Source organism: Natrix helvetica (genome assembly GCF_964273705.1).
Source record: "Natrix helvetica genome assembly, chromosome: 2".
NCBI classification, from domain to species: Eukaryota; Metazoa; Chordata; class Lepidosauria; order Squamata; family Natricidae; genus Natrix; species Natrix helvetica.
In genome coordinates this window covers 296,379,609-296,449,830 of record NC_138552.1, presented here as the reverse complement: position 1 = coordinate 296,449,830, position 70,222 = coordinate 296,379,609, and the positions used below count along the sequence as shown (strand labels likewise).

Below are 70,222 nucleotides of genomic sequence, written 5' to 3'. Positions count from 1 at the left end.
AAGCTGGATGGGAAGAGTCTCTGAGAACGTTATACAAACAGCGAGATGCGAAGATGTCATCCGGGGCTGGTAGCTGGATCCCAATGATATTCTGGGCAGTTTTAACGATTCTCCGTAGAGCCTTTTTGTTGGCTACAGAGCTGCTCCCGTACCATGCAAGAATGCCGTATGTCAGGACACTCTCAACAGTGTCTGCAATAGTAGGACAGAAGTAGATGCTGAGATAGATTTATCTTCCTTCCCATTCTCAGGAAGTACAGCCTCTTCTGGGTCTTCTTCACAAGCATGTTAGCATTCGTGGTCCATGAGGGGTCCTCCCAGATAGAAATGCCCAGAAATTGAAAACTTGCAGACAGCTGGTCCTTTGCATCCTTTTAGAGGGTCCTTGAGGCCACTTGGAGGTTTCTCTGTGTCTTCGGGGTCACCCAAGGGGGGCAAATGGTTCAATACAATACAATACAATAGCAGAGTTGGAAGGGACCTTGGAGGTCTTCTAGTCCAACCCCCTGCCTAGGCAGGAAACCCTATACCGTTTCAGACAAATGGCTATCCAGCATCTTCTTAAAGACTTCCAGTGTTGGGGCATTCACAACTTCTGGAGGCAACTTCTGTCCCACTGATTAATTGTTCTCACTGTCAGGAAATTTCTCCTCAGTTCTAAGTTGCTTCTCTCCTTGATTATTTTATTTATTTTATTTTATTCGAATTTCTAGACCGCCCCCTCTCCCGAAAAGGACTCGGGGCGGTGTACAGTCCACACAACAAACAATAAGTATCAAATACAAATATAAATACACATATAAATACACATAAGGAGGAGGTTAAAAATTGAAAAAGAACTGTACGGAAGAATATAAATCTGGTTCTAAAAACCCTAAAATCAGTTAAATTTAAAAACGTACCCTATAAATAACCAGGTAAGAATATGTTTCCAGGAGGTAACAGTTGTCACAATTATAATTATGCCAGGCCAGCTAATCGAAACAGGTGAGTCTTCAATTTTTGTCGGAAGGAGCGGAAGTCTGTGGTGGTTCTGATATCGGGGGGGAGGTCATTCCAGAGGGTTGGGCCCATCACAGAGAAGGCCCTACTCCTTGGCGTCGCCCGCTGGCATTGCCTAGTGGACGGCACCTGGAGAAGCCCCTCCCTGTGAGAGCGGATTGGCCGCAGGGATGTATGTGGGAGGATGCGATCCCGCAAGTAACTAGGTCCTGTGCCATGGAGCGCTTTAAAGATGGTAATCAGGACCTTGAAATGCACCCGAAAAACTACAGGTAGCCAGTGCAGCTCGCGCAGGAGAGGTGTTACATGGGAGTATCTAGAGCTCCCCATGACAACCCGCGCGGCCGCGTTCTGGACTAGCTGCAGTCTCTGGGCGCGTCCCAAGGGAAGCCCCATGTAGAGAGCGTTACAGTAGTCTAGGCGAGACGTCACCAGCGCATGAGTGACTGTGCGTAGGGCATCCCGATCCAGAAGGGGGCGCAATTGGCGCACCAGGCGAACCTGGTGGAACGCCCCCCTTGCCACGGCTGCCACATGGTCATCCATTGACAGCCGGGCATCTAGGACGACGCCCAAATTGCGTGCCCGTTCCACCCATTGCTTCTTGTTCTGCCCTCAGGTGCTTTGGAGAATAGCTTGACTCCCTCTTCTTTGGGGCAACCCCTGAGATATTGGAAGACTGCTATCATGTCTCCCCTAGTCCTTCTTTTCATTAAACTAGACGTACCCAGTTCCTGCAACCGTTCTTCATATGTTTTAGTCTCCAGTCCCCTAATCATCCTTGTTGCTCTTCTCTGCACTCTTTCTAGAGTCTCCACATCTTTTCTACAATGTGGTGAACAAAACCGAATGCAAATATTCCAAGTGTGGCCTTACCAAGGCATTATAAAGTGGTATTAACACTTCACGTGATCTTGATTCTCTCCCTCTGTTGATGCAGCCTAGGACTGTGTTGGCTTTTTTGGCAGCTGCTGCACATGGCTGGCTCCTATTTAAGTGGTTGTCCACTAGGACTCCAAGATCCCTTATTATGCAAATGTACACTATGAGTTTGGAGGGGGGGGTGCACCTACTGTTTTTCGCGGCTGCCAAAATTTGTAACCTTTCCCATACCTTTTCCCTTTGAAAAATACTAAAAAACCAATAAAACTTTGTTTAAAAAAAAACCAGATCCCTTTCCTATTAGTCTGCAATTTTTCCTCTGGAAATCCATTCCTTCTCCCACAACCATTCCAAGGGTCTTCATCCCAGATTGCATAGCTAAACATCTGTAGAGATTCTCCGTCCTCCAGGTCCTGCTTGTCCCAAAGGTGCTTTTTTCAGGAGGCAACGGGACTTTCTGGTTTTTTTTCTTTTGAAGACGTTTCACTTCCCATCCAAGGAGCTTCTTCAGCTCTGTGTCGGTTTCACAGTTTCTCTGCTGCCCCCATGTCACAAATCCAGGCAGTTTATAATCAATGAGGCCAGCAAAACTGCCAAACCAGATAGTAAGAATGGGATCCTTCTGGCCAAGGTGTTTTCTGAGCCTCCAAGGGCTCCACTGCAAATGTTCCCATCTTTCGCTCTGGTCTCTTTTGGGGAAACTCCTGTCTGTAAACAAGGAAGGGAGGAGAGGAGAAATAAGGCCAAGGAAGGGATTTAAAAAAAGGAAATAGGTTTCATAATAACAATACATGTATTTAAGGATCGAATTGGTGTAAACACCGTTCTACCTATGATCTTAGCACAACTGTTCAAACATCTTAAACCTTTTTATGCATTTCTCTCTTTTCTTTCTTTTCTTTCCTTTCCCTGTCCTTCCTTCTTTTTCCTTCTCCTTTCTACTGCTCCTCCTCCTCCCTTCCTTTCTTCCCATCTTCCTACTTTTCCTCCCTTCCTCCCTATACTCTTTTCCTCCCTTACTTCTTTCCCTTCCTTTTCCTTCCCCTTTCCTTCCTTCCACACCTTCCTTCCTTCACTTCCTTTCCTTCCTTCCTTCCTTCCCTCCCCTCCCTCCTTCTCATTCCCATTGCTCTCTCCCTTCCTTCCCTCCAGACCTTCCTTCCTTCACTTCCTTTTCTTCCCTCCCTCTTTCTCATTCCCATCATTCTCTCCCTCCCTCCCTCTCTTCCTTTTCTTCCCCATCCTTTCCTTCCATCCTTCCTTCCTTCCTTCTCCATCTGGAGATTTTAAAGAAGAGGTTCAACAAACATTTGTCTGGAATGGTCTGGGGTCTCTTGCTTGAGCAGGGGGCTGGACTAGAAGACCTCCAAGGTCCCTTCCAACTTTGTTATTATTCTATTCTTTCTTCCTTCCTTCCCTCCCCCATCTCTGGAGGTTTTTAAGAAGAGACTGGGCAGTCATTTATCTGGAATGGTCTGGGGTCTCCTGCTTGGGCAGGGGGTTGGACTAGAAGACCTCCGAGGTCCCTTCCCACTTATTTTTCCTTCCTTCCTTCCTTCCTTCCTTCCTTCCTTCCTTCCTTCCTTCCTTCCTTCTCTCCCTCCCTCCCTCCCTTCTTTTTTCCTTCCTTCCTTCCCTATAAATTTTGTCTTTAGTAAACATTCTGCCAAGAACAAAATATTAAAGAAGGTTTTTTTGCCACTCTCGCCACCATTCACTTCATTTTCCCTGCCAACCGCAACTTCCTTGTTCTTCTACCTGAACCTCAAGGTCTACCTTCCTCACACAGCCTACTGAGACATTCCTCCTTCTCCTTCCAACTAGATGCACGACTACACCTTGCGCAAAGTCTTGGATTCGGATTGGAAAGGGGAGATGAAAATCAACGACCCACCAGCCCCGACCCTCACCAGGAAAGAGGACACCTTCAAGTAAGCCGGGGGGGGGGGTTGGGGCTGGGCATTTGGAGGTCCACCCTGGAAGGTGAGGGAGAGGGGAGGGAATGGGGATTTTGCAGTATCCTTCCCCTGGAGTGGGAAGGGAATGGGGATTTTGCAGTATCCTTTCCCTGGAGTGGGGAGGGAATGGGGATTTTGCAGTATCCTTTCCCTGGAGTGGGGAGGGAATGGGGATTTTGCAGTATCCTTCCCCTGGAGTGGGGAGGGAATGGGGATTTTGCAGTATCCTTTCCCTGGAGTGGGGAGGGAATGGGGATTTTGCAGTATCCTTCCCCTGGAGTGGGGAGGGAATGGGGATTTTGCAGTATCCTGCGCCTGGAGTAGGGAGGGAATGAGGATTTTGCAGTATCCTTTCCCTGGAGTGGGGAGGGAATGGGGATTTTGCAGTATCCTTTCCCTGGAGTGGGGAAGGAATGGGGATTTTGCAGTATCCTTCCCCTGGAGTGGGGAGGGAATGGGGATTTTGCAGTATCCTTTCCCTGGAGTGGGGAAGGAATGGGGATTTTGCAGTATCCTTCCCCTGGAGTGGGGAGGGAATGGGGATTTTGCAGTATCCTTCTCCTGGAGTGGGGAGGGGATGGGGATTTTACAATATCCTTCCCCTGGAGTGGGGAGGGGATGGGGATTTTACAATATCCTTCCCCTGGAGTGGGGAAGGAATGGGGATTTTGCAGTATCCTTCCCCTGGAGTGGGGAGGGAATGGGGATTTTACAATATCCTTCCCCTGGAGTGGGGAGGGAATGGGGATTTTACAATATCCTTCCCCTGGAGTGGGGAGGGGATGGGGATTTTACAATATCCTTCCCCTGGAGTGGGGAGGGAATGGGGATTTTGCAGTATCCTTTCCCTGGAGTGGGGAAGGAATGGGGATTTTGCAGTATCCTTCCCCTGGAGTGGGGAGGGAATGGGGATTTTGCAGTATCCTTTCCCTGGAGTGGGGAAGGAATGGGGATTTTGCAGTATCCTTCTCCTGGAGTGGGGAGGGGATGGGGATTTTGCAGTATCCTTTCCCTGGAGTGGGGAGGGAATGGGGATTTTGCAGTATCCTTCTCCTGGAGTGGGGAGGGGATGGGGATTTTACAATATCCTTCCCCTGGAGTAGGGAGGGAATGCGGATTTTTCCCCTGCCACGCCCACCAAGCCATGCCCACAGAACCGGTAGTAAAAACAATTGAATTTTGCCACTGAATAAGGGGTTAATCGGGGAGGCAGTTTCTGTAAGCAGGGCAATAAAGATTAGGCTAGAAACAACACCAGAATGTTTCCTTCCTGCCCTCCTTACAGGATTAGCCCTGTGAAGTGTCTGTGTGAGGGGGAGTAAAATGAGATTTCTTCCAACAACTGGTTCTTCAAACTGCTGAGAAAGTTAACAACGGGTTCTCCTGAATGGGTGCGAGCCGCCTGCATCCCACCAATGGTTGTAGCTGAGGATTGAACTGCGGGGGTCCTTGGTGCTGTTTGAGCTTGGGGGTTTTCCTTGCAGACCGAAGCGATGATCCCTTGTTTTTTGCATCTTATGAGTAATGATTGGCACGAGGCTTTATGGTCTGTGTGGTTATCACTTTGGCGGCTTGCGTGGAGATGGAAAGCTCCTGCACCAGACATAAATTCCTTGAGTGTCCAAGCACACCTGGCCAAGGAAGAGTCCTATCTATCCCCCAGCACAGAAGGGGACCACTTGTCACGGCCAAAACTCTCTCTGGGACAATTTAACAATTCAATTTAATTATTTAAAATAATTTTTTAATTGGGGGGGGTCATTCACATTTCATTCTGTCCCTCCCTCCTTTTTCATCCTTTCTTCAATGATTCTAATCCAACATTTCTTTGATATTGTTGGAAATAAATCCTTACAAAAACTTGGATCGGTAAGAAAAGAATTTTATTAACAAAAAAAAAAAAAGAAACAACAAAAAAAAAAGCAGTTTGCAAAGTGTGCTGAGCTTGAGCAAGACTTCAACTGTAAGCTCTAGGCCCAAGAACACAGTCCTGAATTCAAAAGTAAGAGTTTTTATACCCTTTGGTCCCTACCCCAACGCCCCTTTCCCTCCCCTCTGGCCCCATTGGAGAGGTCCTCAGGGGTTACAACTCATCCCAGGCGCCTATTAAGAATACATTAAACACCAACACCCCCGCCGCTCCTTCCTGCCCACGTGCAGTTGCAGTTTTAATCCCCAACGGTCAAAAGCTTTTATTTTTGAATTTTAGCATTTCCTACAATATTAGTGTAATTCTTCTTGATTGACCACTTCCTTGTGAAGGGAACATGCTGTGCCTAGTTTGACCAGTAGGGGTCAGGGTTGCAGAACTTTACCTATACGCTACCGCTAGCAGACTAGAATAGGAATAGGAATAGAATAGCAATAAGAATAGCATAGAATAGAATAGAACAGAATAAGAAATGGAATAGAATAGAATAGGAAATAGAATAGAATAGAATAGCAATAAGAATAGAATAGAACATAGAATAGAATTTAACAGAATAAGGAATGGAATAGGAAATAGAATAGAATAGGGAATAGAACAGAACAGAAGCTGGAAGGGACCTTGGTGGTCTTCTATTCCAGCCCCCTGCTCACGCAGGAAACCCTAGGCCTAGACCATTTCAGACAACTAGCTGTCCATCTCTTCTTGAAAACCTCCAGTGATGGAGCACCCACAACTTCTAGTGGCAAGCTGTCCCACTGCTTAGTTGCCCTTACTGTTAGGAAGGGAGGGAGGGAGGGAGGGAGGGGAGAAGGAAGGAAGGAAGGAAGGAAGGAAGGAAGGAAGGAAGATGAGAGAGTAAAAATGAGGGGAAGGAAGGAAGGAAGGAATGTTGTTGCAGTTGTTAGAAAGCAGTTTGCAGGCTTAGTCTGCCCTCAGCCAGGAAGTTCGATCCTGACCAGTTCACGACTGACTCAGCCTCCCATCCTTCCGAGGTGGGTAAAATGAGGACCCAGATTGTTGGGGGGCAAGAGGCTGACTCTGTAAATTGCTTTGAGAGGGCTGTGAAAGCACCGTGAAGCAGTATTTATGTCTAAGTACTGCGGCTATTGCTCTTCTGTCCACCAAAATCAATGGGGGGGGGGGGAGAAACCAAATTCACGTAACAACTGTGCTGCTAACATAACTGCAACGATTCACTTCAAAAACCATGGCAAGGAAGGTTGTAAAACAGGGCAAACCTCACCTACTGCCTGGCTCAGCAACAGAAACGTTGGGCTCGCCAGTCGAGGACTACCTGCGGCAAAGGAAATTTTTGTGGTTGTAAGAGGAGGACTACCTGTGGTTTAGTCTAAGGGTCTCCAACCTTGGCCACTTTAAGCTTGGCGGACTTCAACCCCCAGAATTCCCCAGCCATGTGGCTGGGGAATTCTGGGAGTTGAAGTTCTCCGGGCTTAAAGCTTTGCAGGCTGGGGAATTCTGGGAGTTGAAGTTCTCCGGGATTAAAGCTTTGCAGGCTGGAGAATTCTGGGAGTTGAAGTCCTCCAGGCTTAAGGCTTTGAAGGCTGGGGAATTCTGGGAGTTGAAGTCCTCCAGGCTTAAGGCTTTGCAGGCTGGGGAATTCTGGGAGTTGAAGTCCTCCAGGCTTAAGGCTTTGAAGGCTGGGGAATTCTGGGAGTTGAAGTCCTCCAGGCTTAAAGCTTTGCAGGCTGGGGAATTCTGGGAGTTGAAGTCCTCCAGGCTTAAGGCTTTGAAGGCTGGGGAATTCTGGGAGTTGAAGTCCTCCAGGCTTAAAGCTTTGCAGGATTGGGAATTCTGGGAGTTGAAGTCCTCCAGGCTTAAAGCTTTGCAGGATTGGGAATTCTGGGAGTTGAAGTTCTCCGGGATTAAAGCTTTGCAGGCTGGGGAATTCTGGGAGTTGAAGTTCTCCGGGATTAAAGCTTTGCAGGATTGGGAATTCTGGTTGTTGAAGTTCTCCGGGATTAAAGCTTTGCAGGCTGGAGAATTCTGGGAGTTGAAGTCCGCCGGGCTTAAAGCTTTGCAGGCTGGGGAATTCTGGGAGTTGAAGTCCTCTGGGCTTAAAGCTTTGCAGGCTGGGGAATTCTGGGAGTTGAAATCCTCTAGGCTTAAAATTGCCAAAGTTGGAGACCCCTGGTTTAGTCGACAACCTGGTGTGGCCTTGTGCTTCAGAGATTACCTGTTCAAGAGCGTAGACTGTGCACTGGTGGTGACTCAACGCCTCTACGGAGAATACCACATTGCAGTGCCTCTGAGGAACACAACGGGTGACGCGATCCTGGTCCTGGACTTCAACCTTGGACCCAGGGAGCAGCTCTCGCCTTGCGCACACAAGGACCTGCAGAAGATGCTGAAGATGGCGCAAGCCGCCATGCACGAGATCCTGAAAGAGGATTCCGGAGACCTGGAGCCATACTACGTCTTGGGTATGGGGCACGTAGGGCAGAGAATAACCCAGCCAGTATTGCTGGTCCTGGAGATTTGAGACTTTGCCTCCGGAGGTTGCGAGCGCTCCCTCTCTGGAGGTTTTTAAGAGGCTGGACAGCCATTTGTCTGGAATGGCCTACGGCAGGGGTGTCCAAACTTGGGAACTTTAAGACTTGTGGACTTCAACTCCCAGAATTCCCCAGCTGGCTGGGGAATTCTGGGAGTTGAAGTCCACAAGTCTTAAAGTTCCCAAGTTTGGACACCCCTGGCCTACGGTCTCCTGCTTGATCAGGGGCTGGACTAGAAGGCCTCAAAGATCCCTTTCAGCTTGCTAATCCTTCCTTCCTTCCTTCTTTCCTTCCCTCCCTCCCTCCCTCTCCATCTCTGGAGGTTTTTAAGAAAAGTCTGGCCAATCATTTGTCTAGAATGGCTTAGGGTCTCCTGCTTGAGCAGGGGGCTGGACTAGAAGACCTCCAAGGTCCCTTGTAGAGCATTTCAGGCAAATGGTTATCCAATCTCTTCTTTAAAATCTCCAGTGTTGGAACATTCACAAGTTCTGGAGGCAAGTTGTTCCACTGATTAATTGTTCCAACATCTTCAAGCTTGCTGGTTGGGGGATTCTGGGAGTGGAAGTCCTCCCCTCTTAAAGCATGGTGGCTGGAGAATTCTGGGGGTGGAAGCCCGTCCATTTCAAAAGCCTTCATTTGAAGCCTCAATTGAAATCCCGGTTTATTGTTGCAGAGGCCGAATATGTTGGGGACTGGCGGCGCGGAGGCGTCCTCTTCTACCGCTTCATGCTGCAGGACCTGCAAAACTGCATCTGGAACCTCGACCCCTGGGCCTCCTTTGCCGACATCCGATCCATGCAGAAACCTCCGGCCTTCGTCCACATCGTCTTGAAATGCGTGGTGCTTATTTTATACCCGCAGTGGGCCGGCACAGAGGAGGTGGAGCTTTGGAGCACCTGCATACAGGTGAGAAACACAAAGAACCCTCTTCTTTGGGACACCCAACAGCAGGGATGGCGAATATTTTTCTGCTCGGGTGCTGTGTTCCTGCAGCCTGGGGAGGGCGAAAACGGTGAAAACTGCCTCCCCCTGCCCTCCGGAAGGCCAAAAATCAGCTGGCCAGCTGGCGCGCTGGGGCTGACATAGGGCAAACCCTCACGTGCCCTCAGTTATGCCTCTGTGGCAACCTGTGGCACACATGCCATAGGTTCGCCATCAGGGCCCTACAGGTGTGATTTTTGGAAACAGCCAGCCAGGCTGGAAGGAGGAATCAAGTGAGAACTTAGCTTGGAATCTTTTAATAGCCCAGCGGTGGGTTCCAACCGGTTCGGACCAGTTTGGCCGAACCAGTAGTAATTTGGCAGCCTGGGTCGCTGGAACCGGCAGCGATCCAGGCCTGCCACGCCCCCGAACCGGGTTCCCCGTGCGGCGCTGTAGACGCCATCTTGTTTTTCAGTTCTGCGCATGCTCAGAACAATTTTAAGTAACAGGGAGCATCAAGCGCGCAGTACACACAAGAGCAAAGTGGCAGTAATGCCTGCCGGGACCCACCCCTGGCATTCCCCGCAGAAGATGTAAGCTTAACCTTCCCCCAGATCCATGAAACCTTATCTGGTCCTTCCCAGGGCAAGGCTGGGGCAATTCTTGTAGATTCGCCAAGTGCGATCGCACAATTCACATGATCACAAGTTTAGATCAGTTTAGGGGTGTCAAACTCAAGGCCCAGGGGCATTTAGATGTGACCCACGGGGCCACCCTGGAAACTGTGAAGGACTGACCCGCGGGGCCTCTGCCAGCGAAAATGGAGCTCGGGAGGGCCACGGACGGCCCTCCCGAGCTCCGTTTTCACTGGCAGAGTGTTGCAGGAGGTCATTGCAGCCTAAAACGGAGCTCGGGAGCCCATTTTCTCTATCAGAGTGCTCGGGCCTCCACAGGCGCCCCTGACACGTGCAACGTTGAGCTGGCCACTCCCCCTGGCTACCCCCACCCCCTTCACTCCCTCGAGGTCAAATACAACCCTGATGTGGCCCTCAATGAAATCAAGTTTGACACCGTAGGTTTAGATCCCGCCATGTTTGTAAGTGTGGAAAATGGCCCTCAGTCACTTTTTTCCAGTGCCGTTGTAACTTCGAACGGTCACTAAATGAAGCATTGTAAGTCGAGGACTGCCTGTACCCCTCGTTGCAATTTTACGCCTAGCGGGAGAGAGAGCTAATTCTGCCACAGCCGACGCTCCTGTTTAGCCTTCGATCGCAACGACCCTTCTCTCGGCTTCTTCTTCTCCGCAGAAACTGGACGGAGAACTGATTGAAAACATTTGCTACTTCGACCCCACGGCTTCTTACGTGGAGCTCCGGCCGGAAGTTCTCCACAGCTACCTGCAAGGTAGGAGTAAGCAATGCGACGTGGGAGGCAGGGAATGTTATGCAGAGGAGGAATTCAGCCGGTTCGCGCCAGTTTGCCTGAATCAGTTAGAGAAACCGTGAGTGGGCCCACCTTGGCTCTATGCCGTCCTATTTAGGCCAGAGGTGGAATTCAGCCGGTTCTCACCGGTTCGGGTGAACCGGTAGTGGCAGTGGTGTGAGGCTCCGCCTACCCACGCACCCAGATGTCGCCACAAACCTTCTGCGCACGATCCAAAGGTTCCATGCATGCCCAGACGTCCTCCCGCTCCCGAACCGCGGAGGTGGGTTCCTACCTATTCGGTCTGCTTCGGCTGAATAGGCAGTAATTCCGGCGGAGACGTGACCATCCCGCTTCTCTCCTCGGCGGCGCCATCTTGATTTTCCGTTCTGCACATGCGCAGAACAATTTTTGTGATTTTTATTCATTTTTTTTAATGTGCGCATGCGCAGATCGTTTTAAGGGCAAATGGGCCCGTGCGCACAGCGCAGTTTTTTGGGCGTGGAACCGGTAGTAATGGCGGTCGGAACCAACCCCTGCCAAACGGTTGGGGAAGTAAAGAGGACACCCTGACTGCATTTATGCATCTTTTCAAGTCACGCACGCAATCAAAGCGAAGGGAGTGAGCGTGTGCTCACATCTGCGAACCGGTCGGGAAAGTAAGTGAATACCAGCTCTGATGTTACGGGTCCCCTCCATTAAGTAGATCCATCTGGTGGGACCGAGAAGAAGGGCCTCCTTCGTGGTGGCTCCCTCCCTGTGGAAAATCCTTCCTGCGGAGATAAGATTGGTCCCCATTTTGACATCCTTTTGAAGAATAACGGGGGCAAAAAGGAGTTGGAAGGGGCCTTGAAGGTCTTCTAGTCCAGCAGCCCCTAAACTCGCAAGTGTCAGTCACGTGATCTCTGGACCGCAACCGTAGTAAATACAGAGCGGTTGCCAAGCACTCAGCTTTTGATCACATGACCGTGGGAATGCTGCAACGGTCCTAAGTGCGAGGACTAGTCGTAAGTCACTTTTTCCCTGCCGTTGCAACTTTGCCTGCGGAATTTTATTAGTCTAACAAAATTGTAAAATACAGAAGTACAGATGGTCCTCGACTTATGACCAAAAACGGAGCCCCAAGTTTCTGTCGTTAAGCGAGACACTGGTTAGGTGAGTTTTGCCCCATTTCGTGACATTTCTCGCCACAGTTGTTCAATGAATCATTGTAGTTGTTAAGTTAGCCACACGGTTGTTAAGTGAATCTGGCTTGACTTGACATGTCGGAAGGTCGCAAAAGGGGATTACGTGACCCCGGCACACTGCAACTGTCATAAATATGAGTCACTTGCCAAGCGTCCGAATTTTGATCTCGCGACCATGGGGATGCTGCGGTGGTGGTAAGTGTGTAAAAACGCTCCTGAGACGTGTCTAAAGGTATCGTCATAAGTCAAGGACTACCGGGACAAAGAAAATAATGGGACAAAAGGGGGGGAGGAGGAGGTGAGGAAAAAGAAAAGCATGGTGTTACTTGGAACAGCAGGATCGTCGGTAAGCAAACAGTCGTAAGTCGAGGACTGCCTGTCGAAGATAACGTGGCATGTGTCTATGCGTTTCCAAAACCAACTAGGTGCACGTCGGAAGGCGGTCTGGAGGTTCGGCTCGGCTCCGTTAGAGTACCTTTACAACTGGGCGTGCGCCTGCCTGTCCTTGATCCAAATGGCCAAGAAACTTCAGCACCGCAGCAGCCTGGCGGATTCGGCTTCGGCCCTTTTAACGCCCACGCTCTCTCAGTCCATCCGGTCGTCGCAGATTTCGACTCTCCGGTCCACCTCTTTTTGCTTCCCGGTCAATTCAAGCAGGGCCCCCAGCATGTAGCATTTGTTAAACGTGCAACGCCTCGTTTCCCAGGCGGGAGTTATAGTTCTCGTCTGTAATTCCAAAACATTTCAATAGGGTGAAAGACACACACAGAGAGAATTGGGGTACAAAGCCAGCCGGGGTCTTGCAACCCACAAAGATCAAAGTTAAAAAGGGGAGGGGATTCACAAAAGATTTGCAAATGAGCGCCTTATTTCCCAGGCGGGAGTTATAGTTCTCTCTTGCAATTCCGAAACCTTTCGATAGGGGGTGAGAGAGAGAAAATTGGGGTACAAAGCAGGGAGGTTCGAAACCAGCCGGGGTCTTGCAACCCACATAGGTCAGAGTTAAAAGGGGGGGGGGGGCTTCACAAAAGATTTGCAAATGAGCGCCTTATTTCCCAGGCGGGAGTTATAGTTCTCGTCTGTAATTGCAAAATGTTTCAATGGGGTGGGGAGAGGGAGGGAGGGAGGGAGGGAGGGAGGGAGGGAGAAAAAAATTGGGGTACAAAGCAGGAAGGTTTAAAGCCAGCCGGAGTCTTGCAACTCGCAAAGTTCAGAGTTTAAAAGGGGGGGAGGGGGGGAAGGTTTCACAAAAGAATTTGCACCCCGTAGCATCTTGTGAGAAATTATTCCAATAGAATAAAGAGAAAAAAAAGGGGGCGCCTTTCCCTTCCTCCCCAACTTATTTGCCCCCCGCCCCCCCGACAGAATAACGAGTTTTCCCATTGGCCGGCTGCCGAAGATGACAACGCCGTTCCCGCTATCTTCGGAAGCATCGTTTTTAATAAAATTGGGGGGAAATTAAAATATTTTTCTCTCTCCTCCTTCAGACAAAACCACCACCTCTTATCGGGCAAGCGTTTTGCAAGTGGAGATTACAAGCTGATTTTAAGGCATCCGATAAATACGCTGCGGTGTTATTACAACCGGCAATCCTTTTGATTATCGGCCGCATTGAGAGCCAGGAGGGGGGAGGTTTAATATTGGGAAGAGACACAATAATCCTGGAAATAAGTTTTGCAATCTCTTTTCTGATGCAGAGAACACTTTTGTCAGCTGGGGGAGGGGGTTTTGGTTTTTTTTTTTGCCGTCCAGCAGCCCTAAACAAACCTTTCATTTTAATGCAGTGAAAAGTGCGCTAATATATAAGTAGTCCTCACCGTACGACCACGATTGAGGCCAACATTTATGTTGCTAAGTGAGTTTTGCCCCCTGTTTTGCGACCTTCCTTGCCACATTTGTTGAGTGAATTGCCACAGTTATTAAAATGAGTAACTCGATTAAGTGAAGTTGGCTTCCCCATTGTCTTTGCGGGTCGGAAGGTCGCAACAGCGGATCAGGTGAATGGAATCGAATCACAGTCACTAAACGAACGGTCGTAAGTCGAGGGCCCACGGTACTCTGTTCTTCTTACAGCCGACTGCAAGAGCAGATGATTTTCCTAACAGGGTTGATAAACCAAATTATTTCAACTGATTTTTTGAAAGCGTGGCATCAATGTACTTTTATACACGTTGGGGAATAACAGATTAACAGAGTTGGAAAGGCCGTTGGAGGTCATCTAGTCCAACCTCCCGTCCAAGCAGGAGACCCTACTACACCATTTCTGACAGATTTGAGTCCAGTCTCTTCTTGAAAGCCTCCAGGGATGAAGCTCCCACAACTTCCGAAGGCAACTTCTGTTCCATGGGTGGATTGTTTTCACTGTCAGAAATTTCCTCTTTATTTCCAGGTTGAATCTCTCCTTGGTCAGTTTTCATCCATTGTTCCTTGTCTGGCCTTTAGGTGCTTTGGACAATAGTTTGACCCTCTTCCTCCTCTCTGTGGCAGCCCCTCAAATATTGGAAGATGCTCTCCTGTCTCCCCTGGTCCTTCTCTTCCCTAGACTAGCCAGGCCCAGTTCCTGCAACTGTTCATTGTATGTTTTGGCCTCCAGTCCCCTCATAATAATAATAATAATAAGTTTGAATTTATTAGCCGCTCCCTTTCCAAGTAGGACTCGGGGCGGCGTACAATGGGGCATATAAAACACAGAAAATATATAAAACACATAGGCGTACATACAGAACATACATACAGATACACAAACACGGACTCGGAGGAGGTAAACAATTTACATCATATAGACAGTTAAAAGACCCGCATTAAAATACCCCAATTGTAAAAACCCAATATAAAATTAAAATTTAACGTTTAAAATACAATTTAAAAACAGTTAGGAGGAATAAGAATAATTACGATTGAGCCAGGCCAGATAATTGAAAGAGGTGGGTCTTCAGCTGTACACGGAAGGAGCGGAGATCGGAAGTAATCCTGATGTCACGGGGGAGGTCATTCCACAGGGCTGGGCCCACCACAGAGAAGGCTCTGCTCCTGGGTGTCGCCCCCCGGCACTGTTTGGCGGACGGCACCCGGAGAAGTCCCTCTCTGTGTGAGCGAATTGGTCGTAGGGATGTGTGGGGCAGGATGCGATCCTGCATATAACTAGGCCCTGTGCCATGAAGCGCTTTAAAGATCATAATCAAAACCTTGAAACGCACTCGGTAGACCACAGGAAGCCAGTGCAGCTCGCGCAGGAGAGGTGTTACAGGGGAGTACCTAGTCCTCCCCATAATCACCCGCGCGGCCGCGTTCTGGACCAACTGTAGTCTCCGAGTGCATCTCAAGGGAAGCCCCATGTAGAGAGCATTGCAGTAATCCAGGCGAGACGTCACTAGCGCATGGGTGACTGTGCGTAGGGCATCCCGGTCCAATAAGGGGCGCAATTGGCGCATCAGGCGGACCTGATGGAACGCCCCCCTTGCCACGGCTGTTACATGGTTATCCATGGACAGCCGGGCATCCAGGAGGACGCCCAAATTGCGCACCTGTTCCATGGGGGCTAGTTGGACGCCCCCGATGGCCAGAGATGGAAACACCTGGTTGAACCGGGAGGCCGGAAGCCACAGCCACTCCGTCTTGGAAGGGTTGAGTTTTAGTCGGTTGCCATCCATCCAGACCCGTACGGCCTCCAGACACCGGGACATCATTTCGACGGCCTCATTGGGGTGGTTCGGGGTGGAAATGTATAGCTGAGTATCATCAGCATACAGATGATATCCCACCCCAAAACCACGGATGATCTCGCCCAGCGGTTTCATATATGTGTTGAACAGGAGAGGCGAGAGTACCGATCCCTGTGGCACTCCACATGTGAGTGGCCTCCGGGTCGAACTCTGCTCCCCTGTCAACACACGTTGCGTCCGATCAGAGAGGTAGGAGCCAAACCACCGTAAGACGGTGCCCCTGACTCCCAGCCCCTCTAGCCGGTGCAACAGGATACCATGGTCGATGGTATCGAACGCCGCCGAGAGATCTAATAGGACCAGGATAGAGGAACAACCCCTATCTCTGGCCCTCCAGAGATCATCAACCAATGCGACCAAGGCCGTCTCTGTGCTGTGCCCGGGTCGGAAGCCGGACTGGCGCGGGTCTAGATAATCATTTTCCTCCAGGTGACGTGGGAACTGCTGTGCTACCACACTCTCTACAACCTTCGCTAAAAAAGGAAGGTTGGAGACTGGACGATAATTGACTAGGTCCGTTGGGTCCAGGGAAGGCTTCTTGAGCAGGGGCCTCACCACCGCCTCTTTCAAGGCGGCCGGTAGAGAACCCTCACCCAACGAGGCGTTCAGGCCCAGGAGCCAGTCGCGCGTAACCTCCCAGGATGCCAGTACAAGCCAGGAGGGACACGGGTCCAATAAACATGTGGTAGGTCGCAGACGTCCACGCAACCTGTCCAAATCCTCGATGGCAACCGAGTCAAACTCCTCCCAAAGCGGTCCCTCAAGACTCGCAACGGGCGTCTCTACTGAATCACTGAAAGGGGTCCATCCCATCCGGATTTGAGCGACTTTGTCCTGTAGATAATTCCCAAACTCCTCTGCTCTGCCCTGTAGTGGGGCTTCCCGTGGTCTCTCAAACAAGAGGGAACGGGTCACCCGAAATAGGGCAGCAGGGCGGTTATCTGCAGACGCAATAAGAGCGGCACAATGTTGACGTTTGGCCGCTCTTAATGCCACAAGGTACGTCTTCAAATATGCTCGTACCTGTGCTCGGTCAAATTCGGAACGGGAGGATCTCCAACGACTCTCTAGGCGTCTCTTGTGGCGTTTCATCACCCTTAGCTCCTCAGTAAACCAAGGTGCCAGGGTGGTTCGTCGCCGCAAGAGAGGCCGCAAAGGCGCCACCCGGTCTAGGGCCCCGGTAGTCGCACTATTCCATGCGTCTACCAGGTCCTCCACTCGGGGGCGGGTCAGGTCCACAGTAGGTGGCCCAAGTTCCGTCTGGAACCTATCCGGTTCCATCAGGCGCTTGGGGCGGAACCATCTAATACCTTCCAGTTCCGCCTCCTCGCGGCGGGGGGTAGCACCAGGGAAGTCCAGCCGGAGAAGTGAGTGATCCGACCATGACAGGGGAATAGTGTCTAGATCCCCTATTCCCAGATCACTCGTCCACTGGCCAGAGACAAAAACAAGGTCCAGGGTGTGGCCTCCCTCGTGAGTAGGGCCCTGAATTAACTGGGTCAGGTCCATGGCTGTCATGGAAGCCATGAACTCCCGAACCCCCTCAGACGCTTCTCCCATCGACGGCAGATTAAAATCCCCCATCACTAAAAGTTTGGGGGTCTCAACCGCCACCGATGAGATCAGCTCAAGGAGTTCGGGCAGGGCCGCTGAAGTATAGCGAGGAGCCAGGTATACTATCAGCAGGCCCAACTGCCTCCCTGGGCCCCATCTCACGACGAGGGACTCACACCCGGATGTCTGCGGCACAGTGAACTCTCTCGGCTCTAAGTCTTCCCGGATAATCACAGCTACCCCACCGCCCCTTCCCTGGGCCCGAGGCTGGTGAAATGCTCGATAACCTGGTGGGCACATTTCCACAAGGGGTAGACCTCCCTCGTGGCCCAACCAGGTCTCGGTTATTCCGGCGAGGTCCGGCTCCCCCTCCAAAATTAGATCGTGGATGAGGGGGGCCTTATTGACAACGGACCTCGCATTGCATAACAGCAGTCTCAGGCCTTGGGTCTGTAGGTCCTGACCACCTAGTATGCAGGGGTTGGTACAAACGACCGGGAATGACCAAAAGCCCCGGTCTCCCAACCGACTACGTGCTCTTAAGTTGTCCTCACACCTGCCCCTCCCCACGACTGTTGGTATTAAGGAGCCCTGAACAGGAATGCTATCTTCCCTCTCCTCCCCCACTCCGCTCCCTCCTCTTTCGACCACACCTAAGTGCCTGGCTCTACCATCCCTCCTAACCGGTTCCCCCCCCCCACCCCTAGAACCCCTTACAATTTTTAAAAAAGATTTTATTAAAAAACCCCTCAATGTGCGCTTCCTCCACCTCTCTGGGTTAATAAACCCGTCCTCGAGGTGGGTCCTAGAAAGGGCAGGAGGACATAACTGCGAGAGGGGGGATTCTCGCAGTAAAATAAGGTCAGACCTCGCATACATGACAAATAGTAGATAGTAAATACGCCGGGCTACAGAAGGATTCTGGGTGCTGAGATGTTAAATAAGTCTACCCGTAGAAATCATAGCGAACGGCAGCTAAGATCACAAAATGAGAAAAGAAGGGGAAAGAAATCGGTAGAAGTAGCTAAAAATAAATAGGCCCACCATAGGGTTAGGGAGTTCTTCAAAGTCCATAAGTTAGGCAGTTCTTCAAAGTCCATAGGGGGTGAGCAGGTGATTCATAGCGACAGGGGGGGGGAATTCAAATAGTTCCCCGTAGTTCTTCCAAGCCCCTGATAGTAAAAATTCTCAGAGACTATACGACGGCTGGTGAACAAGCCCTGATGGGGAGGGGGTGGTGTCAGCGGCTCACCGTGCATCTTTCAAGCGCCAGCGTCGCCACCGCGCCATTTCAGAAGGCCTCTATTATTCATTCCGATGCCCTCCGCAGATCCAACATCCCCGGTGACTCAGATGATTCATAATGGATGTTTCGTGCCCAGCTCCAACCTCCCACGATGTCCACTGGGCTTCTAGAAGGCTCGGGGCACCCGGCGGGTCCAGCGAGTCGGGGGATTGATGTTTAACGCCCCCCGATGGTCTTCCGGGCCGCCTCTGCCACCAACATCTCCCTCCACCACCTCTCATATGGGACGCCATCGTATCCCCCGTCACTAACCGCTCAAGGCGTCGTTGGTCTTGCCTCAGGCTGTCGTAGCTGTCGTGGCTTGTAAAAAACGCCCGCAAACGCCAGCCAGATAGATCGAAGTGTTAGAGTCAAAACGACAGCTCCAGCAGCCGACGACGCCTGCAATCCCCCCAGGAGTAAGCCGACGCGCCCAAACGCCAAACGCCAAAACGCCGACCGCCATTTCCCAGCTCACTTCAGGTTTCAAGCTCGATTTACTTTCTTCCGCCTTTCTGTGCCGTCCGGCCACCCTGGGGGACCACTAGGGTCCAGAAATAAGCCAGGGTGGTCATTGAGTAGATTCGTGGTCCTCCAGCTCATCAACGGGCCAGCAGCACCCAGCCCAGGTCAAAAGAGCCCCCGCAAAAACACGGAGCTCAGAGGCTGACCGCCATCCTCCAGGAAGCTCCTCCTCCTTCCTTCATCATCCTGGTTGCTCTTCTCTGCACCTTTTCCAGAGTCTCCCCATCTTTTTTATAGTGTAATGACCAAATAGCTTGACCCCTTGTTCTTTGCGGCAGCCCCTCAAATATTGGAAGATGCTCTCCTGTGTTCTCTGGTCCTTCTCTTCCCTAGACCAGTCATGCCCAGTTCCTGCAATCGTTCATCATGTGTTTTAGCCTCCAGTCCCCTCATCATCCTGGTTGCTCTTCTCTGCACTCTTTCCAGAGTCTCAATATATTTTTTATAGTGTGGTGACCAAAACTGGATGGCTTTACGTGTGTCAATTGTCAAGCATCCGAAAGGGTGGCAAATGGAGTGGAGGTGTTGTCCCACTCCTGCAATTATGGAGGGCAGCTTGGCGAATAGAATAAGATAGAGAATAGAATAGAATAGAATAGAATAGAATAACAGAGTTGGAAGGGACCATGGAGGTCTTCTAGTCCAACCCCCTGCCTAGGCAGGAAACGCTACATCATTTCAGACAAATGGCCATCCAATCTCCAAAATCAATGTTGGAGCACTCACAACTTCTGGAGGCAACTTGTTCCACTGATTGTTCTCACTGTCTGGAAATTTCTCCTTAGTTCTTAAAGGAAGTTATCACCCAGCCCTCTCCCAAAAAAATGAAATATCCTAGGAAATAATTAAAAGGCAGAATATTATATTTCCCTGGATGTGAAAAGCAAGAAACATGTTTTAAACTGAGAGTAGCTCCCTGCAGGTTCCTGCCCCCACCCACTTTGTCGATGGGCCATTAAGAAGGCCAAGCCAGTCCCTTTGCATAATAAAGAGTTCTCAACTTCAGCTCCAGGGGGATGGGATTAAGGCATGATAATATTGGCCCTTTACCCAACTCCCCACATGGCATCTGAGAACTCAACCAAACCTGGATTCAAAACGCAGCCTAGAGAGTTGCCCCCGCATGACCCCATGGGAGTCTGACAACCAATCAGAATGCAAGCTCAAGATCAAAGGCCAGAGAGGGCATAAAACCAGGGACTTTCAGCATCTCAGTCCTCCCTTCTCTTCTTCTCCCCAACATTGAAGCATGTGATCACCTTTTCTGTTCCGGAGCTCAAGCCACGTGGTCCTGTCCACCATTAAAACCATCTTTCCAATCAGCCTCCATGTCTCCAGTGTCTTTTTCCCCACTTGGAGACGAACCCAGAAGGATATTTCTTCCAACAATTGGCACCCCAGATGGGACTCCAAACTAGCCTAACCAATGAATATGACCCAGGTAAGCCTCCCATGCTGGCACAGACCCCACTGAGTCTGTGGGTGGACTTTATCTTGGCCTTAGCCATTTGGATGTAGGTTTTAAAGGGGTTTTGAGTTTGAGCTCAAAGGCTGCCTGGAAAGAAGGTGAGTACCTCTAAATTTTAATTCTCTAAAATATAATTTTAAAGCATGGGAAATGTGTGTATGCGTGCATGTGTGTGACTAGTGTGTGTGAAAATGGATGGAAAAGTGAATGAATTTTTTTTTATTTTGTTGTTGTTGTTTTTGTCCTGTGAGAGAAAAAAGCAAATGCCCATTGTGTGTAAAGAGAAAGGAAAAGAGGAGGTGCACATACCCGCTGACGACAGGACCCCTCCTGGGTAGCTGTGCGGCTGGTCCACCCGAGTCTTTCCCCAAGACTTGAAAACTGTCAGAAAGTCCCTGCGAGTAAGGGTGCGAAAGAAGGTTCCCATGGTGAGGAACGCAAAAAGTCCCTCCGAAGAGTGCAAAAAGTCCCTCCAAAGGGCGAGAAAAAGTCCCTTTAAAAGGGTGTGAAACGTCCTCTAAGGATGTGAATTTGAAGCGGGAAATACGAAGCGGCAAGCCCGGCTAGGACGAAGTGAGCCCACATCTGAGCAGGATCATGAGAAGCGGTAACTCACGGGCAGCCATGGAAACCCCCCTAGGGGAGCTGTTGGGGGCCTGGGACAAAAAGCAGATGCCTGTCCTGGCCAGAATGAAAAAAAAAAGGAAAGCAAAACAGATATGTAGAGAAATGGGCTTTGCTGAAAGATGATACAAGAGAACTAATTTGGCTACATAAAGGTATTTAAAAGAAAAGGGAAAATGTTGGGGTTTCTTTTTTTCTCTTGTCTGTCTCTTTGCCTTCTATGCAACCACTAATTTAACAGATTTGTGCTGGGAATGACTAGGATGTGTAAACCTGAGAGTTCTCTTTTCCCCCCCCTCTTATTTTCTCCTTGTGTAAATGTGTGTCTAAGTCTTTGTGCACCCTCAAGGTAATTGTAACTAAGATGTCTCCAATCCAAAAGACAATAATTTTGAAGTGTTCAAAGAAAGAAAAGAGTAAACTGGCAGAAATTGCCTTCGCTCAGTTTGTTGGGCCCAGAAAACTAAGTGAAGGTGGGGGGAGTCTTTACTTTGTGTCTGTTTGGCCAGCAGAAACAGAGTAAAGAGATTTTTTTCCTTCCTTCCTTCCTTCCTTCCTTCCTTCCTTCCTTCCTTCCTTCCTTCCTTCCTTCTACCTTAAAGTAACAACTCAGGAAATGTTTTAAGTTCATTTACAAGAAAAGTTTCATCCTTGCACTTATTGTGTGTTTAAATGATTTTACCTGTTCATTTCTATCCTGAAGCATGTGAATCCAGACCCCATTTCTCATCTGTGATATCCCCATAATGTTACTCTGCCTGCAAGCTATCTACCCCCCCCTCCCTTACCTCTAATCCTCCAACAATGCCTTTTCTGTGGGGGAGGGGACCTAGTTCTCATGTCTTTCAGCCCTGCACAGATGAGCAGAGCACATGGATCCAGATGACTCTAGAGGAGACCCTCCATCCATTTGAGCCAGGAATTGGGTTTGGGTCTAGTCCTCCACTGAATGTCCAGCAACCAGAGTGAAGCCTAAATCACCAGCCTTACCACCAAACCAAGCATGCCACCCTAGCAGACATGAAAGAACCCTGAAGGAAATGAAGAAGTAAAGACCAAAAGACTTTTCAATTCCCAGAAGACAGCTGAAAAGACTATGGGGAGGGTGGAAATTGATTGTAAGGTTTTCTTTCTTGTCTCATTTATATTGTAATCAGTTTAAGGTATTCATGTAAGAATTGTATTTGAAAATGGCTAGCACAGAAAATTCTGAACACCTTAGACTGTCTAGTGGGAGGGAAATTTTGTCCAATATGTCTGTATTTTCTGTATTGTAGAAGCAGCTACACACACACACACATACACACACACACACACACACACACACACAGAGACAGAGACAGAGACAGAGACAGAGACAGAGACAGAGAGAGAGAACGTATTCAGAATTAGATTGAAACTATCTCCTTGACTTAACTCCACACAAAGCTTTTCCTAGGTTGATTTTGCCCTGGCAGAAAAACCTAAGCAGTGATATCTCCCTGTTAATTCAATTGGGGAGGGTCAATTCCCCTCAGGCAATTCCCCCACTTGAAGAGTAGCAGAAAGGATCTCCAAAACCTGAGCCCTGAATAAGAGCTAGGCAGGTTCAAGAACCATCCCTTTGAAATGGGCAGCCTGTAACTTAAAGGAAAAGCATGGCTGTGAGGAATTTTGGGACTTCTGCTTGCTTGAATCCTGTCTGGAAGCTCACAGAAAGTGATATCTGATATTAATTGGCATAGAAAATTAGATACTGTAAATTTCTTTCCAGAAATTGTGCCCTGACTGCTAGGCCTTCATTTTTGAAAGCTCTCTGGGAGCCACTGAAGAGATCCTTCTGCTGTCTCTCTCAATGCCTTTCCATCAGAAAAATTAAGTTTCCCTGATATGACCAATTTTAATCTTTTGTCAAGAACATGTGCGTTCCACTCACATGTTTTGAAAAAAAAAGGAGGGATTGTGGAAACTTATCACCCAGCCGTCTCCCAGAAAAATGAAATATTCTAGGAAATATTGAAATGGCAGAATATTATATTTCCCTGGATGTGAAAAGGAAGAAACATGTTTTAAAGAGAGAATAGCTCCCTGCAGCTTCCTGCCTCCATCCACTTTGTCAATGGGCCATTAAGAAGGCCAAGCCAGTCCCTTGACATAATAAAGAGTTCTCCCCTTCAGCTCCAGGGGGATGGGATCAAGGCATGATAATATTGGCCCTTTTCCCAACTCGCCACATGGCATCTGAGAACTCAACCAAACCTGGATTCAAAACTCAGCCTAGAGAGTTGCCCCTGCATGACCCCATGGGAGTCTGACAACCAATCAGAATGCAAGCTCAAGATCAAAGGCCAGAGAGTGCATAAAACCAAGGACTCAACATCTCAGCCCTTCCTTCTCTTCTTCTCCACCAACATTGAAGCATGTGATCTCATTTTTTGTTCAGGACTCAAGCCATGTGGTCCTGTCCACCATTAAACCATCTTTCCAAGCAGCCTCCATGTCTCCAGTGTCTTTTTCCCCACTTGGAGCCGAACCCAGAAGGACATTTCTTCCAACATTCTAATTGGATGAGCATGGAGATATTCTCTGGCTAAGCAGGAGCCCTTTAAAGAAAGGCTTACAGCTGTGGTTCTCAACCTCTTGAAGGTGGGTGGACTTCAACCCCCAGGATTCCCCAGCCAGCAGAATTTAAGAAGGGTGGGGGATTCTGGGTATTGAAATCCACCCATCTAGAAGCAGCGAAGGTTAATAAACCCTGATAAATTACAAGGACCAGTAGCCACTCCAGCACCCCCTCCCCCCCCCTGGAAAGGAGAGAAGCCGGTAAGTTCTCACCATCAAAGCCAGCAGATTTGAGGAACAAGTGGTGGCCCGAGATGATCAGGTGTGTTTGTGTGTCTATTTTTATTTTTTAAAAAAGTTTTTTGTTCTCTTACATACAATTATGCAGTTGCAAGAAAAAGTATGTGAACCCCTTGGGATTACGTGGAGTTTTGCATGAATTCTTCATAAAATGTGGTCTGAACTTCATCTAAGTCACAACAATAGAAAAGTCACAGTCTGCTGAAAATAATACTACACAAACATTACATGTTGCCATGGTTTAATTGAACATAACAAGTAAACATTCACATTGCAGGGAGGAAAAAGTATGTGAACCCCTTGGGATTACGTGGAGTTTTGCATGAATTGGTCATAAAATGTGGTCTGAACTTCATCTAAGTCACAACAATAGAAAAGTCACAGTCTGCTGAAAATAATACTACACAAACATTACATGTTGCTATGGTTTAATTGAACATAACATGTAAACATTCACAGTGCAGGGAGGAAAAAGTATTTGAGCCCCTAGCCTAATGACTTCTCCAAGAGCTAATTGGAGCCAGGAGTGAGCCAACCTTGACTCCAATCAGTGTGATGACATTGGATGTGTTGCTGCCCTTTAAAAACACACACCTGTTTTGGGTTTACTGGTTTCAAGAAGGAAGAGGAAGCAGATGTGAACATGCCTCGCAGAAAAGAGCTCTCGGAAGACCTACGATCAAGAATTGTTGACTTGCATGAAGCTGGAAAGGGTTACAAAAGTATCTCCAAAAGCCTTGATGTTCATGTGTCCACGGTAAGACAGACTGTCTACAAATGGAGAAAGTTTAGCACTGTTGCTACTCTCCCTAGGCGTGGCCGTCCTGTAAAAATGACCGCAAGAGCGCAGCGCAAAATGCTCCAGGAGGTGAAGAAGAATCCTAGAGCGTCAACTAAAGACCTACAGAAATCTCTGGCACATGCTAACGTTTTTGTTGACACATCTACAATAAGGAAAACATTAAACAAGAATGGAGTACAGTAGGTATACATTCATATAGTTATTTATTCTTATTTATATTTATGCACTTTTATGCATTTATTTTTTTTCCATTTCAAAGATTATAATATGCAGTTTGGGTTGCTTTATTTACCATCCCATCCGCCTGTTTTAATACCACCTTATTTTCCCTTTCTTTTCTCCCTCCCTCCATTCTCTACTTCCTTCCTTCCTCTTCCTTCTTCCCTTACCTCTCCCCTACTCCTACTCTTCCTCTTCCCCTTCCTACCCTCTCTCCTTCTCTTCCTCTCCTTTCCACCCTCCCCTCCTTACCTCTTCCTTCCCTCCTCCTCCTCTCGTCTTCTCCTCCTCTCTCCCTTTCTTTTTCTGTTGTTATAGGTGTCTCTTTTAAATCTCAGTTTATGTTTTCTTGGGATGGTATTTCCACAAACCCAAATATAGTTTAGTATCATTTCTTATTCTCTTTCTTTCGCTGATCTATCCTATGTTTTTTCCCCTTTATATCTCACTCTTGAATATATACTTGTATATTTAGTAATTTCTTTTCTGATTTCCCCTGCTTTCCCATTTAATAGTGTTTCGTCAGGGTTCTGTAGCTTCCCCTTACTTTCTTTTCTGGATTCCTTTCTCTAGCTAGTGTTTGTGTGTCTATGTATCTGAACAATCCACACCTCCTACCTCCAAAGCCAAGCATGAAGTGTGGAGAAGCCAAAGCTCCCATGCAAACTGCACAACACACAATGTTACTAACGTTAATAGGAAAAAGGGGTTGTATTATTATGTTCATAGTATGTTAGGAGGAATATGAATAGGAAAGGTTAATAAAATGGGAAAATAGGAGGAGGAAGGATTTGGTATGTTTGCTGCCTTGAAATTACTCAGGAAGAAATAAAGTTGGGTTAAAATAATCTAAAAACCTAATGTTTTGAAAGGGAAAATTCCATTTTAGAACTAAAAAAATATTTTTAAAATAGGTGTCTGGAAAGGGACAATTTATTTTGATTGATAGATACATGGATGGATGGATGGATGGATGGATGGATAGATAATGATAGGTGATGGATTGATAGATAGATAGAATGATTAGATAGATAATGATAGATGATGGATGGATGGATGGATAGATATAGATAGAATGAATGAAAGAATGAGATCGATAGATGCACAATGATGGATGGATGGATAGAAGGACAGACAGACAAATAAAAATACAATTTCATTGCTTCGAATAAAACCTTTTCAAAGGGACATTTTGAAATTAAAGAAAACAAATTCCTCTTTTGGCAGACTGTTGCTCTCCAAAAATGAAAATTCATTTTAATTACATTTTTTTAAAAAATTAAAAATGAAAATTAATTAAAAAAATGTAAAAGTGAAAATTAATTTAATTGATTAAAAAGTTTAAAAAATGAATATTAATTTAATTCATTATATTAAAACTGGGCCCCTTTTTTCGGGGCGGGGAGGGGGGATTTCTCTTCCTTTCTCTATTTTACCCCAACTTCGGGCAGAGGGAGGCGCTTCCTGGGCATGCGCAGAACGCCTCCCTTGTCTCTCCCCCCCCGTGCAGAGCAAGAAGGAAGGCGGGGCGGGGCTATAGAGGGCGGGGCCTGAGGATGCGGGGCGGGGCGTCGCACATGCCCAGCCTCCAAGATGGCGGCGCCCGGAAAACAGTGAGTCCGGCCTTGTTGTCGCCGACGGCCGGGGTGGCCTCTGAGCATGGGCAGACGGCGCCCGCGGTGGGAGGGGGCACAGGGGGACGCTGCTGAGGTGGTGGTGGTGGGGGAAGTCGCGGCCTACTCAAGCGCGAGGCCCGAGGGGGATGGTCACGAGGAGCCCCTAGGATGACGTCATTCCGGTGGGGGGGGCTGGAGGGAGGGGGGCGAGTGGCCCTGATGCCCCCCCCCCACTCCTGGGACATCCCCCCGCCCTCCAGGCCTTTTAGTTGGGGAGGGGTCGGTTTCCATACTGGGGGTTCCTCCCCCCCTCCCCAAATTGGGTGTTTTGCTTCTCTGTGGATATGAAATTGTCAGCGTTATTGTTATTGTTGCTATTGTGTTGTTGTTATTATCCTACACAAGGAGATGCTGGTTTCTGAGCTGGGCTGGGCCTGCCCCTCATCCGCAGCTTGGCAGGGCGGTTTTAAAAAATAAAATCACACACACACACACACACACACACACACACGTATATATCACTACAATACAATACAATACAATGCAATAGTAGAGTTGGAAGGGACCTTGGAGGTCTTCTAGTCCAACCCCCTGCCCAGGCAGGAAACCCTGTACTTTTTCAGACAAATGGCTATCCAACATCTTCTTAAAGATTTCCAGGGTTGGGGCATTCACAACTTCTGGAGGCATGGAGTTCCACTGGTTAATTGTTGTAACTGCCAGGAAATTTCCCCTCAGTTCTAAGTTGCTTCTCTCCTTGATTAGTTTCCACCCATTGCTTCTTGTTCTACCCTCAGGTGCCTTGGAGAATAGGATAGTGATAGGGAGAGAAGAGAAGAATTGGAAGGGACCTTGGAGGTCTTCTAGTCCAACCCCCTGCCTAGGCAGGAAACCCTATACCGTTTCAGGCAAATGGCTCTCCAACATCTTCTTAAAGACTTCCAGTGTTGGGGCCTTCACAACTTCTGGAGGCATGGAGTTCCACTGGTTAATTGTTGTAACTGCCAGGAAATTTCCCCTCAGTTCTATATACATACACATATATATCAATACATACACACACACACACACGCCAATCAATACAGGTAGTCCTCGACTTACATCAGTTAGTGACCGGTCGAAGTTACAAGGGCGCTGAAAAAGAGGGACTTGAGACCGTTTTTCAGTTAACAACTGTTGCAGCATCCCCATGGTCACCTGATCAAAGTTCAGAATGCTTGGCAACCGACTCATACTTATGACGGTTGCAGTGTCCTGGGGTCACATGATCCCCTTTTGCGACCTTCTGACAAGCAGAAGTCCATGGGGAAGCCGGATTCACTTAACCATGTGACTAACCTAAGAACTGCAGGGATTCACTTAACAACTATGACCAGAAAGGTCACAAAATGGGGGGGGGGAGAACCCACTTAACAGCTGTCTCACTTTGCAACAGAAGTTTTGGATTCAACTAAGGTTGTAAGACGAGGACTACCTGAAGTCCATATATGAAAGGAGCCAGGGTGGACGAACAATGGGAAATTCGAGGACACGTAGACTTCAACTCCCAGAATTCCCCAGTCAGTATTGCCACTGCTAAGAATTCTGGGAATTAAAGTCAATGTGGTAGTCAGATTCACTTAACAACTGCGTGAGTAACTTCAGAAATGTGTTCATTCACTTAACAACGGTGGTAAGAAAGGTTGTAAAATGGGACCAAACTCAGTTCTGTCTCTCCTTGGAATGGAAATTTTGGGCTCATAAATTGGTCGGAAGTTGAGAACTGCCTTTACACCATGTCCCTCCCCCGTGCTCACAGAATGGGGCGAAACTCATTTTGTCTCCTTTAAAAACATAAGTTTTGGACTCCACTGTGGTCGTATGTCGAGGACTGGGTGTATTCATTATCCTGGGACACATTTCTTTGCCTTCCTTCCTAATAAATATTCTGTTACAATTGCTGTTTTCATCACAGCAAGACTAAAGTTTCCCCTCAAATGCTGCTCCCGCCTCTCTTTTCCCATTTAAACAAAAAAAGATTTGGCTGGGAAGTTCAAAATGATTTTTGAATATTCTCTATATAGGCGTTTATATATGTGTGCGTACACACAAACACACACACAACACCTGGATTGAAGCTTCACCAACTGTTTTGTTCAATAATAATATCAACAATTATAATATAAAAATAATTGCTGGGACTGACACCCCATAGACCTGATGGATGTCCTCACTGGTTTTTTTTCTGTTTAAAAAATGAATAATAATAATGATAATGATAATGATAATGATAATGATAATGATAATCATTAATAAAATTAATAATATTCCCCTGGGTTAGGAGGACACTTCCCAAGTTGTTTTCCTGGAAAGAAATATTTGTCTGGGCTTGGTGCTCCCCGATTGCCTTGTTGTTCATGAGTAATAAAAAAATAAGCACTTGATAGGTGGATAAAGATGCGTAATCCAGTGTGAACATCTGGCTGGCTGTGCAAACAGCCATAATAATACTCTGCCTGGAGAGAATTTCCCCAAAAATGGGCTCCAGCACAAGTCCAAAAGCTCCGGAGACAAAACCTCTCGTCCCGGATCCTGCAACATAATACTATTGACATCCTGACTGCTGTTTTGTTTGTTTATTTGTTTGTTTATTGCATTTATATGCCGCCCTTCTCCCAAAGGACTCAGGGTGGCGTACAACACTAAAAAACAACAACAACAACACATATTACAAAAGTTAAAAAGGAAATTAAATAAAGTATCCAAAAACAAACCCAATTAATATTAACAATAAAATTTTGAAAATTAGATTAAAATTAACAATTAAATTAATCATTTATTTTATTCTGTTCAGGCCAGGCCGGCTTGCTGGAAAAGCCAACTTTTTCTCCTTAAAAGCATTAATACAGGTAGTCCTTAACTTACAACAATTCGTTTAGTGACCGTTCAAAGTCACAACGGCACTGAAAAGAGTGCCTGATGGCAATTTTTGACACAACCATTGCAACATCCCTATCATCACGGGATCAAAATTCAGAACAGCTGACTCACATTTATGACGGTTGCAGAGTCCCGGGGTCACTTGATCCCGTTTTGTGACCTTCTGACAAGCCAAGTCAACGGGGAAGCCAGATTCGCTTAACGACCACTTTACTAACTTAACAACAGTGGTTCAATGAACAACCATGACAAGAAAGGTCATAGAATTGGGCAAAATTCACTTAAATGTCTCACTTCACAACATAAATTTGGGGCTCAATTGTCGTAAGTTGAGGACCACCTGTAACACAGGTAGTCCTCAACTTACGACCACAATTGAGCTACAACTGTCGTAGATATGAACCAGTAGCTAGGCATCTGAATCTCTCTTCACGTGGCCATGGAAATGTTGCTAAGTGTCAAAAATGGACATAAATCACTTTTTTTGAGAACCGTTGTAACTCTGAACGGTCACTAAACGAATGGTTGTAAGTTGTGGACTACTTGTAATAGGCAGCTACGAAAATTCGGGAGTTGAAATCCACATTTCCTGATGTGGCCAGTCACGGCCATCATATTCAGCCAAGAAAGGTGCCTCTTCATTGTGAATTAACTAATCGTAGTAAGTTATGTGTATGTATTTATCACATGCATTTGTGTACCCGTCGCAAGATATCAGTGTTTTAAAATCAAAGTATGCACTTAATATCACTTTATAAGGCCTTGGTAAGGCCACACTTGGAATCCTGCATTCAGTTTTTGTCGCCACAATGTAGAAAAGATGTGGAGACTCTAGAAAGAGTGCAGAGAAGAGCAACAAAGAGGATTAGGGGACTGGAGACTAAAACATATGAAGAACGGTTGCAGGAACTAGGTATGTCTAGCTTAAGAGAAAGAAGGACTAGGGGAGACACGATAGCATTGTTCCAATATCTCAGGTGTCGCCACAAAGAAGAGGGAGTCAAACTATTCTCCAAAGCAGCTGAGGGCAGAACAAGAAGCAATGGGTGGAAACTAATCAAGGAGAGAAGCAACTTAGAACTGAGGAGAAATTTCCTGACAGTGAGAACAATTAATCAGTGGAACAGAAGTTGCCTCCAGAAGTTGTGAATGCCCCAACACTGGAAGTCTTTAAGAAGATGTTGGATAGCCATCTGTCTGAAACGGTATAGGGTTTCCTGCCTAGGCAGAGGGTTGGACTAGAAGACCTCCAAGGTCCCTTCCAACTCTGCTATTGTATTGTATTGTACTTGATCACATAAAGTAAATTTTCTTGTAAGGAGAAAAGTGGGTGAGCAGAAGTCTGCATATACAGGTAGTCAGTCCCTGACTTACAACAGTTCATTTAGTGACCGTTCAAAATGGTGTAGGGTTTTCTGCCTAAGCAGGGGGTTGGATGTCACTAACCTAACAACTGCAGTGAGTCACTTAACAACTGTGGCAAGGAAGGTCGTAAAACGGGGCAACATTCACTTCACAACGGTCTCGCTTAGCAGCGGAAATGTTGGGCTGAATGGTGGTCATAGGTCAGGGGCTACCTGTACCTTCTTTTGCTCCTAAATAGACAGGATGAAAGTCTGAAATTAATTCAACCATGGTGAATCCCGTAGACCTAAAACTTTGATTTTCTCTGGACAGGTATGGACTTATCTTTCCTAAGAAGGTTCAGCAGAAGGGACTGGTCAAGCATGCTGCGTTTATGGACGACTCCGACGAAGAGGTCAGTGTCTGAAGCAGCTTTGATTAGTCGGTGTGATTGTGGCTTTGTGTGTTGCCTGCAAAGGGTGCCTTTCATTGGGACGTAGCAACAACCCTGGCGAAGTGAGTCCGAAGGTTTTATGGGGTTTGTGTCTCAAATCTCAGTCCTAAAGCTTGTAGGGCAGGGGTGTCCAAAGTTGGCAACTTTAAGACTTGTGGACTTCAACTCCCAGAATTCCCCAGCCAGCTCTGCTGGCTGGGGAATTCTGGGAGTTGAAGTCCACAAGTCTTAAAGTTGCCAACTTTGGACACCCCTGTTGTAGAGGAAGCAGGGTCCTTTGATGACTTGCAGACTTCAACTCCCAGAATTCTTGAGCCAGCCGTGGCTCAGGAATGCTGGGAGTTGAAGTCCAGGAGTCCAAAAAGGGCCGCCGTTCCCCATGCTGCTCAGGAATTCTGGGAGTTGAAGTCCACAAGGTATCAAAGGGCCATCGTTCCCCACCCCTATTGCAGGGTTTCCTTGTCGGGTGCAGGTTTGAGCCTCATTGCAGTTTGGGTTGTCTGCTTTTACACTTTGTTCTGCTGTGTTGTGCAATTGTTGGTACACAGAGCTGGGCTTGCGGTTGTGTTTTCAGTCCTTAATCTTGAATTTGCTTTTTTCCCCACAAACCGTTGCTCACCAAGTCGACATCTGTGACTTCAAGATCTCTGTCGAAACACAAAAGAGCTCATCATAATCATTTAATTCAAACTATTGTGAGATCTCAAGAATGAATTCTGGGCGCTGAAGTCCACACACACCTTAAAGCTTGCTGGCTGAGGAATTCTGGGAATTAAAGTCCACCCGTCTTAAAATTGCTAAGGCTGAGAAATTCTGCTTTAACACCATCCAGTTATCAGTCCCAAAGGTGCTTTTTCAGGAGGCAACTGGACTTTCTGGTTGTTTTCTTTGAAGACGTTTTGCTTCTCCTCCCAGAAGCTTCTTCAGCTCTGACTGGATGGTAGGGAAAGAGAGGATTGATCTTCCTTGCAGACAGCTGGTCCTTTGCATCCTTTTAGATGGCCCTTGAGGCCACCTGGAGGTTTCTCTGTGTCCTCAGGGTCACCCGAGTGGGGCAAATGGGGGTGGAGCCTTCTCTTCTCCTCCTTAATAATAATAATAATAATAAATTTGAATTTATTAGCCGCTCCCTTTCCAGGCAGGACTCGGGGCGGCGTACACTAGGACATATATAAACATACATATATACAAAGACATACATGCACGGAGGAGGTAATAGATTACAACATTTAGACAATTAAAACCATTAACATACCCCAATAATAAAAACCCAATATACAATAAAAATTTAAAATTTAAAAAAGACAGTCAGGAGGAATATGAAAAATTATGGTTGAGCCAAGCCAGATAATTGAAAGCGGTGGGTCTTCAACTGTACATGGAAGGAGCGGAGATCGGAAATAATCCTGATGTCACGGGGGAGGTCATTCCACAGGGCTGGGCCCATCACCGAGAAGGCTCTGCTCCTGGGTGTCGCCCCCCGACACTGTTTGGCGGACGGCACCCGAAGAAGTCCCTCTCTGTGTGAGCGGATTGGTCGTAGGGATGTGTGGGGCAGGATGCGATCCTGCATGTAACTAGGTCCTGTGCCATGAAGCGCTTTAAAGATCATAATCAAAACCTTGAAACGCACTCGGTAGACCACAGGAAGCCAGTGCAGCTCGCGCAGGAGAGGTGTCACATGGGAGTATCTAGTCCTCCCCATAATCACCCGCGCGGCCGCGTTCTGGACCAACTGTAGTCTCCGAGTGCATCTCAAGGGAAGCCCCATGTAGAGAGCATTGCAGTAGTCCAGGCGAGACGTCACTAGCGCATGGGTGACTGTGCGTAGGGCATCCCGGTCCAATAAGGGGCGCAATTGGCGCATCAGGCGGACCTGATGGAACGACCCCCTTGCCACAGCTGTTACATGGTCATCCATGGACAGCCGGGCATCTAGGAGGACGCCCAAATTGCGCACCTGTTCCATGGGGGCTAATTGCACGCCCCCAATGGCCAGGGATGGAAGCACCTGGTTGAACCGGGGGGCCGGAAGCCACAGCCACTCCGTCTTGGAAGGGTTGAGTTTTAGTCGGTTGTCATCCATCCAGACCCGTACGGCCTCCAAACACCGGGACATCATTTCGACGGCCTCATTGGGGTGGTTCGGGGTGGAAATGTATAGCTGAGTATCATCAGCATACAGATGATATCCCACCCCAAAACCACGGATGATCTCGCCCAGCGGTTTCATGTATGTGTTGAACAGGACTCCCTCCTCCTCTTAATTCCCCTCCTTTACTTCCTCTGCTTTTCCCTTTCTTCCTTTCCCTCCTCATCCTTCCTCCTTTCTTCTTCCCTTCCCTTTCCTCCCTCCTTCTCTCTTCTCCTCCTCCTTACCCTCTCTCCTACTCTTAATTCCCCACCCTTCCTTTCTCTCCTTTACCCTTTCTTCTTTTCCCTCCTCATCCACCCTCCTTTCCAAACAAAATAGAGGTAGCCCTCAAATTATGACCACAATTGACCCCAACATTTTTGTTTCTAAGCGAGACAGTTGTTAAGTGAGTTTTGCCCCATTGTATGCCCTTTCTCACCACAGTTGTTAAGTGAATCACGCTGTTTTTAAGTTGGGAACACAGTTCTTAAGTGGATCCTGTTTCCCCACAGACTTCAGTTGTTGGAAGGTCGCAAATGTGGATCACGTGACACCCCCCCCCCCGGGCCCCCGCAACCGTCATAAATACGATTCAATTGCCAAGCATCCAACTATGGATCATGTGATAGTGTGGAGATGCGGCAACGGTTGTAAGTGCGAAACACGGTCCAAAGTCCCTTCTTTTTGTGCTGCGATCACTTCGGTCACTAAGTGAACTGTTGTAAGTCGAGAAGAATGTGTATCACTGCTGGGTGGCATGGGCTTAGCCATTTTTAGCATTTTTGTAAAAATTCCAAGTATGCAGCCCCCTATTTGGTGGGTCTCAAAATCTGTGATTAGGACAAAAGGCGTTTTCTCCAGCAGAGGGCGCCACACACCAAGAAACACACACATTTCTATGGCTTTTCCTGAGTCACAAAGCAGCTTTAAGCTCTGCAGAAATACAGGCGGTCCCTGACTTACGACCACAATGGGGCCCAAAATTTCTGTGGTTAAGAGAGTTACCGTATTTTTCAGAGTATAAGATGCACCAAGATTTTGAAGAGGTAAATTAAAAAAAAAACAGTTTTGGCACTCTGTAGACTTCCCCAAAACATACCATTTTTTGCAAAAATGGGCCCGTTTTTTTCAAACAAAGGGCATGAAGAGCCTTTAGGAGACTTGTAGAGTGCTCCTGGAGGGGGGGGGAGCAAAAACAAGCAAAAAACAGCCCCATTGTTTGCGAAAATGGGCCCATTTTCTGTCAAAAAAGGGCATGCATAGCCTTTAGGAGGCTTATAGACTGCTCCTGGGGGCTGGGGGGGGGCAAAATTGAGCAAAAAACAGCCTGTTTTCTGGTCATTACTGGCCTCTCTGCAAGGCTCCTAAAGGCTATGCACGTCCATTTGTGCAAGGGGGAGACAGGGTTTCTGGAGGCCAAAAATGCTGTTTCAGTGTATATGACACATCCAGATTTTCAGCCTCTTTTTTGAGAGAAAAAGGTGTGTCTTATAGTCCGAAAAATATGGTATATATTTCTAATAGTAATACATATTTATATAAAGTTGCAGTCTGTCATTATTTGATTACCCCATGTTTTCTCTCATTATTGCTCTTATTATATAAAAGCGTATACACTAATATTCCCCTTTTCTCTTTATTTCTATCTCTTATTCTAACTTTTAATCATGTCATCCTTTGTTAAAAAACATTTTCTTTCTATCCTGTCTAATTTCTAATCATGTCTCCTACCTACAAAAAAAAAGGAAAGAGAGGGAAGAGGGAGGAGAAGCAAATCAAATCAAAACAACACCAGAAATGTAAAATCATCTATCGGTCATCTCTTGTCCTTGTCAATACTTTAATTGCTATGCTTTTTTTTCCTTTTTGACTTGTCCCCCATATTCCTCTCTAATATCTTTTTATCTCTTTCCACCTCTGCTTCTTGGCTGTTCAATCTGAATATTTTCCCCACCTCTACCCTCCTCCAGTTTTTGCCCCCTTTTACGACGTTTCTTCCCTCAGTTGTTACGCGAATCACGGCAGTTGATAAGTTACTCACATGGTCGTTAAGTGAATCCGGCTGTCAGAAGGTCACAAAAGGGAGGGGATCACGTGACCCTCCCCTCCCGGGGACACTGCAACCGTCCTAAATATGAGACACTTTCCAAGCAGCTGAGTTTTGATCATGGGATGCTGCAACGGTCATAAGTGTGAAAAATGATCATCAATCCCTTTTTTTTTCCAGTGCTGTTGTAACTTTGGACGGCCGCTAAACGAACTGTTGTAAGTCGAGGACTAGTTGTACTTGCGTGTCCCAAGCAAAGACTCGGTATGAACTTTGGCAATCAGGTAATCCTCCACCACAATTGCATCCAGAAATTCCATTCCTAGGCAAGGTGGTGTTAAGTCATCCACACCTGATTTTGCAGGTAGTCCTCGACTTACGACAGTCTGTGAAGTGACTGTTCAAAGTGACTGCTCTCCCAACGGAGGGGGAGGGATATGACCTCATCCATCTCCAGTCTACAACACAGTCCTTCCAGCAATTCCAAGAAGGCCCCACACCCATTTGCCCCACTCCGGTGACCCTGAGGATACAGAGAAACCTCCAAGTGGCCTCAAGGACCCTCTAAATCAGGGGTGTCCAAACTTGGGAACTTTAAGACTTGTGGACTTCAACTCCCAGAATTCCCCAGCCAGCAGAGCAGAGCTGGCTGGGGAGTTCTGGGAGTTGAAGTCCACAAGTCTTAAAGTTCCCAAGTTTGGACACCCCTGCTCTAAATGGATGCAAATGACCAGCTGTCTGCAAGGAGTGTATATCCTTCCATTCCCCACCATTCAGTCAGAGCTGAAGAAGCTTCTTGGATGGGAAGCGAAACATCTTCAAAAGAAAAATAGGAAAGTCCAGGTGCCTCTTGAAAAAAAGCCCCTTTGGGACCACCGTGGCCTGGATGGCTGAGAATCCCCGTGGCGGCATCTTTAACTGCGTCTAAAAAAACCAGTTTGGCCATCAACGTCAGGTTTAAAAATCAGGCGCTTTGTGGTCTTAACATCTGGAGCCCCAAATAACAACGTCTCAAAGCGTCACAAGAATACTCTTGACCCCAAACAAAGCCCCTTCCCAGGCAGGTGAGGATGGGGGGGGGGAAGTCCTCCTGCTGCAGGGCAGGTGCTTCAGTCCAGCAATATTGTACAGCAGGGATGGCGAACTTTTTCGGCACCGAATGCCCAAACCGGAACATGAGTGGTACACATGCTTCAGAGCAACAGACACCTGGTCTTTGGGTTTCCAGTACGCAAATGCACGCCAACCAGCTTGTGTTCGTGTACGCCGGCTGGTCTTTGCATTTCTGGCACACGAGAAGCCCAGCTGGCAAGCCAACGACCAAGTGGCACGTATGCGCCAGCGCAAAGCAGCTGGCAACGGCGTACGTCCCTACAGAGAGGGCTCTGCCTGCCCCGTCTGGCACGCATGCCATCAGTTCTCCATCACAGTTGCATAGCGTTGAAAAGGTCCCGTCGCGGGCCCAGGGAAGATGTTTTCAAACACAAATTCGAAATCTGCCAAAGCTGTTCTCGACAGGGTTAACGATAGTGCAGGGTTCAAAACATGCCACCATGGTGGGACGACGTTAGCGGGTGTGGGGGTCTTCTGTTGTGGTTGTGAGGCTGACACACACACACACACACACAAACCCGGGGGAGATTGTAAAGTTTAAAACCCCTCCATCATTTCACAGCTCACCAAGTTGTAATAAATCTAGCGTCTGCCTTTATCGTTAAAAAAAGAGAGAGAGATCATTTTCTTTTTTAAAAAAAAAAAAAAGCAAAATTACTTTATTAGTTCAGTAATAATTTTAGGCCTTTTGGAGATAAGGAGGTGCTTTGGGGGAGAGTTTCATTTCCTGGCTGCTCTCTTATCGGAGGAAAGTTACGCCTGGCGTGTCTGAAGTTGGGGTATTTATAACTGAACTCTAATATTGAAGTCCGGCACACCTGCCTCGGCCCAGCCTCTGATGGTACATCAGATAGAAAACTTTCCGTCCCTTTTAAAAAATATCACTCTGCACATTTCATTAAAGGGGTTCCTAAGAGCTTACTTGTGTGAAGGGGCAGTTGCTCCCTTTCTGTTCTTCAAGGAGAGGCAGTCCTCGACTTATGACCACATTGGAGTCCTACGTTTCTGCTGCTAAGCCAGATCGTTTTTAAGTGAGTTTGCAACCTTTCCGACCGTGGTTGTTAAGTGAATCTCTGCGGTTGTTAAGTTAGTAATTCCCAGAATCCCCCATCCAGCCTGCCTGAGAGGGGAGGACTTCCACTCCCAGAATCCCCCAGCCGGCATTCTTTAAGAGGGGAGGACTTCCATTCCCAGAATCCCCCAGCCGGCATTCTTTAAGAGGGGAGGACTTCCATTCCCAGAATCCCCCAGCCAGCATGCTTTAAGACGAGTGGACGTCAGCTACCAGAATTCCCTAGCCAGCCATGCTTTAAGAGGGGTGGGCTTCCACTCCCAGAATCCCCCAGCCAGCCATGCTTTAAGAGGGGTGGACTTCCACTTTCAGAATCCCCCAGCCTGCTTTAAGAGGAGTGGACGTCAGCTACCAGAATTCCCTAGCCAGCATGATTTAGATGGATCAAATCCCAGAATTTCCCACCCAGCCTTGATTTAAGAGGGGTGGGCTTCCACTCCCAGCTTTATCTTCCTGCTTCCATGGTTTAGAAGCACAGCAGGAAGATTTTTAAACCTAACCTCTGCTTAAAGCTAGCATCTCTCCCCCCCCTCCTCCCCTCGCTTAATGGGATTGTTCGAAATCCTTTTACTCTCTTTGTTATTTTTCATTCTGACTTTTTCAAGATGAGTTTTGGGATTTTCAGGAAACCTGGGCAGATGCCACTGGATTTGGGGGACCTTCTTGTTAAATCCCAGCCTCAAATGCTTCCACCTGGGGATGGATATTCTCCCAGGATATCCGTCCTTCCTTCTGAGAAATAGGAAGACGGCTGCTCTGCCATTCATCACCAAATCCTGCGTGACCCCCGGAAACGGTCAATGTTGAACCCATTCCTTCTCCACGTCTTCTGTGCGATTTTTCTGATCTGCTCTAGAGAAAAGGCTGCTCATCAGAATGATAGAAGGCAGCTGGGGGGGCTCCCCAAAAGCCTGGAAGTCCAACTGCAGTCCTAATTTGAGATGACAATATAATGCCTGCTCCTGGGTGCCCTCTGGTTGTGTTCTTGCAGACGTTTCATGGCCCAACTAGGTAACATCATCAGTGCTAGAAGGGTGGGTTGAGGAGAACGAAGGGGGTGGAGGAAGAGGACTGTGGAGTCCTTGGTGCTCTTTGAACTTGTTGGTTTTCTCACAGACATTTCATCACCCAATTAAGTAACATCATCAGTGCTAGAAGAGAGTTTCTGGAGGAGAGGAGGAGGAGGAGGAGGAAGAAGAAGAGGACGGCCGTGGGGTCCTTGGTGCCCTCTCAGCCTTTTGTGTTCTCGCAGACGTTTCGTGACCCAACTAGGCAACATCATCAGTGCTTGAAGGAAAAGGGGATTTGCGGAGAGAAGGAGAAGGATTGTGATAATCTTTGCTGCTCTCTAAGCTGGGTGGTTTTCTCGCAGACGTCTCGTTCTTCAACTAGGTAACATCATCAGTGCTAGAAGAGAAGGAGGTTGCGAAGAAGAGGAGGAGGAAGGACCATGGGGTCCTTGGTGCTCTCTGAGCTGGGCTGTGTTCTTGCAGACGTTTCACGACCCAACGAGGGAACATCGTCAGTGCTTGGAGGGAGGGTGTTTGGAGGAGGAGGAGGAGGAGGCCTGTGGCGTCCTTGCTGTTCGCTGAGCTTGGTGGTTTTTGTAAACGTTTCATGGCCCAACTAGGTAACATCATCAGTACGAGAAGGGAGTACAATCAGCAAGAAAACAAGCAAGGAACTACCAAGGAGGAAACCAAACACACCCAAATACCTGTCAGGACAAGCTGCTGCATATAAAATAACAGCAACCCCCACTCCCTTCCAGCACTGATGATGTTACCTAGTTGGGTCATGAAACGTCTGCAAGAACACAACCAAGCTCAGAGAGCAACAAGGACCCCACATTTCTCCTCCTCCTCCTCTTCTTCCTCCTCCTCCTCTCACCAAACCCCTTTCCCTTCCTGCACTGATGATGTTATCTAGTTGGGCCATGAAACGTCTGCAAGAACACAACCCAGCTCAGAGATCACTCAGGACCCCACAGTCTTCCTCCTCCCCTTCCTCCCACCATAGTCTTCTCCTCCCCTTCTTCTTTCAACCACTTCACAACTCCCCTCCCTTCCAGCACTGATGATGTTCCCTAGTTGGGTCATGAAACATCTGCAAGAAACCGTCAAGCTCAGAGAGCACCAAGGCCCCCACCCCAAAAATGCTGCCTTAACTTAGTTGTCCATCTTCCCCAACGTTCATTCCGGTTGCATTTCCAATGGAGAGATAAAGTCCCTTTTGGCCGAGGGAACGCAAGAATTCCCTCCTCCTCTCCTTCTGGCACTGATGATGTTCCCTAGTTGGGTCATGAAACGTCTGCAAGAAAACCCCCAAGCTCAGAGAGCACCAGGGACTCCCACCGTTCAACCCTCAGCTGCCCATAATCTCTTCTATTGGTACTACGTTGTAGTTTTTCTGCCCTGTTCATTGTCAGATTTCTAACGGCGTTTTCCTCTGGCAAGCCAGCCCTTTCTCCAGAACAAAGTTTCCAACACATGAAGGCTTTACGTTCCGTTTTCTCCTGGAAGAACACGTCGCCTGTGTTTGGGTATCTGCATCGGCTGAAGAAGAGACTGCTCCCTTCCAGGGAAATATAACCGGGGGAGGAAAATTGTCCTCACTCCCAGCTTTGTGCGGCCAAGGAACTTAAAAAGAGAGAGAGAGAGAGGGAGAGAGAATAAGACAGACAGAGAGAGAGAATGAGAGAGAGAGAGAGAGAGGGAGAGAGAATAAGACAGACAGAGAGAGAGAATGAGAGAGAGAGAGAGAGAGAGAGAGAGAGGGAGAGAGACCCTGTTTGTGGACAAAGAAATCTCCAGATTTCTGACTCCGTCAGGTTGCTTAATAAACGCCCAGCCGATAAGTCGGAGCCACAGAAAAGGACAGGAAGCTTCTATCTCTCAGCCCTGGCAGCATAACAGGAAATTGCCACCCCTCTGGACAGCTGGGGAAGGGGGCTGCATGCTGGCGCTCCTTTCTCCCCAGTTGCTGGCCAAAGAAGCGGCAGGTGGGCCTCTTTAGACGTGTTATGCCCTTAAAACGAGGCTCTGGAGGGTTTTGCATTGTCTGCTTCAATCCCCTGTCACTTGCACCCTTCGCCTCTCGGGCCAAGCGGTTGTGAGCAGGAGTGGGCTGGGATTTCTCTCACTCAAGTCCCACTTGCAATCCTCCCGAGCAAGGCTTAGTACCTGGGCCACTGCAAGGCTTCCGCTCCCAGAATCCCCCAGCCAGCCCGCTTTGGAAGGGACCTTGGAGGTCATTTAGTCTACCACCCCCACCCAAGCAGGAGACTCTACACCATTTCTGACCGATGGCAGCCCAGTCTCTTCTTGAAATCTTCCAGGGATGAAGCTCCCACAACTTCTGAATAACAGAATAACAGAGGTTGGAAGGGACCTTTTAGGTCATCTAGTCCAACCCCCTTGCCTAAACACCATTTGTGACCGATGGCAGTCCAGTCTCTTATTGAAAGCCTCCAGGGATGAAGCTCCCACAACTTCCGAAGGCAACTTCTGTTCCATGGGTTGATGGTTCTCCCTATCAGAAAATTCCTCCTATGTTGGATTTGTTTCCATCCATTTTCATCTTCTCCTGCCCACCTCAATATAACACAGCTGGAAGTGACCCTGGAGGCCATCTAGTCCAACCCCCTGCCCAAGCAGGAGACCCTACACCATTTCTGATCGATGGCCAGTCTCTTCTTGAAAGCTTCCAGGGATGAAGCTCCCACAACTTCCGAAGGCAACTTCTGTTCCATGGGTTGATTGTTCTCACTGTCAGGAAGTTTCTCCTCAGTTCTAAGTTGCTTCTCTCCTTGATTAGTTTCCACCCATTGCTTCTTGTCCTGCCCTCAGGTGCCTTGGAGAATAGCTTGACTCCCTCTTCTTTATGGGAGCCCCTCAGATATTGGAAGACTGCTATCCTGTCTCCCCTGGTCCTTCTTTCTATTAAACTAGACATACCCAGTTCCTGCAACCGTTCTTCATATGTTTCAGCCTCCAGTCCCCTAATCCTCTTTTTTGCTCTTCTCTGCACTCTTTCTGGAGTCACTGCACCTTTTCTACATCGTGGCGACCAAAACTGATTGCCATATTCCATGTGTGGCCTTCCCAAGCCTTATAAAGGGGTGCTAACCAACGGTCATCTCAGGAGACCATGTTTTTTTTCCCCCTCCTTCGATGAGCGTGCTTTGGGGAGCTCTGGGGGAACACCAAAGCCAAAGAGAAAACTTTCCCCAACTGTCGCTTCTTCCGGAGAACAAGCCCTTCTCTCCTTGACCCCAACATCTCAAGTCCCCCCTCCCCAAGTTGTGAAGACGTTCTCCTGGGCCCAGCATCCCAGCCCCTTCTTCTTCTCAGAGAGGTTGACTTGTCCCTGCAAAGGTCCCCAAGATGTCCGAATGGAAAGGTCAGGGAACACTACCCAGGTCTCGGTGTCTCCTCGGTAAAGATCAGACAGCGGGAGGCCCGGCGTGGATAAGTGGCTTCCTTCGGTTAGAGCAGTGTTTCTCAAACTTGGCGACTTTAAGTCCTGTGGACTTCAACTCCCAGAATCCCCCAGCCAGCATAGCTGGCTGGGGAATTCTGGGAGTTGAAGTCCACAGGACTTAAAGTCACCAAGTTTGAGAAACACTGGGTTAGAGTTACGATGTCGCCCAGGGTGAGTCACCCGTGCTTAAATTGGACCCCTGAGCCAAAAATAACCCCCCCACAAAACCCGAGCAGCTGCTAACATTACGAAGCCTCGGTGTGACACCATCTCCTTGGGGCTCGTACGAAGTCCTAGGGCCTTCCGGATGACTCAACGGCAGGACTGGAAAACTCCGCCGGCTGCCAAAATGAGTTTTTTTTTTTAAAAATCCATTTTTCACACGTGCCGTGTCCTCGAGGTGTTGAAGAAGAGGGTTCTCGCGCTCTCCAAAGAGGTTGAGCGATGGGGTTTCCAGCTGCCTCCGATCAGCCCACGAGGACTTTTGGAGGCTCCTTTACGTGCAGGTGGAACATGGAGGAAAGATCTGATGTGGGTGGGGAGGGGGGGGAATCGATGCTCTTCCGAAGGCAATTTGCCATTGTTCCGTCTTAAAACAATCAGTGGAATGGCTTTTCTCCAGAAGTTGTGGGTCTCCGTCACTGGGAGTTTTTAAGAAGAGACTGGACAGCCACTTGTCTGAAATGGGATAAGGTCTCCTGCTTGAGCAGGGGGCTGGACTAGAAGACCTCCAAGGTCCCTTCCTGCTCTGTTATTCTGCTTTCCTTCCTTCCTTCCTTCCTTCCTTCCTTCCTTCCTAGTGGAGGTTTTTAAGAATAGATCAGATAGCCGCTTGTCTGAAATGGGATAAGGTCTCCTGCTTGAGCAGGGGGCTGGACTAGAAGACCTCCAAGGTCCCTTCCTACTCTGTTATTCTTCCTTCCTTCCTTCCTTCCTTCCTTCCTTCCTTCCTTCCTTCCTTCCTTCCTTCCTTCCTTCCTAGTGGAGGTTTTTAAGAATAGATCAGATAGCCACTTGTCTGAAATGGGATAAGGTCTCCTGCTTGAGCAGGGGGCTGGACTAGAAGACCTCCAAGGTCCCTTCCTGCTCTGTTATTCTGCTTTCCTTCCTTCCTTCCTTCCTTCCTTCCTTCCTTCCTTCCTTCCTTCCTTCCTTCCTTCCTTCCTAGTGGAGGTTTTTAAGAATAGATCAGATAGCCGCTTGTCTGAAATGGGATAAGGTTTCCTGCTTGAACAGGGGGTTGGACTAGAAGACCTCCAAGGTCCCTTCCAACTCCTTCCTTCCTTCCTTCCTTCCTTCCTTCCTTCCTTCCTTCCTTCCTTCCTTCCTAGTGGAGGTTTTTAAGAATAGATCAGACAGCCGCTTGTCTGAAATGGGATAAGGTTTCCTGCTTGAACGGGGTTGGACTAGAAGACCTCCAAGGTCCCTTCCAACTCCTTCCTTCCTTCCTTCCTTGTGGAGGTTTTTAAGAATAGATCAGATAGCCGCTTGTCTGAAATGGGATAAGGTCTCCTGCTTGAACAGGGGGTTGGACTAGAAGACCTCCAAGGTCCCTTCCAACTCCTTCCTTCCTTCCTTCCTTCCTTCCTTCCTTCCTTCCTTCCTTCCTTCCTTCCTTCCTTCCTTCCTTGTGGAGGTTTTTAAGAATAGATCAGACAGCCACCTGTCTGAAATGGGATAAGGTCTCCTGCTTGAGCAGCGGGTTGGACTAGAAGACCTCCAAGGTCCCTTCCAATTCCTTCCTTCCTTCCTTCCTTCCTTCCTTCCTTCCTTCCTTCCTTCCTTCCTTCCTTCCTTCCTTCCTTCCTAGTGGAGGTTTTTAAGAAGAGATCAGACAGCCACTTGTCTGAAATGGGATAAGGTCTCCTGTTTGAGCAGAGGGTTGGACTAGAAGACCTCCAAGGTCCCTTCCAGCTCTATTCTGATTGAAACCTATTCCCCAAGCCACCAGAAGGCAGGACAAGAAGCAACAAATGGAAGCTAGTCAAGGAGAGAAGCAACCTGGAATGAAGGAGAAACTTCCAGACAATGAGAAGAATTAACCAGGGGAACAGCTTGCCACCAGAAGTTGTGGGTGCTCCATTACTGGAGGCTTTGAAGAAGAGACTGGACAGCCACTTGTCTGAAATGGGGAAGGGCTGTGACAATAAACCTATGGCTTTCATGCCACAGCTGGCAACGCGGAGTCATATCTGCCGGCACGCGTATCCATGCGCTGGCCAGCCGATTTCCGGCCTTCCTGGGGAGGGCCAAAACAGCCTCCCCCCGGCCTCCCAGAGGAAATGCCAAGCTCAGCTTGGAGGCGAGCAGTTTGGTGCGCATGGGGAGGGGGGGGCAGAGTGTGGGGGGTTGTGCAGACATGCAGGTGTGGTGGGGCTCTTTGTATTATAGGTGAATAATTGTGCGCGCATGCTCGCATTTTTGGCACACAACAACAGAAACATTAGCCATTGCTGGGATACGGTCTCCAGCTTGAGCAGGGGGCTGGACTAGAAGACCTCCAAGGTCCCTTCCAATTCTGCTATTCTGTTGTTTGTGGTCCTAATGTGGTATTTTGTTCACCTTAAATCACAATCCTTCATGCTGTGCGTTCACGATTACAGCGAGTCCTTGACTTACGAGCACAATTGCACCCCAGGTTCCTGTCGTTAAGTGAGGTGTTGGTTAAGCGAGTTTCGTCCCATTTTACAACCTTTCTCACCATTGTTGTTAAGTGAATCGCTGCAGTTCTTAAGTTAGTAACCCCGATAGTTAAGTGAATCCGGCTTCCCCCATTGACTATGCTTGCCTTAAGGTCGCCAAAGGGGGTATCACATGACCCCAGGACACAGCCACCGTCATAAATATGAGCCACTCGCCAAACGTCTGAATTTTGATCACGTGACTTTGATGCTGCAACGGTTGTATGTGTGAAGCATGGTGCTCAGTCCCGTAGACTTCCTGTAGAGGTTCCGTAGACTTCCTGTAGACTTCAACTCCCAGAATCCCCCAGCCAGCTGGCTGGGGGATTCTGGGAGTTGAAGTCCACAGGACTTTAAGTCATCAAGGTTGAGAAACCCTGCTGTAGACCTTAATGAGTTATTAACTCACTTTAATTCTCTTTAACAGTCTTCGATCAGCGAGAGCCTTCAGAAGGAATCCCTAAAAAAGCAAGCCATGAAGCAAGTAAGTTGGCGTGGTATTTCTACTCCCTGCACCCGGTGCCCCTGTGCCAGTATAACGATGCTCTTCGATTTTACGACTGCAGTCGGGACTGGATTGTCCGTTGCTAACTGAGGAAGGATGTTAAGGGAGTCATGTCCAACCCTTAAAAGATTTTTATTTTTTGTGGCTGTGATTAAGCACGCTGCCGTGGTCGTTAAGTGAACCCAACTTGAGTTTGCTTGTGGGAAGGTTGAAAATGGTGAGGATGTGGGGATTGCCGCCACCATTATAAATCTATGCTGGATGCCCAGGGTTCAAATCTGTCAAGATGCCTCTGAGAATCCTGGGAGTTGAAATCCACAGGTCTTAGAATAGAATAGAATAGAATAGAATAGAATAGAATAGAATAGAATAGAATAGAATAGAATAGAATAGAATAGAATAGAATAGAATAGAATAAAAAATAGAATATGAATAGAATAGAATAGAATAAAAAGAATATGAATAGAATAGAATGAAAAATAGGGTATGAATAGAATATGAATAGAGTAGAATAGAATAGAATAGAATAGAATAGAATAGAATAGAATAGAATAGAATAGAATAGAATAGAATAAAAATAGAATATGAATAGAATAGAATAGAAAGAATATGAATAGAATGAAAAATAGGGTATGAATAGAATATGAATAGAGTAGAATAGAATAGAATAGAATAGAATAGAATAGAATAGAATAGAATAGAATAGAATAGAATAGAATAGAATATTGGCCAAGTGTGATTGGACACACAAGGAATTTGTCTTTGGTGCAGATGCTCTCAGTGTACATAAAATAAAAGATAACGTTAGTTAAGTATCATAAGGTACAACACTTAATGATAGTCATAGGGTCCAAATAAGCAATCAGGAAAGAATATCAATATAAATCGTACGGACACAAGCAACAAGCAACAGTCCTGCAGTCATAAGTGGGGAGGAGATGGTTGATAGGAATGATGAGAAGATTAATAGTGCAGACTTAGTAAATAGTTTGACAGTGCTAAGGGGATTATTTGTTAAGCAGAGTGATGGCGTTCGGGAAGAAACTCTCCTTGTGTCTAGTTGTCTTGGTGTGCAGTTCCCTATAGCGTCGTTTTGAGGGTAGGAGTTGAAACAATTTATGTCCAGGATGCAAAGGGTCTGTAGATATTTTCCCAGCCCTCTTTGTGACTCATGCAGTGTACAAGTCCTCGATGGAAGGCAGGTTGGTAGTAATTATTTTTTCTGCAGTTCTGATTCTCCTCTGAAGTCTCTGACTGTCTTGTTGGGGTGCAGAAGCAGGCCAGACAGTTTTGGGGGGTGAAGATGACAGACTCAACAATCCCTCTGTAGAACTGGGATTGTACCCCATTGGTTTAAACTAATGCTTAAAGATCAATGCGAGCGTTACTCCTGTTTTCCCCTCCATCACAGCTTTTATTTTTATGACTTCACAACTTTTTATCAGTCCGCCAGATGTGTAAACAGACACGCTTAGATGTGAATTCATTATCGGACTATTTCACATGATTTACGTCCAAGGTTTTACACAATCGTTCTTCTTGGCATCCGATCTGGAACTGGCTGTCTTAACTCCATAAAAAAGAATAATAATAATAATAATACGCTTTTGGTTTCCATGACTTTATTTGTTTGACGGATGGCTCTACTTTTATACAAGTCTGTTTTTCCCCCTTGGTTTCTTTTGGCAAGGCCCAAGTTGTTACGGGACAAATAAGCTTTGGCAAGTCGCGGATTGCCATGGATCCTCCACGCAGTTTACACCACATTGCAAAAGGCAGAGACTTAATTTAGCAGCCGTCTCAAGAGGGGAAAATACTTTCTAGGATAGCCGACAAAGCAAGTCTCTTTTCCCTGCCTGAATTTCGTGGTGCAAAATACAATAGGGAAGAAAATATAAAAAGACAGGGATGCTCGAAATACAGGAAGTCCTTGACTTACGACCGCAGTTGAGCCCCAAAATTTCCATTGTTAAGTGAGACATGCATTAAGTGAGTTTTGCCCCGTTTTAGAACCTTTCTTGCCCCGGTTGCTAAGTGAATCACTGCAGTTCTTAAGTCAGTTACTCGGTTGTTAAGTGAACCCGCCTTCCGCATGGACTTGGCGCGTCAGAAGGTCGCAAAATGGGATCACGTGACCCCAGGTCGTAAATAGGAGTCCTCCAAATTTTGATCACCGTGGGGGATGCTGCAACGGTCGTTAAGTGTGAAAACCAGTCGTAAGTCCCTGTTTTCAGCGCTGTTGTAACTGAACGGTCAGTAAATGAACTGTTGTAAGTCCAGGACTACCTGTGTTGGAATGCTAAAAATATAGGAAAACGCTTTAAAAAGTGGCCTTCACTTGCAGCTAAGTTACGCAGAACAGGGACCAGAATTTCCGGTTGCTAAGCAAGGCCGTTTTTAAGTGAGTCATGTCCCATTTTGCGACCTTTTTCCCACGGTTGTTAAGCAAATAATTTTCCCTGGGAAGTTTGCAAATGGAGATCACATGACTTGTAAATACGCACCAGTTACCAAGCCTCTGAATTTTGATCATGTGACCCTGGCAGCGCCTAAGGGTGAGGATTAGTCATAAGTCACGTGTTGCAGAGGCGTTGTAACTTTAAACGGCCGCTATAATGGTTTTAAGAGGAGGACTACATATACTGCCATACTTGGCAGTTCCATTTTTTTTCCTCCCCAGGCAAAATTATGGCAAGAATAAGCAACTTATTCTTATCCAGACGGAGCTTGGGCCAATTCCTGTAGCCTTGTCCCGCTCCCGCTCCGAGGACCTAGTGACTGCCTGGAATAGGGCGACGACTGGGGCCTTGGACCGGGTTGCGCCTTTGCGACCTCTCCTGCAGCATCGACCCACCCGGGCTCCTTGGTTTACTGAGGAGCTCAGGGTGATGAAGCGCCACAGGAGACGTCTAGAGAGCAGGTGGAGGTCCTCACGCTCCGAATCTGACCGAACACAGGTAAGAGCCTATTTGCGGACTTACCTTGTGGCAATAAGAGCGGCCAAACGTAGACATTGTGCTGCTCTTATTGCGTCCGCGGATAACCGCCCTGCCGCCCTGTTTAGGGTGACCCGCTCCCTTTTATCGCAGGGGGCGCGGGAGACACCCTTACAGGGAAGAGCAGAGGAGTTTGGAGAATATCTTCAGGACAAAATCGATCAGATCCGGAGCGGGTGGGCCTCCGTCAGTGGACCAGACGAGCTGCCAACAGCGAGTCTTGAGAGACCATTCTGGGAGGAGTTTGACTCTGTTGCCCCCGAGGATTTGGACAGGTTGCGTGGACGGCTGCGACCTACCACATGTTTAACGGACCCGTGCCCCTCCTGGCTGGTACTGGCATCCTGGGAGGTGACACGAGGCTGGCTCCTGGGCCTGGTGAACGCCTCATTGGGTGAGGGATACTTACCTACCGCCTTGAAAGAGGCGGTGGTGAGACCCTTGCTCAAGAGACCTTCGCTCGACCCAATGGAGCTAGCTAATTATCGTCCAGTCTCCAACCTCCCCTTCTTGGCGAAGGTTGTTGAGAATGTGGTGGCGCAGCAATTTCCACGACACCTAGACGAATCCGACTATCTAGACCCACGCCAGTCCGGCTTCCGACCCTGGCACAGCACTGAGACAGCCTTGGTCGCGTTGGTTGATGATCTCTGGAGGGCCAGAGATAGGGGTTGTTCCTCTATCCTGGTCCTATTAGATCTCTCGGCGGCTTTTGATACCATCGACCATGGTATCCTATTGCGCCGGTTGGAGGGGATGGGAGTCGGAGGCACCGTTTTGCGGTGGTTCGGCTCCTACCTCTCCGACCGGAAGCAATGTGTGTTGACAGGGGGGCAGAGGTCGTCCCTGAGGCCACTCACTTGTGGGGTGCCACAGGGGTCGGTCCTCTCGCCTCTCCTGTTCAACGCATATGTGAAGCCGCTGGGCGAGATCATCCGTGGTTTTGGGGTTGAGTACCATCTTTACGCTGATGATACTCAGCTGTATATTTCAACCCCAAACCACCCCAACGAGGCTGTCGAAGTGATGTCCCGGTGTTTGGAAGCCGTCGGGGTCTGGATGGGGGACAATAGACTCAAACTCAACCCCTCCAAGACTGAGTGGCTGTGGGTACCGGCGCCTCGGTTCAGCCAGCTGACTCCATCGCTGGCCATAGGGGGCGAACAGCTGTCCCCTGTGGAGCGGGCGCGCAATTTGGGCGTCCTCCTCGATGCCCGGCTGTCAATGGAGGACCATGTGGCAGCCGTGGCAAGGGGGGCGTTCCACCAGGTTCGCCTGGTGCGCCAATTGCGCCCCCTACTGGACCGGAGTGCCCTGCGCACGGTCACTCATGCGCTGGTGACGTCTCGCCTGGACTACTGCAATGCTCTCTACATGGGGCTTCCCTTGGGACGCATCCGGAGACTGCAGCTAGTTCAGAACGCAGCCGCGCGGGTTATTATGGGAAGTACTCGTTACTCCCACGTAACACCTCTCCTGCGCGAGCTGCACTGGCTACCTGTGGCCTTTCGGGTGCGTTTCAAGGTATTGATTACCATCTTTAAAGCGCTCCATGGCAGAGGACCTAGGTATCTGCAGGATCGCATCCTACCACACACGTCCCTGCGACCTATCCGCTCACACAGGGAGGGGCTCCTCCTGGTGCCGTCTGCTAGGCAATGCCAGCGGGCGACACCTAGGAGTAGATCCTTCTCTGTGATGGGCCCAACCCTCTGGAATGACCTCCCCCCAGACATTCGAACTACCACCGACCTCCGTTCCTTCCGGCAAAAGTTAAAGACTCACCTATTTCAATCAGCTGGCCTGGCACTCTCTTAGTTTTACCTCCCGGGGATTTATTCATTTTAATTGGGTTTGGGGTCTTAATAAGCTTTTAATGTACTATATTTATTATTCTATATACAGTCTTGCAACCTCCTCCACCTACGTATTTAATTATTTAACTGTTTTATGTATATATTTTATAATGCATTTTAGTGACTGTACACCGCCCCGAGTCCCTTTCGGGAGAGGGGGCGGTCTATAAATATGAATAATAAATAAATAAATAAATAAACTAATTCAAGAGTCTGTTTGCAATTTGGGGATCAGATGGTGGACTCCCCAAACCATAATACTTTGCAAAATTGCTCCGGGTCTTATGCTGCACTTTTCAATGTCTGAGATCATATTTTTATTTACTTATTCAATTGATTACATTATAGGCCACCCATCTCACCTTATAAAATGCTCTTTTCACTGTGAGATTATATTTATTTATTTGTCTGTCTCTATTATCTATCTATAGAATCTCTGTCTATCTTTATCTGTATGTATGTATTTATTTATTTATTTATCCATCCATCATCTATCTATCTATCTATCTATCTATCTATCTATCTATCTATCTATACCTCTCCTTATCTCTTACGCTGTCTGTCTCTCTGTCTATCCATCTAGCATCTATCACCATAGATAGATAGATAGATAGATAGATGGATGGATGGATGGATGGATGGATGGATGGATGGATGGATGGATGGATGGATGGATGGATGGACGGATGGAGATAGAGAGAGAGAGATAAAGAGATAGAGAGAGATATATTATCTATCTTATCATCTATCATTATTAGCAATCTATTCATCCATCCATATCTATTTCTCTCTCTCTCCCCCCCCCATCTAATCTCTATCCTATCCATCCATCCATCCATCCATCCATCTATATCTATTTATCTCTTTCTTTCTCTCTCTCCACCTATCTAATCTCTATCTTATCTATCTATCTATCCATCCATCCATATCTATCTCTCTTTCTCTCTCTCTCTCTCTCTCTCCCAGCCAATCCACCATCCCTTATAAAATGCTGATTTTTTTTCAATGTCTTGATCTCCTATTTACTTTTTTCCCCATTACATTTATTAAATGCATGTGGTCCCCATCGAGGGACCCCCGGCCGGCTGTACTTTAGACTTGCCTGCTAGAAGTTGCTAACAAACCCTCCCCCTCCCCCCTGTCCTCCTCCCCAAAGACCAAGCTGGAGATCCAGAGGGCCCTGGCCGAAGACTCAACCGTCTACGAATACGACACCATCTACGAGGACATCCAGCAGAAGAAGGCCGAGAGCCAGGCCAGCTCGCTTGCGGGGAAAGCCGAAAAAAAGGTCCGTGCCTAGGCAACAGCAGTTGGGGAGCGGAGAGCCACATCTGGGGCTGGGGGGGGGTGCAGAAAGCAGAGGGGGACAAAAAAGGGGGTACAGGTAAGTCCTCGACTTATGACCATCATTGACCCCCAAAATTTCTCATGCCAATTTTTGTTAAGTGAACTGTGTCCTATTTTACGACATTCCTTGCCGTATTTCTTAAGCGAATCACAGCGGTTGGCAGAAATTAGCCTGCAATACAGGGAGTCCCTTCACTTACGACGACAATTACACAGATGATTTACCCTCTGGAGAAAAATATTGTGGGGAGTAAGACACTCCTAAAACCCTGTGTGTGTGTTCTGTTAAGATACAGCCTGTTGTGCCGTAAAATGGCTTCTACTGTATAGATCAGTGGAGTTGCCATAGTAACTGCTTCACAATACTCCACAGGGGGGCTCCCTCTGGTAAGGGGGAAAATCCAAGATTAGAAATTACGTTTGGTCCAGACTTTTTCTCCCCTATAAATAAATCCCCGTGCAACGTCGGTGTCAGGGTTCCAAATAGGATCCAAAAGTAAATCAGAGTCCGAGGCAAAGGATTCCTCAAAGTCCCAATTGATGAAGAGATCCACGTTGGCACATCTGGGAAAACCCGAATCTGAAAGCTTCCCGGTTTTCCCCACCCAGTTGAAAGTTCAAGATCTTGCCCCCCATACCCACAAGTCCATCCCGTGGTCCAATCTCCCACTGCCACGCTGGCAGCTTCCACCCATCCAGTTCCGGTCAGGTGCAGAGGTGCAAAGACGAAGGATGACCTTGGCTTTCTGGAAAGAATGTTGTTATGGCTGCCTATCATCTAACTCCGTACAATCCCCACCTCCCATTTTCCCACCATAGAAAAGACATAGCAGAATGGAATATTAGTGTGGCAGGCCAAAGGTCCCGAAAGGAACCGGCCGCAGGCCTGACAGTTGGGTTATCGGCTGGTCCTGAATGGGTTCTTCTTCTTTCTCCCGGCAGCCCAAGTACATCCAGAACATCCTGCAGGCGGCCGAGCTGCGGAAGAAGGAGCAGGAGCTTCGCATGGAGAAGAAGATCCAGAAGGAGCGGGAGGCGGAAGGGGACACCTTCCAGGACAAGGAGGCCTTCGTGACCTCCGCCTACAAGAAGAAGCTGCAGGAGAGAGCCGAGGAGGAGGAGCGCGAGAAGAAGGAGGCGGCCATTGAAGGTGAGCGGCAGGAGCGGGGGCAAGGGGGGGACTCTCCCACTGGGGAGGTTGTGGGGGTGGGGGTGGGGGTCCAGCTCCATAATCGAGCCTGGCAATTACTGGAAGTCCTCAACTTACGACCATTATCAAGCCTGGCAATTACTGGTAGTCCTCAACTTACGACCATCATTGAGCCTGGCAATTACTGGTAGTCCTCAACTTACGACCATCATTGAGCCTGGCAATTACTGCTAGTCCTCAACTTACGACCATCATCGAGCCTGGCAATTACTGGTAGTCCTCAACTTACGACCATCATCGAGCCTGGCAATTACTGCTAGTCCTCGACTTACGACCATCATCGAGTCTGGCAATTACTGCTAGTCCTCAACTTACGACCATCATCGAGTCTGGCAATTACTGGAAGTCCTCGACTTACGACCATAAACGAGTCTGGTAATTACTGGTAGTCCTCGACTTACAGCCATCATCAAGCCTGGCAGTTAGTCCTTGAGTTGCGACAATAATCAAGCCTGGCAATTACTGCTAGTCCTTAACTTACGACCATCATTGAGCCTGGCAATTACTGGTTCTCAACTTACAACCATAAACGAGCCTGGTAATTACTGCTAGCCTCGACTTATATGCCGCCCTTCTTTGCTTTAATTCACCATTAGGTAGGTAGCGTTGGTTTATGGCTGCGTCCCTGTAGTTTTCCTCCATTAAGGCCCCGAGTAAACCTAACATAAAAATGCATCTCTCCTCACTCAGCCTCCCTGGATGTCACCAAACAGAAGGACCTGAGCGGCTTCTACCGGCACCTGCTGAACCAAACCGTGGGGGAAGAGAAGATGCCCCACTGCAGCCTTCGGGGAGCTAGGTGAGCTTGGGCTGGGAGGAGCTGGGAATTCTTGCGTTCCCTCGGCCAAAAGGGACTTTATCTCTCCAGTGGAAATGCAACCGGAATGAACTTTGGGGAAGACGGACAACTAAGTTAAGGCGGCATTTTTGGGGTGGGGGCCTTGGTGCCCTCTGAGCTGGGTGGTTTTCTTGCAGATGTTTCAACTAGGTAACGCCATCAGTGCTAGAAGGGAGGGGATTTATGGAGAGGGAGAGAGATGGAGGAGGAGAAAGAAAAAGAGGAGGAGGAGGAGAACTGTGGGGTCCTTGTTGCTCTCTGAGCTTGATGGTTTCTTGCAGATGTTTCATGACCCAACTAGGGAACATCACCAGTGCTAGAAAAGAACAGGTGAAGAGGAGGAGGAAAGGAAGAGGGGCATGAGGAAGAGAAGAAGGAAGGAGGAGGAAGAGGAGAAAGAGGGAGGAGGAAGAAAAGAAGGAAGGAGGTAGTGAAAGGGTCTTTGGTGCTCTTTGAGCTGGGTGGTTTCCTCACAGATGTTTCATGGCCCATCTTGATAACATCATCACTGCTAGGAGGAGGACTGAGGGGGGGCCTTGGTGGTTTCTGAGCTTGGTTTTCTTTCTTCCAAACGTTTTATGACCCAACTAGATAACATCATCAGTGTTAGGAATGGGGAGGAAAAGGAGGACTGTGAGACCCTTGGTGCTCTCTGAGCTTGGTCATTTTCTTGTAGACATTTCATGACCCAACTAGGTAACCTCATCAGTGCTAGAAGGCCGTGGGGTTTGCTCACATCCCCCCACACACACACACACACACGTGGAACCAGAAAGAGTTTTTCTCCCACGGAAGGATGTCTTGGGGGTTGCAAGGTGTATTTTGGGGGGACTGAATGGCAGAAGCATCTCAACCAAGAATCTGGGTTCAAGTCATTTTTTTTTCCTCTGTAGTGGTGTCAAATTTTTGGAACATTACCAAGGAACCTCCCAGGTTCACCCCTGGAGAAACTGCTTCTATATCAATGACGTTATCATTATCAATTATAATTACATAAGTACCGTATTTTTCAGAGTATAAGACACACCTTTCCCCCCCCCACAAAAAGAGGGTGAAAATCTGGGTGCGTCTTATGCACTGAATGCAGCATTTTTGGCCTACCGAAACTCCATCCACTTCACCACAATGGCCATGAATAGCCTTTAGGAGGCTTCCAGGGGGCTCCTGGGGGCTGGGGAGGGCAGAAATGAGCGAAAAATGAGCCATTGTTTGCTCGTTTTTACCCCACCTCCCATCAACCCTAAGAAGCACCCTAAAAGCCCCCCAAAGCCTATCTTTACCCTGTTTCCCCCCCCCCCCAAAAAAACGGGGTGGTTTTTGCAAAATATGGACCGGTTTTTGCTCCTCTTTGCCCCCCCCCCCAGTCCCCAGGAGCACTTTGCAGGCCTCTCAAACTCTCTGCATGCCCCGTTTTTCACAAAAAATGAGGCGTGCAGAGGTTTTGGGAGGCCTGTAGAGTGCAAAACCTTTTTTTAAAAAAAAATTACCTCTTCAAAGCCTCGGTGTGTCTTATACTCTGAAAAATATGGTAGTTCTGGAATGACAGTCATAATGGAACCTGTCCATCATGGTCTGAAGTCAGGGCTTCCAGGATTTGTTCCCTAACTCAAATCACGGCTAGTTAGCCTTGTTGGTCCCCCCTCTGCCGTCCCTTCTTGCTAGCCAACGTCTCGTCCGCTTTTTCCGACCGAGCCTTAAAAAAGAGAACGGCAGAATGAAATAGGCCCCCCTGCTGATGGAAGTTGGCTCTCCTTCCCCGTGGCAGGCGCCACTCACTCCGTTAAAGCGTGACCCAAAATGGAAAACATCCCCTTCACCGCAGGGTTCAGAAGACGTGGCGTCTTCCCTGTGATCCAGAGAAGAAGCAACCAAGATGGTTAGGGGAACGGAGGCTAAAACGAGCCATGAACGGTTGCAGGAATTCAACCTGGAAATAAGGAGGGATTTCCTGACAGCGAAAACAATCAACAGATGGAACAGAAGTTGCCATAGGAAGTTGTGGGAGCTTCATCACTGGAGGCTTTCAAGAAGAGACTGGGCTGCCATCGGTCACAAATGGTGTCTAGGCAGGGGGGTTGGGCTAGATGACCTCCAGGTTACCTTCCAATCTCTGTTATTCTGTTATTATTCTGTTATTCAGAAGTTGTGGGAGCTTCATCCCTGGAGGCTTTCAAGAAGAGACTGGACTGCCATCTGTCAAACAGTGTAGGGTCTCCTACTTGGGCGGGGGGAGGGGGTTGGACTAGATGACCTCCAAGGTCCCTTCCAACTCTGTTATTCTATTCTGTCCAATCACCACCTGGAACTTTGTAAGCCTCGTGCTGGCTGGACATGGGGACAGAGGAGATCCGAGACAGGCTTTAATAATATGGCAAAGGGTAGAGGCATTTTATTCTGGGACAATTCATAAATTAGGGTTTAATTCTGCGACCAATCAGTCACCACGATGAGAAAAAAGATATTGAGACTCTAGAAATAGTGAAGAGCCACAAGGATGAGGCTAAAATATACGAAGAACAGTTGCAGGAATTGGATATCTTTGGTTTAACGGAAAGAAGGGTGGGGGGGGGGCATGATAGCATCTTTCAATACTTGAGGGGCTGCCCCAAAGAAGAGCTGGGGGGGTCAATCTACTCTTCAAAGCCCCTGAAGGCAGGACAAAAAGCAACGGATGGAAACTAATCAAGGAGAGAAGCAACTTAGAACTGAGGAGAAATTTCCTGAATAGAATAGAATAGAATAGAACGGAACAGAATAGTCACCATGATGTAGAAAAGATGTGGAGACTCTAGAAAGAGTGCAGAGAAGAGCAACAAAGAGGATTAGGGGACTGGAGACTAAAACATAGGAAGAACGGTTGCAGGAACTGGGGATGTTTAGCTTAAGAGAAAGAAGGACCAGGGGAGACCTGATAGCAGTCTTCCAATATCTCAGGGGTTGCCACAAAGAAGAGGGAGTCAAACTATTCCCCAAGGCACCTGAGGGTAGAACAAGAAGCAATGGGTGGAAACTAATCAAGGAGAGAAGCAACTTCATCAGTGCTAGAAGGGAGTGGTGTTTGCTCTCTGTTCATGTACAGGGGCTACAATAAACAAAACAACCCGCCGAAGGAGAAAAAAAACATTTCCACCAACACTGTTGGAGCAAGCTACTTGCATACAAAGAGAGAGCAAACACTACCTTCTAGCACTGATGATGTTGCCTAGTTGGGTCTAACAACTGTGGCAAGAAAGTTCATAATATAGGGCAAAACTCACCTAACAACCGTCTCGCTTAGCAACGGAAATGTTGGGCTCAATTGTGGTCATACATGTATCCCAGCTGTTGTTAAAAATGAGATGCCTACAACGGGATATGTGTACTTTCATGGATATTCTCTACAGGCAGTCCTCGACTTATGACCGCAGTTGAGCCCAACATTTCTGTTGCTAAGTGAGAAATTTGTTAAGTGAGTTTTGCCCCCTTTTACAACCTTTCTGGACACAGTTGTTATGTGAAATTGTTAAATTAGTAACACGGTTGTTAAGTGAATCTGGCTTCCCCATGAACTTTGCCCGTCAGAAGGTCACAAAAAACATGTGACCCTGGGATGCTGTGACCGTCATAAATGTGAGTCGGTTGCCAAGCATCCAAATTTTGATCACTTGATCATTGGGGATGCTACAACAGTTGTAAGTGTGAAAAAGGACCCTAAGTCCCTATTTTTCAATGCCGTTCTAACTTCGGTCAGTAAACAAGCTGTTGTAAGTTGAGGACTACCTGTATTTATAGCAAATTAATGCTTATGGATTATTTTGTCTCCAAACAACATTTAGGTTCAAAGGAGAAGATCCTGCCGAGAAGCCGACAGGCTCCCATCAAAGTCTGGAAAGCAAAGCGGGAACTTGTGTTCCCGGGAAGGGAGAAGAGAACCTGCATGCGGACAGCGACTCGCGATCTAATAGCAGCGATGACAAGGAGACGGTTGCTGAGGGAGTCCCGGAGAGAGGCGGCGAGCGGCGAGCTTCTGGGGCAGGTGATGGGGACCTTCGTGGTCGCCAATCGAAGCAAAACCTGAGGGACTCCAGATCTCCCAGCAAGGAAAGACCTCTGCGCTCCCCTCCAGCGGAGCAGCGAGACCGCCAAAGGGACGAAGCCCACCAGAGCGATGACAGAAATAGCCAGAGAAGACATGGAAAGGACGAGCGAAGTCGGAGCGACGGCCATCACAGGAGACGAGAGGACCGGCAAAAGAGGAAGGACTGGGAGGAGGAGGAGGAGGAGGAGGAAGAGAAGCGAGAGCAGAGGAGAGGAAGAGATAAGAAGGAACATCGGGCCAGAGAGAAAGACCGAGATGGAGACAGGGAAAAAGGACGGGGAAGAGATGCAGACCGAGATGAGAAGCCGAAACACGTGAGGAAACACAGCTCGGGGTCCGTGGCCCAAGAAGACCCCCAAACTCAAGGGGGGAACCTTCCCAGCCCTGAGAAATCCGCCGAGGTGACCCACAAGGCTTCCGAAGACAGCCGAGAGACCCTTGAAAAGCCGGCCGAGAAAGTCAACAAATTCGCCAAGCGCAGCAACCAGGAGACCGTCTCGTCCGCCCGGGACCGCTACCTCTCCCGGCAAATGGCCCGCGTGGGCCCCAAAGCCTACGTGGAAAAAGAAGAAGATTAGGTGGGGCTACCCTGCTGGAATCGCAGGAAGGGACTTTGGTTGGGAATCTCAGGGCCTTCCGAGTGGAGGGAAGAGTGGCCTATTTATTTCAGAAGGTTCCGGGTGCGAGCGGCGACAGGACGAGACTCGGAGGGAGTCGAGTCTCGTCTTAGCCAGGAGTCTGCTGGGCTGGGGGGCCTTTTTGAGGACCGGCCTCGGCCGAAAGACCTTTCCTTCCACAAATTTGAGGAAAGAAAGCATGCAGAGGATAGAAGATCAGGGATAATCTTGTTTTCATTCTTTGTTTTGTTTTAAATGCCGATGTAAAGATTATGAGTTTCCGTCTGGTGTTTTCGGGCTTCTGACTTCCAGAGCCAGCAAAATAAAGTGAAAAGAATTATTTTAGGCTCCGTTGTTTTTTTTAATCCATGCTAAATCTTAATTCAACTTCGTTATTTTTGATCCTAAAGTGTGAATTTGAGGAATCCCCCCCCCCCCCATTTTCAGCACTGGTGATGCTACCTAGTTTGGTAATGAAATCATCATCATCTTCATTTAACGACCCCATAATCCCTTGTGGGGTGGAGCCTGGCTAGCAGAGTGTTTTAATGGCCGGATGCCCTTCCCTGTTGCCAATGCGGAGTTTTGTTCAGCAGATATATCCTCATTGTGCCCATTCTAACCTCCCTGGCAATTTTAATATTTTATACATAAATTTTGGGGTTTTTAACTGTTTTAATTGTTTTAATTTATTGTTATTTATTTGAACCTAGTGGCTTCCATTTGTATTTGACTGTTAAATATTGATGTCACCTCCTCCATGCCACACTTGTATTTTGATTTAATTGTACGCCGCCCCGAGTCCCTTTGCGGAGAGGGGGCGACTGATAAATCGAAAATAAATAAATCGAAATAAATAAATAAATAAGAGAGAGAAATATCTGCCTCTACCTAGGATCGAACTCACAGCCTCCTGGGTTGTGAGGCGAGAGCTCCACCCCTAGGCCACTGCACCACTCCCTAGTTTGGTAATGAAATGTCTGCAAGAAAACAACCGTGCTCAGAGAGCGCCAAGAAAGTCATCTCTTCCTCCTCCTCCTCCTCCTCTTTGCAAACCCTTCTCCCTTCTAGCACTGATGCTATTTCCCCAGTTGGGTCACGTAACGTCTGCAAGAAAGCCACTGATCTCAGGGAGCACCAAGCACCCTACAGCCCTTTTCCTCTTCCTTTTCCTCCTGGTCTTCCTCCTCCTCCTCCTTCCTGCAAAACCCCCTCCCTTCTAGCACTGATGGTGTTCCCTAGTTCGGTCATGAAACGTCTGCAAGAAAACATTGAAGGTCAGAGAGCACCAAGGACCCCCCAGCCCTCCACCTCCTCCGACCCACCTTCCTCTTCCCCCCTTCATCCTATACTCCTCCTCCATCACCACTACCACCTCTTCTTCCCCGCAACCGTCCCCCCCTCTTCTAGCACTGATAACGTTACCTAGTTGGGTAATGAAACATCTACAATATAATATGCAAGCTCAGAGAGCACCAAGGACCCCCCAGCCCTCCACCTCCTCCGACCCACCTTCCTCTTCCCCCCTTCATCCTATACTCCTCCTCCATCACCACTACCACCTCTTCTTCCCCGCAACCGTCCCCCCCTCTTCTAGCACTGATAACGTTACCTAGTTGGGTAATGAAACATCTACAATATAATATGCAAGCTCAGAGAGGACCAAGGACCCCACAGCCCTCCACTTCCCACCTTCCTCTTTCTTTCCCCTCTTCCTCCACTTCCTCCTATCTTCCTCCTCTCTGCAAACCCCTCTCCCTTCTAGCACTGATGATGTTACCTAGTTGGGTCATGAAACGTCTGCAAGATAATATCCAAGCTCAGAGCGCACCAAAGACCCCGCAGTCCTTCCTCCTCCTCCTCCTAGTTCTCCTCTTCCTCCTCCTCTTTGAAAACCTCTCTCCCTTCTAGTTCTGATGCTGTTACCTAGTTGGGTCACGAAACGTCTGCAAGGAAACCACTGAGCATCAAGTTTAACCTTGAACTCCAGATAATCTCTTCTGAGTATTGAACAGTCAGCATATGTACCCTCGGGCCAAATCAAGAAAATGCGGGCCATAAAATAGGGAGTTTCCTGCTGCGTATCAGCTTTTCTGGACCGGATCTTGTGCCAAGAGTTTTATGAATGTGCCGTAAAAGGATCCCGGTATCTCCATCTTATCAAGAGGAACCTGGCAGGGTCCGTGCTTTTATTAACGCACTTCCAGCCAAACTCCGTTCCTTCCCGGCTCATTTTCTCACAACCTTTTCAGAAAAGGGTTGCATCAACACCGCTACCTTTCCCCAAAGAAAATTCCAAGTTGTTGTTTGTTAAAAATTGTGTTCCATTTAATTTGTTCCATTTAAATCAAGAATCCACAACTGTGGCCCCTTTAAGACGGGCGGACTTCAACTCCCAGAATTCCCCAGCCAGCAGGGCTGGCTGGAGAATTCTGGGAGTTGAAGTCCGCGCTTCTTAAAGGGGCCACGGTTGGAAAACACTGCATTAAATCCCCTTTGTTGTCAATCCTCAGCCTTCTTTGCTTTCGACTCGGCACCTGATGTTGGAAAACATCCTCGCAGTAGGATTTCGCCTTTATCTTCCTGAATGAAGTTTACATTTCTTAAAAGAGATTTTTTTTGTTAGTGGTGTGAAAAGTATCTCTTGTTTACATCCCGTATCCTGGAAAGCCATTCGGAGGGAGGCCTTGTATTTTCTGGTTGCTATGGAGACACCGTGGACCATTTTTTTGTTTTTGTTTTGCAAGGGCCCAAAATAGATGCTTTCCTGTAGCTTTGCACATGGTGTGGGTGATTAAAGAGAATTTTAGGGGATTTCTTCCCTGCAGTTGAATTTGGTGGAAATTCCCTTCGCGGATTTCCAAAGTGTTAAATCCCATCAGGGTTTCCCTGAATCTTCTACTTGTTTCTTTACTAAGATCCTAGAACTGAAATAGCCTCCTGAAATTGGACATTTACACCATTTCACCGTCGTGGGTTTTGAAAAATTTCGTTATCTATATATATAAAAACGGCTGTGTGTGTGTACAAGCATAACTCTGGAATGCCTCGAACAATTTCAACCAAACTTGGTACACAAAATGACTTACTCCGGGGTGAAATTCAACAGGTTCTGGAAAACCGGTCGTGGAAATTTCTGAATAGTTTGGAGAACCAGCAAATGCCACCTCTGACTGGCCCCAGGAGTGGGGACGGAATGGGGATTTTGCAGTATCCTTCCCTCGCCACACCCACCAAGCCACGCCCACAGAACCAATAGTAAAAAAAATAGAATTTCACCACGTGCTTACTCCCTGGAAACGAATACTGTATAGCCTGTTGTGCCGTCAAATGGCTTCTTTACTGCTGTAAAATGGCTTCTACTGCACAGCGCAGTGGAGTTGCCATGGTAACGGCTTCACAGTACTCCACAGGGGGGCTCCTCCTGGCAAGGGGGAAAATCCAAGATTAGAAATTACGTTTGGTCTGGACATTTTTCCCGCTATAAATAAATACCCGGGCAATGCTGGGTATATACAATACAATAGCAGTGTGTGTGTGTGTGTGTGTGTGTGTGTGTGTGTGCGCACGTGTGTGCGCACGTGTGTGTACACACACATACATACATACATACACAGACTAGTGGTGGGTTTCAAACATTTTTAGAACCTCTTCTGTAGGTGTGTCCTGCTTTGTGGGAGTGGCTTGCCAGCCATGTGACCGGGTGGGAGCGGCTGTGCAGTCATGTGACTGGGTGGGCGTGGCCAACTTGTAAAATGTGGTGAAACTCACTTAATAGCGCTCTTGCTTAGCAACCAAAATGTTGGCTCAGGAACTCTGGCATTGAAGTGTGCAAGTCTTAAAGCTGTCAAGTTACAAGACCCTTGCACCCCTAACCCTTTAGGAAAAAAACCCCAGGGGATGTGGTCCCTCCCAAGTGTACAGCCAGTCCTTGGCTTACGTATATTCATTTAATGACCATTTGAAGCGGGGTGGGTTCCAGAAGGCACGACTGTCGCTTCGTGCGTGTGATGCGCGCATGCAGAGTGCAATTAAAATTGTTATGCGCATGTGCAGAACTGAAAAACGAGATGAACCGGAGAACCAGTTTGGGGGGCGTGGCAGGCCTGCCAGTTCCCGCGGCCCAGGCCGCCAAACCACAACCCGTTCCGCCGAATCGGTCCAAATGAGTAGTAACCCATCGATTTGAAGTTACAACACCACTGGAAAAAGTAACTTACGGCCGTTTGTCCCATTTTACAACCGTTCCAGCATCTCTTCGGTCGTGTGATCGGAATGCTTGGAAACTGGCATGTACTTATGACGGTTGCAATGCTCCGGGATCATGGGATTATCCTTTGCAGCCTGGCCAGGCCAAGTCAAGGGGGAAGCCAGATTCATTTCCTAAAACATGTTACTAACTTTTAACAACGGAAGTCATTCACTTAAGAACACTGGCAAGACAGGTTGTAAAATGAGACAAAACTCAACTGTGTCTCTGAGCGACAAAGTTTGGGCTCACGTTTGGTCGTAAGTAGTAGTTTCTCTTAGCTTTTATCATTTTTGTTTAAAAATTGAATAAACGATCTATCAATCTATCTATCTATCTATCTATCTATCTATCTATCTATCTATCCCTCTCTCTAATATCTATCTATCTATCTATCCTCTCTAATATCTATCTATCTATCTATCTATCTATCATCTATCTATCTATCTATCTATCTATCTCTAATATCTGTATCTATCCCTCTCTCTAATACCTACCTATCCCTCTCTCTAATATCTACCTATCCCTCTCTCTAATATCTATCTATCTATCTGTCTGTCCCTCTAATATCTATCATCTATCTATCTATCTATCTATCTATCTATCTATCTATCTATCATCTATCCCTCTCTAATATCTATCTATCCCTCTCTCTAATATCTCTCTCTAATATCTCTCTCTCTCTAATATCTATCTATTTATATCTATCTATTTATTTATCCTTCACTCTAATATCTGTCTGTCTGTCTGTCTGTCTATCTATGGCTCTGTCTGTGTGTGTGTGTATTCCAGCATAACTCTGGAACGCCTTGAGCAATTTCAACCAAACTTGTACACAGATGACTTACTCTCTGGAAACAAATACTGTGGGAGTAAGAGACCCCCTAATAATACTCCTCAGGGTGTGTGTTCTGTTAAGATACAGCCTGTTGTGCCTTAAAATGGCTTCTACTGTACAGCGCAGTGGAGTTGCCATGGTAACGGCTTCACAGTACTCCACAAGGGGGCTCCCTCCAGTAAGGGGGAAAATCCAATAGTAGAAATTATGTTTGGTCTGGACATTTTCCCCCTATAAATAAATATCCGGGCAATGCTAGGTTATCGGCTAGTTATATATATAAATTTTAAAGTGTTTAAAAAGTCAGTATCTAAAATGATGAAAAGGTGTTAAGCAACCCGCTGTCCGATTTCGGTCAAGGCGTCCTTTCCCCGGGAAAACTTTTAAATTTCCGTCAAATCATTTCGTCACCCGAAAGACAGAGGGGTACAACTTCCATTTTATTGTCACACTTCACTTTATTACAACACTTGGGGACGTTGGGCGAGAGACGACAAACAAAAACACAACACGCCACTTGGCACAGTCCAGAAAAGCAGCAACGCAAGGATAACGAGATTGGCGGCCTAGGGCACCGCTTTCGCGCCTTGTTCTGTAAAAGAAAACTCCAGTTTTTTTCGTTTAATTTCCCTGTACAAAATAAACAGACAATGCGCAAGTTCCAGGTTTACACGGAATGCGGAGGTTTGGCTTGGAGAAGGGCTTAAACCAGGTTTATCTGACCTTGGTTACTTTTAAGACCTGGGGGATTCAACTCCCAGGTTGAAACCCCCAGGTCTTAAAAGTAATCAAGGTTGAACATTTCCCCGCCTAAAACTTTTCTGCAGTGATCCACCGATCCAGAAGAAGCCAATTCTCCTCCTGGATCAACAGATCGATTTTAAGACTATTTCCTTGGAGGCGTTGAAGGATTCCACAGGTGAGCATGTTCAAAAGGACAACAGCATCATAAATTTGGCTCCCGCTTTCATCCAGCCATGGTTTTCACATCTTGTTACGCATGCACCTTATACGTGGTCCCACCAGTTGATAGTTTAAACCTCATTAAAAAGAGAGAAAGGCGTCTCTTGGATCAAGAGGAAACTTTCCCGCCAACTTCCCGCAAAGGGGAATCTCACAGCAGGTCCTACGAGGTTTAGATGGATCCAGGTCCTAGGGGAAGATCCACACCCACCTGCACACTCGGGGGAGGAAGGGCACGCTTGCCCTTCCCTCTGCTAAGGCTTCACCCGCAGGGAAAGAGGCCTCCAGTAAGAAGAAGCCGACTTGGGGCCTGCATCACCCAAGTAGTATATCGATAGTAGAGACCGTTAGTAGCGCAGGGTTGAACTGTGGGGTCTTTGGTTGCCTCTGAGCTTGATGGTTTCCTTGCAGACGTTTCATGACCCAACTAGGGAACATGATCAGTATTAGAAGGGTGTGGGGTTTGTGGAGAAGAGGATGAGGAGAAGGACTTTTGGGGGTCCTTGGTGGTGGTGTAAGTACTGATGATCTTATCTAGCATGGTGATGAAAGGTCTGCAAGAAAACCATTTAACCTCAGAGCTGGTTTGTGGTGATGGTGGAGGAGGTGGTGGTGGAGGAGGAGGAGGAGGTGGTGGTGGTGGTGGAGGAGGAGGAGGAGGAGGAGGAGGAGGAGGAGGAGGAGGTGGTGGTGGTGGTGGTGGAGGAGGAGGAGGAGGAGGAGGAGGAGGAGGAGGAGGAGGAGGAGGAGGAGGAGGAGGAGGAGGAGGAGGAGGAGGAGGAGAAAATACCAGACTGTTGGAAGGGACCTTGGAGGTCTTCTAGTCCAACCCCCTTGCTTAGGAGCTCCTGAGCTGGCCTAGCTAAGACTGAACCGCTTTGAGATGTGGGATCCGCAAACCCCTTCAGTTAAGGAAACCCATGGGCTTGTCTCTTTTGAGCTCCTTGCAAGGCTAGTTTTCCAGCTGTGGGGAATTTAATTCCTGAAATTTTGGGCAGGTGACATTCTTAAACTCTACCTGCCCTAACCTCTCTCTCTCTCATTCTCTCTCTCTCATTCTCTCTCTCTGTCTCTCTCCCCTCACTCCCTTTCTCTCTCTCTCTCATTTGCTCTCTCTGTTGCATTCTCTCTCTCTCTCATTCTCTCTCCTCTCTGTCTCATTCTCTCTCTCTGTCTGTCTCATTCTCTGTCTCTGTCTCATTCTCTCTCACTCACTCTCTCTTTCTCTCCGTCTCATTCTGTCTCTCTGTCTCATTCTCTCTGTCTCATTTTCTCATTCTCTCTCTCATTCTCTCTCTCTGTCTCATACTCTGTCTGTTTCATTCTCTCTCTCTGACTCATTCTCTCATTCTCTCTCTCTCTCTCATTCTCTGTCATTCTCTGTCTCTGTCTGTTTTATTCTCCCTCTCTGTCTCATTCTCTCTCTCTCATTCTCTCTCTCTCTCTCTCTGTCTCATTCTGTCTCTGTCTGTCTTATTCTCTCTCTCTCGCATTCTCTTTCTCTCTGTCTCATTCTCTCATCCTCTCTCTCTCTCATTCTCTCTCTGTCTCATTCTCTCTCTGTCTCATTCTCTCTCTCTCTTTCTTTCTGTCTCATTCTCTCATCCCCCCTCTCTCTCATTCTCCCTTTCTCTCTCTGTCTCTGTCTGTCTCATTCCCTCTCTCTATCTCATTCTCTCTCTCATTCTCTCTCTCTCTCTGTGTCTCATTCTCTGTCTCTGTCTGTTTTATTCTCTCTCTGACTCATTCTCTCATTCTCTCTCTCTCTCTCTCTCTCATTCTCTCTGTCATTCGCTGTCTCTCTCTGTTTTATTCTCCCTCTCTGTCTCATTCTCTCTCTCTCTCATTCTCTCTCTCTGTGCGTCTCATTCTCTGTCTCTGTCTCTCTTATTCTCTCTCTCTCTCGCATTCTCTCTCTCTCGCATTCTCTTTCTCTCTGTCTCATTCTCTCATCCTCTCTCTCTCTCATTCTCTCTCTCATCCTCTCTCTCTATCTGTCTCATTCTCTCTCTCTGTCTCATTCTCTCTCCCTCTCTCTCTCATTCTCTCTCTCTGTCTGTCTCATTCTCTCTCTCTGTCTCATTCTCTCTCTCTCTCTCTCTCATTCTCTCTCTCTCTCTCTTTCTCTCTGTCTCATCCTCTCTCTCTCTCATTCTCCCTTTCTCTCTCTGTCTATGTCTGTCTCATTCCCTCTCTCTGTCTATCTCATTCTCTCTCTCATTCTCTTTTTCTCTCTCTCATTCTCTCTCTCTCTCTCAGGGTTTGAGCTGGCCTTTGGCTAGGATTAAGCTAAGAGCATGACGAATAAACCTGGGTGACCATTCCTGCTTTTGTTTTTGAAGGGGTTTCCCCCCCCCCCACCAGGTGGGGGGGAAAACCTGAGATTTCTTTGCAACGACACAACAGGGGGTCTATCACAAAGCGGGTCACGACGGACGAAGTTGGCACACAGAAGGCTCTAAGTAGACACTCTTAACTTGCACAGGGGGCCCAGCGAAGGCCGGAGGAGAACCACGCATGCATTCAGACAGCTCCAGGGAACGGAGGATTCACTTGCACTCAAGTGTTCAAAAAGAAAGTCACGGTCATTCGGAAGAGCCCCGGGGCCAAAGGGGGCCCCCAGGTAGTTCTTTTCTCCGGAATCGCTGGCAGATCTTCCTTGGTCCTCCGTGCCAAGAACGTTTCCTGGTGGACATTCTCCGTCTTTGGAATAAGAGCTTTGGAAAGCAAACAGGAGGCAGGATTCGGCCCCGTTACCTGGCCTCTCCTTTCTCCCCCCTCCCCCCCCAAAAATGTGGGCGGGGGGTCGGCCTAAGCAGCATTCAAGTGGATCCCATCGAAGGGAATCTCCGTGGAAGTTTCGGGCGTGATGCTCTTGAGGAGACGCTGCGGAGGAGACGAAGAGAAGGACAGTCAGAGAAGGTGACTGGCACTGGCCTTGGAGGGACCCCGGAGGTGGGCATGGAAGCATGGGAGGGGGCTTCAGAGATTGGAGGATTCTGGGAGTGGAAGTCCTCCCCTCTTAAAGCAGTCTGGCTGGGGGATTCTGGGAGTGGAAGCCCATCCCTCTTAAAGCATTCTGGCTGGGGGATTCTGGGAGTGGAAGTTCACCCATCTTCAATTTGCCCAGCTCGAGAAGTACCAGAATGGACTATTCCATCTCAGGCAGCTTCCTCTGTTGATGGAGCAGCTGAGCCTTCGTCTTCCTCCTGCCGTTCCTTCGCCTGCCCCCTCCCCCACAAGCCCAGCCTACCTCTTTCAGCGTCCCCGGAGTCTTTGCCAACCGATAAACCATGTAGGCAGGGATGCAGATGAAGGAGGACGTCCCAATGCAGTAGCCAAGCACCATGGTCCAGTATGGGTAACTGTAGTCAAAGAGGCGGATTTCCGGAGGACTGGCTACGAAGCTGCAGAGGATGAACTGGAGAAGACCCCAATGTCTTAGCGGGTGGGGCAGAACCTGAAGACTGGAGCTCCAGACCCACCATCGGTGGTCAATCTGAACCTCTCACACCTAGTCTGAGGGGCAGAACCCAAAGACTGGAGCTCCAGACCAACCATCGGTGGTCAATGTGGACCTCTCCCACCTAATCTGTGGAGCAGAGACCTCAGGGCCCACAAGAAGAGACTGAGAGGCACCAGCCCACCCTCCAGTTGGACAATGGGATCTCAGCCAGGAGGCATCAGGGCAGGAGGTCCAGTACAAGACCATAGTTGGGACTATTCCCCCCCCCACCTGTTGGCATGTTTAGACAGGCCTGAGTGAGGCCACCTTCAGGATGCCCCTTTCTGTAGCCTCCATCCCAACTTTTATTCCCACGGCTGGCTTCCCAGAATCCTGAAGGATCTTGTCTGATCTTCACCAACCCATCTTCAACTCCAAACTCCATCCAGCTGTGGCACATTGGAGAGATCCTGCGAACGGCCCCTGGAATACCCTCCCCCCCTTCGCTTTGAAAAAGCATCTTTCTTTTTTAAAAAAAAATGTTTTAACGTGCCGGGAAGGCTGTGGATTTTAGCCCTTGTGATTGTTTGCCTCTTAAATGGGAGAGGTACGGGAAGAAGGAAGAAGGAAGGAGAGGAGGAAGAAAGGGAGAGAGAGAAGGAGAGAGGGTAGGAAGGGGAAGAGGAAGAGTAGGAGTTGGGGGGAAGGAAGGGAAGAAGGAAGGGGAAGGAGAGGAGGAAGGAAGAAAGTAGAGAAGGGAGGGAGGGAGAAAAGAAAGGGAAAAGAAGGTGGTGTTGCAAAAGGAGGAAGGGATGGTAAATAAAGCAACCCAAACTGTATATTATAACCTTTTAAATGGAATAACAAATGTATGAGAATGACAAATATAGAGAAGAATAACAACTGTGTGAATGTATACTTAAAAGGCTATGTAAGAGAATAAAAAGTAATAATCTTCTCAGTTAAAAAAAAACAAAAAACACCCCACACATACACACAGCACGCAAAGTACTATTCGGTATATACAAGACCCAAAGTATCCTCGTAAATCGGAAGAGTAAATCACCTTCCCAGCGTCACTATATTTGCTCGTCTCTTGGCCAGTAAAACAAACAGCTGAACAGCAAGAGAGGCTGTTGAGAATCCTCTGACTTACTCCTCACCTAACCTCAACTCCCCAGAAATTAAAAAGTAGTTTGCAAACCTCCGTGGCAACACACACACACACACACACACACACACCTCTTGTGTTCCTATTAGCCCTGTCCTCAATAACCAAGCAATCGCAGTTTGCCCGGTTATTGCTTTTTATTTCCTTTTTTTTGTTCCAGCCTCATTAAAAGCTTGCCGGGGAGGGTCAACAAGAGAGAGAAAAGTGTGTGTGTGTGTGTGTGTGTGTGTGTGTGTGTGTGTTACTAGCTGGAGGGCTGCCGTGATCCCATGTGATCGTTTAGCCCTTTTATTCTTAGCAATAAAGTGAGGACTTTGTCATCCGTCATGCCAGCAAAAGGTTTCTTTTTTCTCCTGGTTGGGCAGACCTGGGAGATGTTGGCCCTCCGTAATCCTTGCACATCTGGCGTCCCGTGCGCAATGTTGACAGCACTTGAGAAAGAGCTAATTTTGGAACTGGGAGTGAAGCCTTTGTTTAATGCGGGAATGGAAACAGCTTTGTCAAAGCAGCCCAAGGGATGTTAAAATGGAAGAATAAGATACGGCTGGAAAGAAAGAGAGAGAGAGAATGAAAGAAAGAGAGAGAGAGAGAATGAGAGAAAGAGAGAGAGAGAACGCAGGGGTGTGTGTGTTGGGGGTGTGTGTCTGCAGGACGGGCTGAAAACAGGATAGTGGCTGCAGCAGTGGGAGCTTGGTGGTTTTCCTGCAGACGTTTCATGACCCAACTAGGGAACATCATCAGTGCTAGAAGGGAATGGGGTTTGTGGAGTGAAGGAGAAGGGAAAAGGAGGAGGAGGAGACGAGAAATGTGGGGTCCTTGTACTCTCTGAGCATTGTGGTTTTCTTGCAGACATTTCATGACCCAACTATGGAACATCATCAGTGCTAGAAGAGTGTGGGGTTTGTGGAGAGGAGGAGGAGGAGGGAGAGGATTCTGGGTCCTCGATGCCCTCTGAGCTTGGGGGGTTCTCTTTGCATCCTACTCACCAGGATGAAAGCGGGGCTTATGGCGACCCAGCAGACTCTCCAGAACCAGCCAGGAACAAATCCGAGCATCTCCTTCACGTCGCTGCAAAATTGGGTGACCCCTGTGGAGAGACGCCAAGAAGGGATGAAAGACGCTTTGGGGTCACCTCAGTTCGACCCCTGAGGAGCGAAGGAACCTCACGGCCCCTGTGTCCTCCGTCCTGCCCCCACCCCCAGAAGCATCTGCACCCCGAAACCTGGGAGGGTTGCAGTGCAGAAGGCGGGTGGCAATTCTCAATTCGTGATGCCTGCAAGGAGGTCATAAGGGGTGAGAGGCCAATGGACTTCCAGAGGCAGGACTCTGGTGAAAGCCACGTCCTTATGGAGGTCCACCACATCTGGATTGCAGGGGCTCCTTCTGGGGGGTGAG

At 48.0% G+C, this 70,222-nt stretch overlaps 3 protein-coding genes across 6 annotated transcripts in view; 2 read left to right on the top strand and 1 right to left on the bottom strand.

The window, feature by feature from the left end:
* The window catches only part of EFCAB5 (EF-hand calcium binding domain 5), a 53,104-nt gene extending 39,757 nt beyond the window's left edge, over positions 1 to 13,347 (top strand). The window contains exons 13-17 of the mRNA XM_081940450.1: positions 3,709 to 3,815; positions 7,960 to 8,213; positions 8,956 to 9,188; positions 10,511 to 10,607; positions 12,238 to 13,347. Of these exons, the coding sequence (XP_081796576.1) occupies positions 3,709 to 3,815; positions 7,960 to 8,213; positions 8,956 to 9,188; positions 10,511 to 10,607; positions 12,238 to 12,485 (939 nt within the window). The 3' untranslated portion in view covers positions 12,486 to 13,347. The remainder of the gene's footprint in view (positions 1 to 3,708; positions 3,816 to 7,959; positions 8,214 to 8,955; positions 9,189 to 10,510; positions 10,608 to 12,237) is intronic.
* Positions 13,348 to 23,699: 10,352 nt separating this feature from the next.
* On the top strand, positions 23,700 to 58,501 carry NSRP1 (nuclear speckle splicing regulatory protein 1). 4 transcript variants are annotated; one of them, XM_081945450.1, is made up of 7 exons: positions 23,700 to 23,853; positions 31,065 to 31,146; positions 45,142 to 45,198; positions 51,228 to 51,359; positions 52,361 to 52,568; positions 53,319 to 53,427; positions 57,282 to 58,501. In XM_081945450.1, the coding sequence occupies exons 1-7, from the start codon at positions 23,846 to 23,848 to the stop codon at positions 58,120 to 58,122; spliced, it is 1,437 nt and encodes a 478-aa protein (XP_081801576.1). In that variant the 5' UTR covers positions 23,700 to 23,845; the 3' UTR covers positions 58,123 to 58,501. The 4 variants fall into 4 exon arrangements, with proteins under 4 accessions (XP_081801576.1, XP_081801574.1, XP_081801573.1 ...); XM_081945448.1 differs by lacking the exon at positions 23,700 to 23,853 and adding an exon at positions 24,515 to 24,588; XM_081945447.1 differs by lacking the exon at positions 23,700 to 23,853 and adding an exon at positions 24,644 to 24,812.
* A 7,851-nt stretch (positions 58,502 to 66,352) lies between these two features.
* The window catches only part of SLC6A4 (solute carrier family 6 member 4), a 35,817-nt gene continuing 31,947 nt past the window's right edge, over positions 66,353 to 70,222 (bottom strand). Inside the window, exons 12-14 of the mRNA XM_081945428.1 lie at positions 69,814 to 69,914; positions 67,465 to 67,632; positions 66,353 to 67,097 (exon numbers count right to left, since the gene is read on the bottom strand). Coding sequence (XP_081801554.1) covers positions 67,023 to 67,097; positions 67,465 to 67,632; positions 69,814 to 69,914 — 344 coding nt within the window. The 3' untranslated portion in view covers positions 66,353 to 67,022. The remainder of the gene's footprint in view (positions 67,098 to 67,464; positions 67,633 to 69,813; positions 69,915 to 70,222) is intronic.

Coding starts and splice junctions, on each gene's coding strand:
- NSRP1 (XM_081945447.1), top strand. CDS start 24,664: ATGACCGCAAGAGCGCAGCGCAAAATGCTCCAGGAGGTGAAGAAGAAT. Junction 31,147..45,141: donor TGGACGACTCCGACGAAGAG/GTCAGTGTCTGA, acceptor TCTCTTTAACAG/TCTTCGATCAGCGAGAGCCT. Junction 51,360..52,360: donor CGGGGAAAGCCGAAAAAAAG/GTCCGTGCCTAG, acceptor TTCTCCCGGCAG/CCCAAGTACATCCAGAACAT.